At 38.0% G+C, this 72,089-nt stretch overlaps 2 protein-coding genes and 1 non-coding gene across 3 annotated transcripts; 1 reads left to right on the top strand and 2 right to left on the bottom strand.

Moving 5' to 3' along the window:
* Positions 1-9,010: 9,010 nt before the first annotated feature.
* On the bottom strand, positions 9,011-42,851 carry LOC134755932 (integrator complex subunit 6). Its single transcript, XM_063692631.1, has 16 exons — positions 42,560-42,851; positions 42,388-42,465; positions 41,559-41,798; positions 31,402-31,582; positions 25,590-25,810; positions 23,791-23,973; positions 23,134-23,286; positions 22,092-22,322; positions 21,519-21,713; positions 19,991-20,200; positions 18,736-18,936; positions 17,306-17,638; positions 16,494-16,722; positions 15,927-16,156; positions 14,959-15,085; positions 9,011-10,395 (listed from the first exon to the last, which is right to left on the bottom strand). The coding sequence occupies exons 1-16, from the start codon at positions 42,674-42,676 to the stop codon at positions 10,166-10,168; spliced, it is 3,159 nt and encodes a 1,052-aa protein (XP_063548701.1). The 5' UTR covers positions 42,677-42,851; the 3' UTR covers positions 9,011-10,165.
* Positions 42,852-45,386: 2,535 nt separating this feature from the next.
* LOC134755931 (snurportin-1) lies at positions 45,387-52,298 on the top strand. Its single transcript, XM_063692630.1, has 8 exons — positions 45,387-45,701; positions 45,944-46,034; positions 46,619-46,789; positions 47,827-48,018; positions 48,475-48,605; positions 48,895-49,043; positions 51,091-51,242; positions 51,519-52,298. Exons 1-8 carry the CDS (start codon positions 45,550-45,552, stop codon positions 51,726-51,728), a joined length of 1,248 nt encoding a protein of 415 aa, XP_063548700.1. The 5' UTR covers positions 45,387-45,549; the 3' UTR covers positions 51,729-52,298.
* Trnas-gga (transfer RNA serine (anticodon GGA)) lies at positions 46,346-46,418 on the bottom strand. Its single transcript has one exon. It is a non-coding gene; the product is annotated as a tRNA-Ser (tRNA).
* Positions 52,299-72,089: the final 19,791 nt, after the last annotated feature.

Consider the following 72,089-nt stretch of genomic DNA (forward strand, 5'->3'; position numbering starts at 1 on the left):
ATACTCTCCACTTGCGACTTCGTCCCAGTAGGAGTGGTTATTAATAACTTTCAATCCCATTTTACCCCTGAGGGGTATTTAAGCAATATTAAAAAAATCCATTTGTGTATATATATTTGTATAATTTCAAACTCATACGATCAATACTTTAATTAGACTGTGTTTTCTGACAGTGTCTAAGTAACGGAATTGTTTTATAACTCATTTAGATTCTCTATGCCGACGATATACAGCATGCGGCGCGGCGAGCTCACAGTACTGAGTACTCTATTTAATTGTCTAAAGTAAAACAAAAGCACGACCAGATTCACGCATGGGGTAATCGGGCCCTAACGACCCCCTCCCCTCCCCCTATCTGGCACGACGTTATCGGGTTCCCCTCACCTGGCAGAATATTATTTGTCAGAAATACACTTCGCATAACACGTATCGCAGAAAACTTTTAGTCGAATGATAAATATATACTTGCCATAATAGTAATTTCGCATAATATTCATTTGGCAGAATTTTCTAAGTGGGTTAGGTTAGGGTTTTCTGCCAAATAATATTATGCAAAAAGAAATTCTGCAAAGTAATATTATGCGAAAAGCGCAGTATGCAAAAGGTAATTCTGCCAAACGACATTTCTGCCAAGTAACATTATGCAATACAATAATATTTTAAAAAACTTTCTGCGACACAATAGGGACCAACGACCAATGATTACCTACTCTGCCCTCCTAAGCTAAAGGCGGTAGTTATCTCAAAAACAAGTGAACTTGTGAAATAATATAACTTTCATATTAAGATTTTAAAGCACATTCTTCCACTCAAATTTAATTAAAAATACTGCTTTACAGTACATATGGTGCTACTTTCTCGCACTAGTGCGTAAAAGAGCACTTTTCGTGCATATGTCGAAAGTTTAAATAGCCACATGTACTGTAAAACGCTGTACGATACACGTGCGAATAGGTAATTCGCAACTCGTGTCGATTTAAAACACTCCCTGCGGTCGTGTTTTAATTTATCGCCACTCGTTTCAAATTTCCTCTTTTCCGCACTTGTATCGTAATAGTACATTATGATACAAGTGTGCTAATTTGGTCATTACACACGAGGCGATATTGTGCGCGCGAGCTGTAAGCGAGCGCGCAATAAGAAAGCCGATTTGTGTAATGACCAACTCACGCGTTTCATACGACGTTTTTCAACACACTTGCGAGAAAAAAAAAGAAACTCATATTAATCAAATTTTAATAGTTGAAACAGTTAGTATTGTGTGTTGCATCTGTCATACTGCCGGTCGCCTCTCGCCCCGGCCGCGGCCGCGGACGGCGAGCGGGCCGGCCGGGCCGCGCACCGCGCAGGCGTTCGGGCGCGCCGGTGCCCGCCAGTCCGACCAATTAAAGAAGGCTCCCTTTCCATGCATATTATTAGCAATCAGTTACCTTCTTAACTCAGTCGAATAATATAATGAAAAAGCACGAGTGGAATAATACACTGAAAGAGCACGCGTGTTTAATATCTAGGATTATGAGCCAAAAATCGGTGGAATAAACGTCGTTTTGAGCAAGTGTGTTGAAAATAACTATTTTAGCTTTGCAGGGCAATACTTAGGTTAGTTGGAATAGGTAACTAATAGGTATGTTTTGAAAACCACACTCATCTTGAATTAGGCATTTATTCAACACATTTTTTCGAGGAATGAGGATCCCAGAAAAAAATATGGTCCATTGTCCAATAATGAGAATGCATAATAATGTTTGGGCGGTGCTTACAGCCTCATTCTGTTCTCCACACCGCCATATAAGTACCTAGATTCTCAATATAGAGCAAATATGCACATGCGTAAATCACTCGTAAGTAAATATTTTACGACACTTTAAAAATACTCGTGCAAACGTTACATTTTAAGAAAAATGAGAATATGTGACGGCAAGAACTTTAGACATGGCTTAGTTGAGCTTTTTGAATAAAATAGACTGAATAAAAGTCATATCATATGCCATGGTAATTAGATTAGCAATATCCAATAGTAGTAGGGTAAGAAGGGCATAGTAAATGTATGGAGCAGTATGCACTTTTGGGGGGGGGGGGGGGGAGAAAAAAATAAATGTAAAAAATTGCGAATGGCAAAAATCGCGATCTGGAAATAGTAGATTGTGCCACAAGGGAGCAAAATGACATATTTACGGCGAATGCGTACATTGAATCCTGAAAGAAGCGAAGGATTCTAATAATGGAATCGTGAGCGTAGCGAGGGATTCTAAAATAGAATCCTGAGCGTAATGATGGATTCAAGTGTTAACGCTCAAGGTGGAAATAATTTTGCTACCATTTTGGCAATTGCTACGTTCCAAAATATTATTTAACCTAAAAAAAATTGAATGCAAAAAAGAAAAAAATCATGTCCTAGAACAGAACAGTGCCACTTTGATCCCTCCTAGCAGGGAAGAAAAGTGCCAATTTGATCCCTCCTAGCGGGGAAGAAAAAGCCCTTTTTCGAATAGGTGATGTGAAAAAACGATTTCCGGAAGAGAGAGTACACAGCGCTCATAAACACGGAGCAATCGGTCGTTACGATCGATGCGCGATCAAGGAATGCAATGCGTGCGGCGCCTGCGCAAGAATGAGACAAAAATGACATCGTTGATCGCAAAGCCATACAATGTCGATTCATCGTCACCATATTTATGATTGCACGGGTTTTTGTTGCGATTTCTGATATTGTCTTTGATTAAGTAAATCGTTAATGATATTAACATACACTATCAATCCGTCGTTTTCATCGGTCTGCAGCGACGGACTGTAAAGATGAATCTTAACGTGAGTCATTCCCGGTTTTTATCTCTGTTTACCCCGGTTGAGGGTACCTATTTAGTAGTTAGTACAATTGTTATACTCGTAAAATCAATACATTATCTTCGTCAAGGGGTTATTAGTTTTTGTTCCGTAATTTTCTTATGTTTCACTTTTAAAACCCCTAGCAGCAACATGGGCAGTAAAAATCGCATTAACCGGACAAGCGCGATAAAGCACGTCATTTAGATACTGGAATGGATACGAAACGTAAATAAATCTCTCGCCGCAGTAAATAACAGACGCCATAGAACGCGCCTAGAAGTAGCCATATTCAGTACCTATTCATTTATTTCTCGCTTCCATGGCACATTTTTGGGTAGTAAGTATTTACATATTTCTTATGGTATCATATCATAGACATAGTATATACAAGTTTATATACGCGCCACCGAGCGACCGGGGGTAAGAGAAAGAATACCTATTCATATAAAATTTGGGCAGCATAGGATTTTTTCTCTTTCACTTATAAATGTCGGTATTTCGCCATCGCCTCCTACCTATAGTATGATGCCACCCGGTCGGTGATAAGGACAAAGCATGGCACTATTTCCTCTCTCCTCTTATAGGAATCGCAATAAGACTATCTTTCTCTATCAAAGAGTGTCAGGCCCTTGTATCATATGAGGCATTTTCTATGAAAAGGGACCTTACTGTCGATGGCGCTTACGTCGCACAGCGTCGCGTGGCATTGTATTTATATCGGAGCATCGTTTATAATGGCGTAAGCGCCATCGACAATAAGGTCCCTTTTTATAGAAAATGCCCCATATGGACCCTGAATAGGGTGTCGCAAATATGCCTGTGTTTATGGTTTTTGACCACTCAAGTATAAGTATTTAACTTGTGTAATATTCAGTAAAGTTAATACCTACTAATTTGATAACGGCCTCATTTGGTGTAACTGTAACCTGTAAGAAAATGTCAGTGGTCTACCCACACATCGTAAAATGGTAAATACTTAGTTACTTACCCCGTTTTTCATGCTTGAAATCTAATACTTACAATAGTACATTGTGCAACATGGGGCGTAAGTTCAATATTGCTCACGAGAATTTAGTTAAATCGCGACGGCTTGCCGGAATAAGGAATATTATTACGGCCCGAGTTACACACAATGTTTTTCATCACACTTGCGATACAAAAATGAAGTATAAAGACAAAAAACTGTTAATTATAATACTAGAAACATAAGTCCCTAGGGAAAACGCTTTTCTATAGTTCCAGCTAAGCCTGCGTGCAATTCCACATTTACTGAGCGAGTGTGATGAAATAGTTATTTGTTATACAAGGGTGCAAAGTTGTATTTTACCCGCGAGTGTGGAATTGAATCCTGAGCGTAGCGAGTGTTTCAGCACACGAGAAGTAAAATACATTTGCACCCGTGTGTAACACAAAACTTTTCCCCTCACTATAGCGAGGAAAGTGCAACATCCACAACAGGCGTTAGATCATCTTCATCACTGGAATCACTAATTTTTTTACGATATTATAACAGAAAACACTAGAAATTCTGATTTTTACGTGAGTCGGTGAGAAGAACAGTAAAAAATTTGTTGACAATGTTGACATTTCTGTTCTGACGTATGAAATGTCAACGATGCGTTTTGAAATTGCATCGACTCAACTTGTGCGTTCAGAATTATATTTAACATCATTACAAAAAATCTAACGTTTCTTATGGAATTTGAAGGTTTATGACTTAAAATTATTAAATAAAGCTAAATTTGGTATTTTTTATTAGATTCTCAAACCATTTATTTAATGATAATTAATATCGAACGAACCATTATCATGAGCGTTTTACGTTTTGTTATCTGTCAAGCTACTTAAACACGCTCCATCCAAGGTCAAATTACTTTCCCCACTAGTGGATAAAATGCGTTTTTCCCCGCTTGTTTTAAAGGATAATAGACGGCTTTCCGAGCTAGTGAGGGGAAAAAACATTTTCTCCACGGCATTACAATTTTCTAACGTCTTGAATCAAGAACACTCAATGTAGGCATAGCTTAAATTGATATTTAACTCTTTGACTCTAGCCTATAATTATCAACACCCCGTATGTGTACGCCGAGCGCCCACTAGACGGGCGCCAGGGATGTGCCAAGTTCTATTTATATACCTAAGTCATAATCAAACATCCTGTTACTTTTATTTTGTTAGTTCTTAGTCACTACATGACGTAAGAATAAATAACGTAAAAACCGGCCAAGTGCGAGTCGGACTGGCGCACCGAGGGTTCCGTACTTTTTTAGTATTTGTTGTTATAGCGGCAACAGAAATACATCATCTGTGAAAATTTCAACTGCCTAGCTATCACGTTTCATGAGATACCGCCTGTAGTACTCGCGGTTACGGCGATATTTGCATCGAAAGCTGCACTTGATGCAGAAAGCAAGTCGCTTTGCCCAGTGATACTAGGGACCAGTCTGAATGATTTCATCCGAGGAAACACAAAAGATGGCGGACCTTTTCCAAAATGGCGGCTGCAAAATTTAAAAAATTTGTAGACACAAAACGGGTGCACCGATTTTAGTGATTGATATATCAATCAATTCGTATTGGCACCTGTAATCGGAAAAAAATATACCATTTAAAAAATTAAAGATGGCGGCCGAATATTAAGAAAATTATGTTTTTATTTCTTTATTTTTTTCCTTCTACTGAAAATAACAACTAAATGTTCTATACTTTAGTCACATATTCTTTCATTTAAATGAAACCTGATAATATTAGCTACAAAATAAAATAAAAAACTTGACAATCCGTTGAGTAGTTTTTTAACTATACGGATTACAAAAAGCGCGTAACACCCGTCCGAAACGGCCCCCTCGCATCAAAACTGACAACTGATGATATTTCTTTATATTTAAAGGTAAAAAATGCCCTTATTCTTGATGATGCCTCTGTGCCATTGCCATCTTCTTGGGGTTGGAAGTCATCTAATGACAGTTGGGAACCGCAATGGTCTGAAGCCAGGGAGATATGGCGTGAATTATCATACCTGGACCATTGCGACTGTAAAAAAGGTTGCGAAACAATGTGCTGCACGTGTCGGAGGGTGGGTCTACCCTGCACAGTGCAATGCAGAATGCAGCATATGCAAAGGCAACTGCAAAAACGAAAGGTACTTATAGATAAACTACGATAAACTGTCCCGCCCCTCCATTACTATTTCAATACTACACACATTCCTCTTCTTCTATCTAAGCCTTTTCCCATTATCTGAGGTCGGCTCTCCTTGTCCTCTTTCTCCACACAGGACAATTTTGTGCTGGAACGGCGTCAATATTTGTGTTTTTCAGGTCATTTTGGACCGTTGTCAGCCAAGTAGCAGGGCGTCTTCCACGGCCCCGTTTCGTCGTTGGTAGATCCAATGCCACTCGTACCATCTGATCTGAAGACCGCCTGAGTACGTGACCGTACCAGCGTAGTCGCTTTTCCTTCAGCTTTTCTTCAATAGGATCGATTTTAAAACTGCCTCTCACGTATTCGTTACGGATCCTATCCCTCCGGGTGACTCCAGTTGACCAGCGAAGTATGCGCATCTCTGTTATATGCAGTTTTTGAACGTGTTGTTTTGTTGATGCCCAGCATTCAGTTCCATAAAGTATGGCCGGTCGCACTGCGGTTTTATATAATTTACCCTTTATTTTTAAAGGCATTCTGTTATCACACAACACCGGTCAACTGCCTCCACTTCATCCAGCCTACTGTGGTTCTATGAGTTACGTCTCTATCAATTTTACCATCGTTGCTGATAATTGACCCTAAGTATTTAAGTTCTCTTACTGTAGGCAGTGGGACATCATTTATGTAGAGCTTGATTGAGTTGGGATCTGTTGTACCGTCAAACAAACATGACATGTGTTCTGTTTTCTTACGGCTTAGTCTCAAACCATTTTCTTCTAATGATTTAGTCCAAATGTTTAGTTGATTTTGGAGGTCTTCGACATTATCTGATATTAGGGCATCGGCATATAATATGTTCCATGGCACTGGTTTTTGGTGAGCCCTTGGTAGGTAATCTATGGTGACGTTAAATAAAAACGGGCTTAATATTGACCCTTGATGCACTCCGTTGCTTATTTCAAACTTTTCACAGGTTCCAGCTGGACAAACTATCTGGGTGGTGACATTGGTATATATATCCTGAATTAATGCTATATACTGTTCAGGTACTTCATGAAACCTCAATACTACACACATTGAAATAGTACTGGAGGGGCGGGACAGTTTGGCGTAGTTCATTTCTATATATTCAATTTAATTATATTAGGTAGGTATATTTTGTTCTGATTTCATATGAATTTTCTTTTTTTTACAGTTCAACCACATCGGACGAAGATGATAAAGAGGAGTAAATGTGACGTCCCACAGGTAAAGGTACCTTATGGCGGTTGGCGCTTAAGCTATTATTAACGCCGCTCCAATACTATCGCGGTGCTATGCGACGTAAGCGCCAGCCTCCATAAGGTTCCTTTTTCCGTGGAACGTCACAAATAATAAGCGGCAATACATTTATTTATAGCTCAATCAATAAAGTAAATATGTATTCCGTTCTTTCTTTACCTTTAAATATAAAGAAATATCATCAAAGTTGTCAGTTTTGACGCGAGGGGGCCGTTTCGGACGGGAGTTACGCACTTTTTGTAATGCGTATAGTTAAAAAACTACTCAACGGATTGTCAAGTTTTTTATTTTATTTTGTAGCTAATGTTATCAGGTTTCATTTAAATGAAAGAATATGTGACCATACTATAGAACATTTAGTTGTTATTTTCAGTAGAAGGAAAAAAATAAAAAAATTAAAACATAATTTTCTTAATATTTGGCCGCCATCTTTAACTTCTTAAATGGTATATTTTTTTCCGATTACAGGTGTCAATACGAATTGATTGATATATTAATCACTAAAATCGGTGCACCCGTTTTGTGTCTACAATTTTTTTAAATTGTGCAGCCGCCATTTTGGAAAAGTTCCGCCATCTCGAATTCTAGTGGATGAAATTTGTGTTTCCTCGGTTGAAATCATTCAGATTGGTCCGTAGTATCACTGGGCAAAGCGGCTTGCTTTCTGCATAAAGTGCAGTTTCATTTTGCTAACCGCTATAGTTACTGGTGACAGACAGACGGCCAGACGGACAGCGGAGTCTTAGTAATAGGGTCCCGTTTTTACCCTTTGGGTACGGAACCCTAAAAAAATAAGATCATTTTTGAAATATACCTATTGGAAGCGCTTCCAAATGGTTTTCGAAATAGGTGGACGGATCCGATATTGCAATTTATAAAGATTTTGATGCATGTCTACATCATGTAATAATTAAAACTTCTTTGCTGGTGTCAAGTCAACCCTGCCCACAGCCTAAGCATTTTTGCCCAAGCTGACACGGGGACACTTCGCGCTCGTTCGGTCAATAAGTTTCGAATTATCTAAACTAAATTGTCTGCGGATATGTTTTTGGCTCAGAAATCTCAGAATCCAGTATTATTTTACGCTTCATTTAGTACGCACACATGAAATAATTAACTTGAACTCAATGACTAGGAGGCGTGTTCCGATTGTAATAACAGGTTATGAATTTGATTTGGATTTGTTATGGACATGATCTGTCAGTAGCAAACGTGACGTTTGTGGTTGAAAAACATATACCGCTTTTAACACTGACAGATTATATTCAGATCAAATTTATAACCTGTTATCACAATCAGAATACGCCATCAGCCGGGCTAGCACATGATTGGCGCGAGAGTATCTCGCCGCGACATAAGACTACCCGTCCCCCTTTAATTCATACAGTTAGTAAAAGACGGGTAGTCTATCTCGCGGCGAGATACTGTCGCGCCAATCATGTGCTCGGCCTACAGGACTATAATTAGTTCACCAACATATAAAACGCGCAACTTCATTATCCTGTACATTGTCTAAATAACGCAATTTGCAGAATGTCATTCAAATTATCACTATCGCTAACTGATGGTTCCAAAATATGCCAATCACCGATTTATGGATTACCAGTATAATATATTTATCTAGGCTTATGGAGTCCATTGTATTTGATATTGGAAAACAAACGGCTTACCGGCCTAGCCTTGTTCGTGCCGAACAGATGGAATATACATTGCGTCTCGTACGACAAATATGGTGTACAAATAAAAACTCTTAATGTAAAAATCCAATAAGGATTATAATTTATTTAGAAAAGATATATACACTTTACAATTGACCAATGCATTGAAGCATCCTACACAGATATTATCATTGGTATAATACATTATATTTATTATATACAATATTTTTACAAATCTCTGAACACTATTTTAGTGTCATTTTGTGCTTTAAAATTCACAATAAAAGAGGATCTCATTAAATGTACTTAGAAGTTAAGTTCGAGTTGGAAATTCATGAAACGAATTAAGTACTCATTGCAAGGTATTTATTTTAAATGATTCTACAAATGAATCACGCTTTAAACTTACATATTGCTTCTTTTCAATACAACTAGTATTGTGAACACAAAATGACAATAAAATTCGTCCAATTTGATCAAAACTCATACAGACACAAGTCTTAAATGAAGTTCAATGCAATTAATTAAAATAAATGCTTTGGACATCATCCTTAAGTAATAATTCAATTACTGATCAGATTAGGAAGACAAGTCTTCCAATGTACTGAGAGTTACTTAGTGTATATTAGTGATATTAAATGTAAAAGGCGGAAACGTCGTCGTAGGGACCCAACTATACATAGTCGTTAACACTGATACCTTTTATAAAATAAATAGGTAAATGAAAAGGAGGACTAGAGGTCTTTAGATCGGAGGATATTTTAATCCAGAGCCTGTATTCTAAGACCTATAATATCATTATTTTCGTGAGACACGATTTCACTTATGCGTCAGATTGCGTCATAGCAAGATTCACGTATTTATAAATATCAAATAGATTGAATAAGTAGGTCACAGAATACGGCCCTGCAGAACATTCAGAATGATACATTTTGACGACCACAGAACGCTTAAAGTATTAAGTTTGGTATAAACATTAGGATTTTAAACAAGAACACATTTTAAGTAAATATTATTGCTTGTATCACATTATATTACTTCTCACTGTGTAAGCGTTTTGTTCTGTTGCTTATATCACTATAAAGTGTTAAGGCTAAACATTTATGGTATACGACGACATTGTCCGATAACCAGGTATCCGGTGTCGATAGATATCTTGTCAGCGATAACCGGGTTTAAAGTACCCACGTTATAGCTCCAGTTTTATTACGGCGTGTTCCCAAGTCCCGAACGTCCGTCAATTTCACGTAACACTAGCTGTAGTTGTTAGTGGAGTTACTATAAACGGAATTTGATAATCTCTTCATGTTAACCGAAGCACTGTTACCGTTTTTCTCTAGGCCGGCTAAAAAGTCTTCCAATAGTTTTGCTAAAGCCTTTCTTTTAAACCTTAACGATTCTTTTATCACTTCACGTATTAGTTCTTTTTTAACATCAACACTGCCTTTTAATTGTTTTAAATGTTCAAACAATTTCGCGAAATCTGAAACAAAGCAGTATGTATTAGAATAAAAAAATGATTTTTAATAACTTACTATATAATAATGTTACTTTCAGAAAAATGTGCCTTTCCATGAGAGAAGGGTCCTTATGCTCATTTCTAGTTACGGAGATATGAACGTTTTTGTAAAATACTTCAGAATTATTATATATTTTTTTCTGTTCTGCGTAATAATAATAGGAATAAGACAGGGCAGCTTGTGGCGAGCTGTTGGGGAGTAACGACCCCACGGACCCGAGTGCTCCCGAGAGTCGGTCAGGGTCTCCGTCTCCGGCGTGTCTTCATCGGTCGGAGTGGACCCCAAGGGGACCCGCAGGACTCTCAGCTCTGCCTTCCTTCATTGGGCGTCCAGTGAGGAGTCGCTATGCTCTAGGGGTGGAAGTGAAAGATGCATAAGACGCGAGTTGGCACAGTGGCTGGTAACAGCCACTGGGTAGAAAGCGGCGCACACCTCTCGACACCCCTGAGCCGCTCACACCGGTGTTGCTCCTGGTCGTCTTCACGACGGCAGTTTCAGGGGCCCATCTAGTCGGCGGCGAGTCACCACCTGCCTCGATAACGTGTACAGACATTGTTATGGCAGGTGTCCGGACCTCTCAGCAATAGCCCAATCTTTTGACTAGCCAAACTTCAATACCATAACCGGCACTCTTTTCCACTGTGTTTATAATAGCCCCTACGCCTGTTGGGACCGATTTACGGGTATCTATTTGTACCCATGAATGGGTTCTAGCAGGTGTATTACATAACAGCAAACTTCTCCAAAGGGCCTCTACGTGTTGGATCTGTATCCCCACGCACGCCTATCAAATGACCGGGATGTACATACCCGTGAGTTTATAAGAGATACAAATAATAGGAATAAAGGAAATAAAGCAATAGACGTGTCTTTCTAGCTTAGTTTTATTCGTATACGTTAAGTATTTTCTATGTTAAAATTGGTTTCAAAGTTTAGTTAAAAAGGGTCCTAAGGTAAAGTGCGCACAAAAATCATAAATTTAATGATTAACATGTATTATTCAGGGATGTTTTTCTATGTAAAGTATTTTGGGACAAGTGCGGACTATTTTTCGCCAAGTTGGTGAGCTCTCACGGTTTATTTTATTTATCAATGAGTCCGTTAACTCTGAAAACGACCTTCGGATTTTAGAAAGATACATCGGGTAACGGCGGTAACACGCGAAGGTGATACTGCTATTCTGCTTTCTTATTAACTCACAAAAAGTTTTAAACTTACCGCAAAAAGTTAAGGATACATTGTCTCAATGTAAAATAAGCCCTAATTTAATGACATTTATGCTTAATATTCGGTTGATGACTATATTGCGATTTGATTTTTTGTCATAATCTAAATATAAAATAGAATCAGAATTTGAAATTCGAAAACCAAATTTGAAAACAGAACGTCACACCGTCATTTACTACTTCTGGCGGAAATTATATAAAGTTGATAATACCAGTCACATATTTTAGTTCATATTTTATTGGTAAAATTATACAATTGGAAAATTGTGATATTATTGTAATTTTTAAAACTACCTATTCAACATCAGAGTCATTTGTATTAATTATAAATCGGTCACTATAATCGTCTATTTTATTTTCATATATACGGAAGTCTTCTTCACATTTACTTGCGTGTTGACAAACTTTTTTCCAATCTTCTGGACCAATCATATTGACCTTCTCTTGCAGTAGATTCTTTACGCTTATCAAAGTCATGTCAACATTACGTTGAGCTACGTATTGTTTTAATTGGGCCCATATATTCTCAATAGGATTAAAGTAGTACGGCGGTAAACGCAGAACAGAATGACCATGTTCAGCCAGTATTTTATCTATGGAATATTGTATAGGTATATGTTCGTGTTTGTGTTGCAAGATAATATCGTAAATTCGTGGTTTTGTTAAGCTGGGGTCTACTGGAATATCATGTGTTGTCAACCAATCTATCATGTCTTGTTTCCGGGTATTAGAATTGGGCAGTTTTTTGGTGTATTTGTTGTGATATGGGGCATTATCAACAACTAACACTGAATTCGTCGGCAAATTTGGAATAAGCTGATTTTTAAGCCATTTTTTATAGTTCTCGCTATTCATCTCTTTGTGATAATCGCCTGTTGTGTCTGTAGATTTATACATTAGCAACGCACCAGGTGTAAAACCATTTTCACTGCCGGCGTGAGCTATTATGAGACGTTGTCCTTTGGAAATTGTTTTTTTAATTCCTGCGTTGCTAGAGTCTGACCAACCTTTGCTACCAACGTGCGACGTGTGTATATACGACTCGTCCATATACACTATATCGCCTCCTTCATTCCTGCTTATTTTAAATATTTTATCTAAATATTTGGTCCTTTTCAGTCGCACATCATGCTTTCCCATCAAAGTTTTTCGATTATCAATTGTTATACAGTACCAAAATCCCATTTTTCGTAGAATTTTTCGTAGCGTGACTGTAGAACCCTTGAAATTAATAGCTTCTATTAGCTTCAACCGCAAATTTTTCAAATTTTTGGTTGAATTTTTGAATCTATTATGGAAATCATATACAGATATTAAAGATGCATGATTTATATATAGATTTAACACAAAGTCCTTTCTCGGTCTCTTTTTCTTTGGCGTTTCAAAGGGCGTGGATGGAGGTTTTTAGTCGGCTTCGCTTAATATTTTTCTTAATGTATGTTTTAAATTCCTGTTGCTTCTATCACCCGGTCTTGAATTTTATTAAAATATTTACAAGTATCACAAATTCTTAAAAGTTTTCGCTTCTTTTGAAAAATATTTGTATACATTATATATGATTTCCCGTGATTGACCATTTACAGAAATACCCTTGTTGAGACGAGTCCCCATTTAGTTGCCAAAAAATATGAAATTAAATATATTGTTTACCTACTAGTTATGGTGGTATTAACTACTCTATATATTTTAAGGCTGAAAAGACGACTGCACTCTTTGAGTGTTGGATTGCAACTAAATCAGTAAAAAACTGTCACTTTCTATTGCGCGATTACGTCCAATTTTACCCGAAAAACGAATGTCGTTCTAAGAGTTAACGGACTGTTCATAACTTTTTGATTGCGTCACTTTTACGTGAACACAAATTTTGGCATTCGTAACCTTAAGCGAAAATGTAAATTTTGCTACTTATATAAAATAAAAATGTTGATTTCTTAAATTCTTGAGTTTTTAATTTTATCCTAACTTGTTAATTAAAATATATTTAACCACATAATATGTTAAAGACAGCTAAATATCGAAGAATAATCAACACAAATCAATGGTTTTTTTTTTTAACTTTATGGTGCACAATAAAGAATATTTACTTACTGACTTACAAAGATTTTTTTCCTAATTTCATAGTCTCGCCGACTTGCCTAATTCAAAGCCAAATTTTTTACAATCTGTAAATGACATTGAAATAAATATTGGTGAATTTCAAAGAAAAACACCTTAAGATACATAATCAATCTCGCATCCAGGCCATAAATGATTAAAAAAAAAAAAACAATCAATCAATCATCGTTTATGTAACATCCAACGGGAACGTAGTTAAAATCAGTTTCAAACTTATCAAAAACGCGGTTTTAGCATGTGCAAGTTTGATGAATTAAAAAAGTATGGTACTTAGGGTCACGATTTTTTATTTTATTAGGTAGCTTATGTAGGGTGGAAATAGATTTTGGGTCAGTGAGGGCAGCTACCAGATCCCGTGTTGCTAGGCGAAAATGGTCTTAGGAGACCTTCCTTCGATTTCAAATTAATGAAGATTGGCGCTTACAGATTTTGGAAAAAACATACAGGGTGCGAGAAAACGGTCATTTTTGACCAACTTTTTTTTGATGCCAATCGATCCCATTCCTGTCAAGGATCAAAAGCTTGTATGGGACCAAAAAGAAATTTCCGGCTAGAAAAGCCATAAATCGAGAAAAACTTTCCCCATACAATTTGTATGAAAATGAAAAAAGTTTTTTTTACGTGTATTTTTTTATGTCAATCGATTTCATTTTTAAGACCATTTTCGCCTAGCAACACGGGATCTGGTAGCTGCCCTCACTGACCCAAAATCTATTTCCATCCTGTATAACGTAGATTTAGGATCCATGCTTACCTCTATATCGAGCATAAGGACCCTTTAGCCATGGAACGTCACAAATAATTCAGTAAGCCGTCTTATTAATTCATATTAAATATGACGCTTACGATATGATAAAAATATACAGAACAATAAAGAAAAAATATACATGAACATATTATTAGAATATAATGTAACTGTTCCAGGCGCAACCTATAAGTTTCTTGACATTGACATCTCTATCACTAATTGTGAGACATCCTGAGACGATATGTTAGTCTTCGAGTGGTGGCTTTCTAGTAGAAGGCAGTTTGTTTGGTCACATATTTGTTAATCAAATTAAACCTGAATCTGAATACAAAACAGTCGGACGCAGCAAAACCTTCAACCACATCGTACTAAAGTATATAATTTTCACTAAGCGTCTGAGTAACTCACTAAAATTATGGCAATGCTGATATACTAACCTCTACCCGGCCGACGTACGGCTCGATACACTTCTGATCTCACGGTGAGGTTGTGTTTCCTGATGTCAGCAAGCTCTTTCCGAGTCGGTTGAGTAGGCGCAGGTGGTGGTGGGGATGGTTTCTCTACCTAAAAACGAATAAAACAAATGCAATCATTTTAGAACGCATCTACGATATTGGAATAAGTGAATATTGTATGTATAAATGAAAGAAAATATGAAGAAAACCGTGCTTGCTACATGCTTACTTGATGTCAGAGCTAATGGTTCTTTAGTTAGGTATTCTTGAATTCCCTTTTTTTCGATGTGGTCTTGAATTATTTGGGTTTCTTAAGAATTTCTTTTCTTTTCATTAAAAATTCAAAAAACATGCTTCGGCCATCAATGAGATTATTCGTCACTGGACTTTCAGTTGAACAAGTTTTATTTAATCATATAATGCGAAATTACCTTGGCAGCCAGGTTAAATTACGCGCACCAAGTAAATATTTTTTGCGGAACTGCTTATATAATTTTATGATTACCATGAATCAACAGAAAGTATATAATCCAACAAATAAAACATTTTTATTGTAAAATTGCAAGGTTCCGCAGAAAGAAATAAAAAAATATATGTTAGAATTTCGTTATTATGGCTGCGGTGGACGCTGGTTCGTTCTAACTATTAGACACCGTCATGGTTAGAACATAGATTTAATATATTTTCTATAGATATGCTATAAGCGTGGGCCTGTGAGGGACAGAACATACACAATGCGACGAAATTAAAAACACATTGTTACCCACCATAAAACCATACTATATTCATGGTGGGGAATAAAAAAAAGTGAGACTGACAACAGCAATAACGCTTTCTATGCTACTACTCCTACTGAAAGATACATAAGACTATCCCGTTCGGTCATTTCCCCCCACCGCTCATGTCTGATCCAGAGTTATAGTATATTCATGGTTGAGAATGGCGCTTACCTTCTTCCGGGGCCGCTTCCTGGGGCGGGTCAGTGTGTTGGTGCCGGCGGCGATGCCCTGGATGATGGCGTTGATCTGCAGCTCCTGCGAGTCATGCGCGGGCGCGGGCGCCGCCGCCGCCGCCGACACCGACACCGACACCGACACCGACGCCGACGCCGACACCGAGACCGGCGCCGCCTCGGGCGACGGCGAGCGCGGCAGCTTGCCGCCCATCGTCGTGTACGCGTCTGCAGATACATTAATGGTCAATGTTTTACTTACAAAAATGTATACGTTAATCCAGCTCCAAAACATTATAAGTAAACAATATGAAGTCAAGAGCGTTAACTAAAAAAATCTACATCTATCTGCAGCCGTGAGTAGATTTTATTCAAAGATTCACTGCGTTTAAGCTTCAAATCCTTCGATATGTATAAAAAGACAGACAGTATCATTTGGCTCGACTTATGTGAATTTATTTCTCTGTTCGTGTATCGTGTTCGTGACGGCGGCTCGGTACACCAATTTATATGCTCGCGGAGTTCAAGGCTGTACACAATGAATGTCGCATAACAAAGTACTGACCTCCGTTGAGGAAGGGTTTCACGACGGGCGGCAGGTTGGGCGGCGCGAGGGGCGCGGCAGGGGCGGCGGGGGTGGCGGGGGTGGCAGGGGCGCCGGGGGCGCTGTGGGCGCCGGGGCCGCTGGGGGCGGCGGGGGCGCCGGGCGCGGCGGGGGCGGCGGGCAGCACCGGCGGCGGCGCGCACGGCGCCGGCAGCGCGCCCGGCCCGCCCGGCTCCAGGTGAGGAGGCTCCTGCGATACCACAACAGGAAACTTTATTGGGTATGCTTTATAACAGGGTCACAGTCCTTGAGAGGTCATAGGTGATATGAGTAGCGATTGCCGTTAACAGTGATTTTTCTGGACCAAAAAAGCGAGAGATCCTAACTGTAATAGTTTTAGAACAAGAAATTTAGGTTCGAATCATAATTTGGTCCCCGGCTCCGATATCGGTGGTAATTACCTGAAAATAATAGAGAAACAAAAACTATACTTAGCCTACAGGCTGAATCGACGTGTTTCTAAAATGCGTCAGAGGTTGGATTTTCTTATTCCAAGAATTTGAAAACGCCATTGTCGGTTAGGTATCGTGTTTGAAATTATAAAATATTAACTTTTGCCCGCGACTTCGTTTGCGTGGAATGACATGTGGATGATAATTGATAAAATGAAATGTGTGATGTGGATGAAAATTACCCTATATCTTTACCCCGGTTTCAAACTACCTTTATGCTAAATTTCACCTAAATCGGTTCAGTAGTTTAAGCATTAAGAAGTAACAGAGCTACTTTCGCAATTATAATGCTAGTAGGGACGTATGTATGTATGTACGTACCTCAGGCGGGCGACCGGAGGGTAGGTCGGCGGGCACGGGCGCGAGCGGCGAGGCGGGGCGGCGCACCGGCTCCGGCGCGGGGGATGGCGAGGGGGAGTGGGAGGGGGAGGGCGTGAGGGAGGCGGGCGAGGGCGAGGGCAAGGGCGAGGGGCACGGCAGCGCGGGGGAGGAGGGGCGGCGCGCGGTAAAGTCGTGGGGCAGCGGGCCGGCCTTGCGCTTGGGCGGCGCGGCGCGCGGGGACTCGGCGCCGCGCTTGCCGCCCGAGCCGCCGCCGCCGCCCGCGCCGCGCACGCCGCCCAGACCGTCGATGTCCGCCTCGTCCACCATCATGCGCTGCAATATATGTACATACGTGTTAGTACATACGTGTTAGATGGCTCGTAAGGTGCGAAAGGTCACGAGCATAATATTTAAGAAATATAATGTAACAATATAAATAATCCCAGCCACATAAACTCTGCAATCTATGATCTGAAAATTATGGCAGTTCCGTCAGTGTAAAGATGACCTTCAACAACCATTTGAACCTAAATCGATTATTTTTTTCAGGGTCACCGATTCAACATCAGTTCAGTTTAACCAGTTGGTGAAGTTCCATTACACTTAAGGATGGTTGTACCAAATCGTCGGTTATCGTTAAAGTATGTGCAATTTTTTTTACGTATGGAAAATTTCATAGTTTAGTCGTGTAGTAGTGTCACAAATGTCACTTCAAAAGAAAAAGTGCGCACAGACAGTTCCTTCAATTTCTCCATCCTTATCCTATTAAGGCTGGCGTCCACTAAGGTCTGTTTTTTTATTCCGCAGACTAAAATGACGTTTCATGTGTATGAGATGACATTTCTTAGTACCACATGAAATGTCATTTTAGTCTACGGAATAAAAAAACAGAATATAGACTCGCCGAGGCGAATTGAATCGAATCGCAATAATTCGCCTCCTATATTTTCTATGCAACTGCGTCCATTGACGAAGAGCCGCGGCGCGCCGATTTGAATCTACCGCGTGCATTGCTCGTCAGGCGAATTTCTGCGGCTACGCGTTTCGACTCGACTTGGCGCGCCTCAGTAGACGCGGGGTAGCGGTTGTTTATATCGTTTACCCTAGTGTTTGTGCACTCGTCGCTTTCTTGTTCTCTCGCACTTTTCTTCTTCAAAAAGACTTTGAAACAATATAGCATTTCTTCGTCCGAACTATCCATCATCGACAAACTGTACAAGCACGACCTCGGCACAGGCGCCCGTGATTTCGACTCGCTTCGATTCGTCTGTGATGAACGTACACGGAAAAAATGCGACTCATTCAACGTTAATGGACGCCAGCCTTTACAATGATACCAACCGTCCCTAAGAAATCGAATTAAGTACATAATTTTAAAATATAACTCTTCCCCTCATTAGAAATCTGGAAGTATATTAAAGATTCCATACCTTATCTATCTTGAACGGATTCCCGAACATGTGTTGTCGCACAGGCTGCGTCTCGATCTCCCGCAGCTGCGGCGTCATGCGCTTGAGGTACTCCTGGTAGTTGCCCATCTGCGCCACCGGCATCGAGTGCAGGCTGTCCTCGTCCACCAGCCGCGTGTGCGCCAGCGCCGGCTGCAGAAAGTTGGCGCGCATTCGAACCACCTGCAAATCAATATCACAGTGTAAGGGAATGGAGGAGTAGCTTCACATATAATAAGCACCAGGGGAGCTTTGAGAAACTAGAATTTATTTACTCATATTGAAATTGCAGCGTGGGCTGGAGACCGAAACCTCGAGGGCAGCTGATACATGAAAGTATGTCATATAGAGTAATGCACAAGATTGTTCTACTTGCATTAGTAGAAGTTGGATATAATGCTCAAAAAGGTCGGTAGATCAGCTGGATGACCTTGGCAGCGTGTTTACGAATAATGTGCATGATCGATAACGCACGCACTCAAATGTCACTTGCGCAATTGCTTATCTACCGAGGAGGTAGTGTAATATTTCAACCCACATATTATGCACAATAGTTTTTATGACAATCTTACAATAAAGTTAACATAATTTGCAAATCGATTAATAACAAGACAAACAAACTACGAAATCAAACAAATGAATCCCGAAAGGGTTCCTTTTATTATAAGCGTCTAATTATTTCTGTTGATATCTATCCCGTCTATCCCGTAACCATATCGTATATTAAAAGGGGTTCCTATACGTGACGCCATCTTTATTTCGTCCGCACGTAGGCCTACTACGAAGCCGCCAATTCCGCCAAACGCATTTAGCAAGTCGCAGAGCACCAAGAAATTGTCTGCCTCATCAGATGCTTCGTGAAAGTGCATACCTGATCCAACAGATCCCTCCGCTGCATATTAAAAGGATTTCTATAGGTATGCGCCTGATTCTTGTACCGTCCACGTGATAGGCCGACTACGAAGCTACCGAGTTTGTTAACCGGATCTTAGGCAGGTTTTAGTATCACGCGGACCGTCCATGCGGATCGCTCCGCACCGCCTAATTGTATGAGAAAGCTATCCGCGCGGACGGTTGTCCGCGCAAATCACTCTGAAACGCCCCCTGCACTTAATACATATTGGTTCAGTGCGGAGCAATCCACACGGACGGTCCTCGTAACACTAAAACCCGCCTTAGTGTGCGAAAACTTATCCCGGGGACATATACCTCATAAGACCCTTGTTAATGAGCATACCTGATCCAACAGATCCCTCCGCTGTATATCAAAAGGGTTTCTATAGGTGTGCGCCTGATTCTTGTTCCGTCCACGTGATAGGCCGACTACGAAGCCGCCGAATTCGTTGAGCTGATCGCGGAGTGCCGAGAACTTGTCCTGGAGGCACGGATGCGTCGTCAGGTCCTTCTTGAGCGGGGAGCGCGGCATCACGCGGACGCTTTCAGCTACCTGCAAGTTTCAAACAATATTGTTTTTCTACTCGTCGACTGTAATGGTTGAATTGATTTCGTATACCAAACTGTAATTTGGTACTTTTCATGCAACTAAACTATAATATTCATTTCGAAACGGTTTAGTCGACTATAATGAAATTGACCAATCACAGCTCGCCGCAGTCAAGAGGACGAAACAAAACGATAGCTCAAATCAATTATTTATTTTAGGTGGTATAGTAGAAATATGACGCCCTTAATATAGCCACATCCATAGACTACGAAAACCACTTAGCGTTGCTTGTTAGTCTCCATAGGCTACGACGACCAAAAAAAAATTGACAAAAAATTGAATTTAGCAAGGAGCAAGTACCAGGGCCTCATGAAGTCATGAGTTACGAGAAGGTGTCGTTGACCAACCCACCGAGCCCCGGCGGCCGGGGTGCGTACGAGTATGAAGAAATCGCGGCTGCTCGCGAATTTTTGGTTTGTTTACCTATTTCTACTAGTTTAGTGTTTTATTTTTGTTGACTCGTAGAAAAACATTGTATACAATAGTGATATAATCAATCTTTTCAATCTCGTACCCCGGTAACACGGTACTCTACTGTAAGCTCTCCATTATATCACGATTGTATAAATAGTAGATTGTACAACAAGAGCATATAGCGACCCAGCTCCATCTGAGGCAATTTATTGGTCCAAGCACAGCGAGGACCAATATAGTAGAGGATAAAAATGGACATTTATGCCTGAATTATACACTACTTTTCACTTCGATTGTGAGTAAAATATACAAAAATATCCAATATTGTAGGATATTTTACCGTACTTATTCAAGACTAAAGAAAATTGTACTCGGGCCGGTCGGGGGCGCGGGGCACGCCGGTCGGGAGCGAGTCGGGAGGAAGTGTATAAACTCAGGCATAAATATCCATTTGTATCCTCGACTATAAATTGCCTCGGATAAAAATGGATCGCTTTATGCCCTTGTTGTACAATCTACTATATTTTCAAACACTGAAAAAACAAAATTGTAGAAGATATATCCTCCAACTTTTATCAACAATCACGAACCGAATCCAAAAGCAAAAGGGTTCTTTTATTTGCCGGATAAGGACAAATCAGGCGGCGACTACCGACCAATCTGCTGCTGCAGCACACGATCGACAACAGTACCAACCAATAACTAAATTACATATTTAGTTGAAAGTTAAATATCGGTCGATCAAAAGATTGTTTCACAGATCCAAAAGTAGTTATTAGGTCACTATCTTTCCTGCTAATATATTATTATAATATTTGTAAAAATGTCTAAATGACACAATTCTTACCTTTTGACTATTATTCGAAGAAGCCTTATTAATGACATCCGCACACAGCTTCTCAAATTCTATTTTAGCTTGGTTTTTCAGTCTTTTGAGGTAATTCAGTACGGAGAAGCTAAGTGAGTTGTCCTGCGTGTCAGGGATGAGACTTTGGACCAACGGCGCCGATGCACCCATCTTCGCCAATGCTCTTCGTAATGGCTGAAACGTAAAATGTAATTACATGTTACAATGGAATTACATGTTATTTTTGAATGGTTAGAAGCCATGTTTTAGGAAACAACAACGTTTAAGTCAATTTAATAATTAAAATAAAAACGTTAATTAATTTGGCACCAAACAAGAGAAACAAAAAGTAACTAAGATAACGATATTATAGCTGTAAAATGTTGAAGTTATGCGAAGTCTAAAAGTCAAGTTATTAAACATTATCAGAAGGTAAGAAAGCCTTTACTTATTAGTAGCCAGTCAGTCAGTACTATGAAGAGTTATTTGATTGTTTAAAAGCAAAAAATCGCATGACTGCATTTAAGACGCATGATGACCACCTTGCATAACAAAACAGCAGAAGCAGCTTACCGTGACATAATATGAAGGCATCCTATCTGTATACTGCTGGAAAGCCAACTTCCACTCCGGAGTGGGCTTACACCGATGAACTTTAAAGAGATCATCGAGAAGCGGCAGCAGCACCGGATAGTTATATGGTAGCACAAACAAATTCACACACGTGAGATTCGTTGACGCCTTCAGGTAGCCAAACGGGTGGGTCACTTCGGAGTTCTTGCAACTACTGTTTGCTACGAATACCTGGAATTGGTAAGATAATAATGAATACAAATGCAAATTATATAATTGGATTTATTAAGTAAACCGAAAAACTAAAGCGTATATATATCTGCTCTTACTTTGAACGGCACGATATTACAATATAGAAACTTGCCTGTCAATACAACTCTTTCAAAGAGCGCAATTAATAATCATTCATTTATTTATTCCTATAACAATAATAAATTATGTTAAAAAACTTGCGAACTAATATACTCTGACACAGCGCGACCTTGTCAGTAGAAAAAGCCGACAAATTAAAAAGAATGTAGGCCTAAATGGAGGTGTAGGCTGAAGTGGCAGTGGGCCGGTCATATTAGCCGTAGAACCGATAACCGTTGGGGTAGACGAGTTCTCGAGTGGAGACCGCGTATCGGCAAACGTAGCGTAGGACGCCATCAAACCAGATGGAGCGATGACCTTCGCAAGGCGGGTGACAAGAGCTGGATCAGAGTTGCCGCAAATCGTGCTCAATGGCGTGCAATAGGAGAGGCCTATGTCCAGCAGTGGACGAGAGTAGGCTGATGATGATGATGAGGAGAGTAATAGTTGACTACAGTACAGTAATATCACAAGATAACTTTTCGTTAAAGCGTATGGGAATGAAATAGAGATGTCGGTTTTATAACTGTATGTTTAGTATGTAAGTACCTATAAATGAAGCAATGCACGCTCTATATAAGACATGTCTCGAGTATTAAACGCAGTTCGTAACGTATGTCAATATGTGAACTCCCGTCCTTTTATGGCAACGTCAACAAAAAGGAAAATAATTGCAAAGGTTTGCACTGACCTGCCAGCAAATGGTAGGTTGTTTCCTGGCGAGAATGAACTGCGTGAGCGGGCTTGGCTCGAGTTCGTATTTATCGAACGGCAGGTTATCGATCACCATCGGCTCCTGGCTCGAGCACGTGAACTTCACCGCGGGGTGCGCTGACCGCGGCGGCTGAAAACGTACAATACACATCAGTATGTGCCGTCGGGAAGTTTTCAACACTAAGAAATTTCCACGTGAAATAATTTCGGAAACTCCCATATTTTATAAGGACGATATTTTCCATTTCCGAAATGGAAGCATTCTTAATTTTTCGTAAACTGTTTTTTGAAATTTCCGAGAACTTTTTCAATTTTCTGCAAACATTCCGCAAGATACACATCTGGAAATACACATATGACACGTATTTCCCATAGATATCATATCAATAACGCTACACACGATTTGTTATTAAATTAATCAAACAATTGTTGAAAACATTGATAAGTAAGGCTTTATTTATATGTAAAAAATTGCGTATTGAGGTAAGGTCTTAGTTGAAATAAATAAATCCTAATTCTAAAGGTATCTGGAATGGGCCAGAATTCGATAGTAAATCATTTTGCTTTGGTATGTGGCACATTTCCAACCCTAGTTGTTCACGTTGCTTGACTGCTTTAATAATAGTATGCTTACCAAAGTTGGAGCGTTAGGGTCGGGCCGGAAAGACTCTGGGATCGGCCAGAAGCCGACAGCGAAGCCCTTCTGCGAAACGGTCCGTGGCACGTATATGAGCCGGCGGCAGGAGTGCCACGCCTGCGGTGCGCTCGGACCTTGGTTGGTGGTCATGCTGCTTTGGTACGGCCCGCCGTTCCATCGCTAAAACATTGTGATTTATAAATATTGCGATCTTCATGTATTGCAAGTCGACGATATATGATCATAAGCTAATAATATGTACAGATGATTTCATCATCACCTATTAGTGTCCAGGTGACAAAGCGGACTGTGACTTCAGAGGGATTTATATCAAGTTAAATTAAGATCCTGCAGTCAGCGGAAGAAGCACCTAAATATAAAATACCAGTTTCTCAATCATGAAGTTCTCGGACTTTAAACTATCGCCCATTATAGCGCCCAGCTTCGTAAAATAAGACATCTAAAGAGAACAAGGCGCGTTTAAATAATCAAGTGTTATTTTCGAAATAGGTTTACAACAGTATTAATCATATATCCGCGTATAATCATATTGCCTGAATTTAAATACAAATAACATATATTTTGCTAGTGCGAATAGGTAATCCACAACTCGTGTCGATTTAAAACACTCCTTCGGTCGTGTTTTAATTTATCGCCACTCGTTTCGAATTACCAATTTTTCGCACTTGTATCGTAATGTACTATTGCACTTAATACGATACCTATCCAACTGTATTCATCACTTTATTTTGGCAAAAAAATACCTATTCTTATTCTTAAGAGGAAATGTGTGACTTCGAGTTAGAGTTCAATTTATAACATTCATTAAGTAGTAATAAAACCACCGAACTATTTTCAAATACTAAAAAATTAGTCCACAAGTTACTATGTTATTTTTTTGTATTTTCTAAGTTTTTTCTTCCATGTATGAATATACAGGGTTGGGCAGAATAACTGTCCTAGTTTAAAATAGCCATAAAATTAAAACAAAACTTCAAATTTCAATATTAAACTTGTTTTTATTTTAAGCATACTCTATATTTACAAAATAATTAATTAACTCAAATCACTCTCCTTTAACCTGCATAACTTTACGCGTTCTACCATAGAACAAGTTGCACGCGGCACGCACTACCTCATCTGGTATATCGTCCCATATCTTGACCAACCGATACGATTTTTCTGGGCATCTGTTAATCCATGTTTTTTTGTTTTTTTTTTGTAATCCAAGATCATGTCGTAATATACGACTTATTGATCGTCGGGTTTTTTACATATCTTTAGCAAGTTTACTTGCACTTTTGCTGGATTTCGTCAAATACGCTCACGAACGCTTTTAATTTTTTTTAGACCAGGTTTGGGCCTGATTCTTGAAGATCCTGTTATTTTTAATCTCTTAATAATCCGAAATATGAACCTTACATTAATATCTAAATGTTTTAGCTACTTAAATATCTCGCACGGTCGGAATTCTTGCTTGTATAAATTTACAACGAGCTGGCGTTTCGCGTCCATGTTTTAAACAGTATAAAAAAACAGTAGATATCAAGCTGACATCTTGAAATAAAATTCGATAAATACAAAGTACAAAGTTCCGTTGTATTTAAGTTAAATGGCAGTACAAAACTAGGACACTTAATCTGCCCAACCCAGTAATTTGTTTCAGAAGTAAATCATTTAAATAATAGTACCATCTAAACCAAGATACTTAACTTAGTTTTGGACCATTGTTGAGAGATTTTAGATACATATAGTTGGGTGATTTTACGGTAATATTAATATTAATTACAACTTACCCCATTCCTTTCATTGTCCCCTTCAATTTCCTTCTCCTGTTCCCCATGAGGAACCTCAGGTTCTGCTGGTTCAGTCCCATCTTTCACGGTCCCCCCGTCGATAGTCGGGGGATCCGGCCCGATCTTCTCAAAATTGATCACCACGCCGCTTTGGACCTTTTGGACTAAGCTGTCGATGCATTGCATCAACATTCGGTGTGACGTGATGCAGTAGGACCGACCTGTAACAATCAATTTAGTTAATAAACGTTATTTACTAAACTGGGAGGCGTGACGGCGCTTCAAGTACTAAAGGGAAACGACTTCCCTCTTCCCGATAGAAAACATACTTATTACGATTGTAAGAAGTATTTTAAGCTGACAAATCATGAAATCAGCAAGTTCTCATAATCCTTTAAACTCCGGCAACGCGCATGTGACCCCTGGAATAAGGGTTTAAAAAAAAGCCAAACGCGACGGCACGCACGCTTGTTTATCAGTACAATTGCAAAAAAGATGACTACGTATTATAAAACCGTGAGGTAGAGCTCGGGTCAATTGTTGACACAATTTATAACCCATTAGTAACAATAAGCATAATTGAATTCCACACCGACTCCACTCCTGATTCCTAAGGGGGTTTCTTGTTTAACGTCGCTTTATTACGTATAGGTCAGAAACGTAATTATTTATTCAGACATGACCATTTAATGGAGCTGCGGTATAAGTGATGACATACTTCCATCGTAATTGTTTTTTATAGACATATGACGTTATCGTGCTCGCAAAATAATAAATATTTTATTTATGTTCTCATCAGATTATAGCCAACAAAAAAATACTAACCTGAACTTCTGACCACGTGTCGCAACTGTTTTAATATGTATTTACAAAAGTTTACTTCAAAACCGGACATGTGTAAGTCGGAATCTCCCACCGAGGGCTCCGTACTTTAAAGTATGTGTACGGCAACAGAAATACATCATCTGGGAAAATTTTAACTGTCTAGCTATCACGATTCATGAGATACCTACAGCCTGGTGACAGACAGCCAGACGGACAGTGGAGTTTTAGTAATGGGGTCCCGTTTTTTCCTTTGGGTACGGAACCCTAAAAACGAAGCAACTAACACATTCACTGCCAAGAACCCGGTGCGTGGGTTCATTTTGCATTAGAAATGGGGCGCCTGAAAGTGTTAAACATTTGCAATTGTGCAGTCTTAAAAGCAGAGAAAAGCAAGGCATTCATGAAGTCGGAAGCGAATGCAGCCAACCATTTCACCCAACCATAAATAGCTTTTACTTTTATGTGGTGAAACTCTCACAAGTTAACAACCCATATACAGCTCTGTGGTTAAAATAAAGTGTTCATGATCAATCAGCTGTAGACAATTTTCTCGAATAAAAATATGGATGAATAAAAATATAGACAAATAAATTACAAACATACGAGCGACGTAACTTTTAACACAGGAATATAATAAGAATACCATAGAATTCTCTAAAATGGGTAAATGAGTGGTGTTGCTCTTTTTAATCTTGTTCAAAATTTTGAAACGTGAGTTACATCGGTATGAAAAAAAAAATAGGAAAATATTAAACAAAGTTTTAAACGGCCTGAAGTGAAACAACATGCAAAAATTGCACATATACGGCATTCTATTTTTCTACAATGCGCATTAACATTATAGTCTACAATGCAAGTAATATAATGGATGCATCATAATAAAAGGCATAAAAAAATTGTGACAGAGATCACCTTGACACCAAGTGAACCGTATACACATGCGACCACAAAAACTAGTCGGACAGGTTTAGCGTAGGGCTCTCACTATCCCCTTTTTCGCAAAGAGCGCATTTGTTTTAAATAATTGACGTGTGAATCATGCTCAAAGGCCCTTCTTTTAGGGTTCAGTTCGAAAGGATCTCTATGAATATTGAATAAACAGTCTGTCCGCCTGTCCGTATTAGACTGTAACTAATAAATAAGTATCATCTCTAAACCGTTGTAGTATTTAGTTTTGACCGTTCTAGAAGACTTAATTAAAAAAATACAATATTGGTTCATATGCACTGAAACTACATATGAAAAATAGAATGCCGTATATGTGCAATTTTTGCATGTTGTTTCACTTCAGGCCGTTTAAAACTTTGTTTAATATTTGCCTATATTTTTTTTTATAACGATGTAACACATATACATGTACATATGTCTGATTCAAATGTATCATTTCAAGGCGATGCCAGGATAAGCTAAAGTGAATTTGCCTCCAGGGAGTTTTGGTTCGTATTTTTTTTTATGATGTGGCTTTCTATTTGTAACAAGTGTGCAAACTTTATAGTTTTTTGTAAAAAAAAAACGAAATATGATCTTTCTTCAAAAAAAAATCTAGGCAGCCGATTTTGACATGCGTCACGTATATTGTGGATATAGTAAAGATAATTATATGACATCATAGGATATATTGCCGTACAAATTAAAAAAATATATAATAAAAAAAATTTTAAGTACTTTCACGTCAGCGACACCAAGTTTTTCACCGAAGCTAACCTCTTTAATAAGCTACAAAATGAATGTATTTACTTAATTTTATCTGTGGTAGAACAAGGTGCTTTATTATTTGAGTATATCACTATACATTTACTCATAGAAAGCCACACCATCATTCAAAAAAATTACAAGCCAAAACTCGCTAGGGGCAGATTCACTTAGCTTATCCTGACATGGCCTTTAGTGTTTTATTTATGTATACACGTCAGACATGTTTTATGTTTTTTCTTTATATACAATACATCAGCACGGTAAGAGCGTGCGACTTTAAATCCGAAGGTCGCGGGTTCAAACCCGAGCTCGTACCAATGAGTTTTTCGGAACTTATGTACGATGTTTTCCTTTTCGGTGAAGAAAAACGTCGAGAGGAAACCGGACTAATCCACATAACGCCTAGTTTCTCCTCTGGGTTGAAAAGTCAGATAGCAGTCGCTTTCGTAAAAACTAGAGCCTACGCCAATTCTCGGGATTAGTTCGCAAGCGGACCCCAGGCTCCCATGAGCCGTGGCAATAAGCCGGGACAAAGGCTAGGAAGAATACATCAGCAAAATATGTAATAGAACCGAGTCTAGTATACAAAATAATCAACTTGATTAAACAAAAACAGAACGCTTTAGGAGCATGGTAAGGATCTTAGAGCAAAAATGTAAAATTGATAGATTTAGTCGTTGAAATTGTGCACCTATTGTTACGTAATATCTAAATAACAAGTATTGGTTTCTATTAGAATGTCTTCTCATCTTGCCTTTTAATAATGAGGTCGCGAGCGTGCGTCACCGGTAATATATGACGAGAAGGGACAGTTATTAAAAATTCATCAAAAAATGATGGTGGTAAATTATACAAGATAAGAACAGTTTCAGCAAATGTTGTAGATTGTTTATGTATCAAAATTACGTTGAAATAAAGTCGATTTTCAGAGAAATTGTCACTTGTTTTGAAGTAATTTCTAGAGAAAATTGTTTTCGTCTAACTTTCATTTACACTACTTCAAAGTCATAATAACAAAAAATATGTAATCTATTAAAGGTGGAGTATAGGATATATGTAATACAAAATTACCATTTTTAGCAGTCCAAACTTTACGAAATTTACAAATAAGACCGACAAAATCAGTGACTTACGCGCGTTTACCTAAACGTCCATCAGAAAAAAAAAACATTATTAATTTAGTGTTTTCAAAAAAAATATTATTAAACGGCAAGAAGACGTGCTAATAGAAACCAGCAGTACTTGTTATTTCTATTGCGTAACAAAAGGTGTACTATTTCACCGATTAAATCTATGAATTTTACATTTTTGCGACTAAAATCGATACCGGGCTCTCAAACCATACTTGCAGTGCGGAAGCCCTCGGGCCTCAGGGCGTAAATACGATCCGCAGCCAATGTTATGTAATCAGTAATCACTTTTAACAGTTTTAACCCTTTACCAGGCAAAGGGTGATATGACAACCACATATCGTTTACCATAGTCTGGTTTTAGCTCCAAATCTCCTACAGTGGCATCTGTATCATCATCAATCTCCTCCCTTTGCCTGGTAAAGAATACAATAACACTAAATTGAATATGGCAGTTCATTACTCAAACGGGCAATGGGATTACCGTATCGTACTTATTTTTTCTGGTATAAAGGAACATATCCGACCTACCTTTACCTTTATTTAAATTTTTCATTTTTTGTTTCACTGGTCGTGGTCGCGGCTAAGTCGGCTAACTGACGCACAGAATAACTAATAGTACTACCGTACAGAAAATTCACTCCTTCACAAAAGTCAGATTTAAGTATAAAATTATACCTATTCTCGCCGCCTGCAAGCAAAATTGAAACTTATAACCGCGCACGAACCGTGAATCTTCTTTGCGCGCCGCAGTTTTATGACCGAGCTGCGAGTGTCGGCATGGGGATGTCACTATTTTCAATTTTGCGCGAGTCGAGCGGCAGCCCATTGGCATACGCCTGCCCGGGAGGCGCGCCGGCCAAATGTACCTAAACTGCGAAGTGACACCCCCCTGACTGACGTCCTAGTAAAATGTCAAAACAGAGATTTGTGCGACTACCTGACGAAAAGTGTATGAAAAAGTTTGGGGTAGACAATACATTTTCAAACCACCCACTACACATAAATATTAATTGTCGTCAATAGTTCGACACGCAACACTCACAACATGTGGACTCACATGCGAAGATAGATCCCTTGGCTTTAACTTCGCGATAGACCCGATTGTAAATGTGAATTAAAATTAAATTAAATCATTTGTTATGAATGTTACGATTACAATCGGAGGCTATTATAAATATATGAATCTCCACTTACCACAGGTAATTTCAAATCAATAGGCGACGTGTCTGCTGAGGGCACGAGGTCCGAGTCCCTCTCGACTGCAGGAGTACCAATGAGAACAATCTCTGGTAATAAAACGATCGGTGGTCCCAATCAGAAACAGAATGGCTCCCGTGTTAGCTCTGAGCCGTAGCAGATCGTTTGTAGGTTAAAAATGATCACTTACCACCAGTAACTTCACACATGGCATCAATCGGCGACGTGTCCGATGGCACGAGGCCCGAGTCCCTCTCGACTGCAGGAGTACCAATGAGAACAATCTCTGGTCCCAATAAAACGATCGCTGGTCCCAACAGAATGGCTCCCGTGTTAGCTCTGAGCCGTAGCAGATCGTTTGTAGGTTAAAAATGATCACTTACCACAAGTAACTTCACACATGGCATCAATAGGCGACGTGTCTGATGGCAAGAGGTCCGAGTCCCTCTCGGCTGCAGGAGTACCAATGAGAACAATCTCTGGTCCCAATAAAACGATCGCTGGTCCCAACAGAATGGCACCCGTGTTAGCTCTGAGCCATAGCAGATCGTTTGCAGGTTAAAGATGAACACTTACCACCAGTAACTTCACACATGGCATCAATAGGCGACGTGTCCGATGGCACGAGGTCCGAGTCCCTCTCGACTGCAGGAGTACTAATGAGAACAATCTCTGGTCCCAATAAAACGATCGCTGGTCCCAACAGAATGGCTCCCGTGTTAGCTCTGAGCCGTAGCAGATCGTTTGCAGGTTAAAGATGATCACTTACCACCAGTAACTTCACACATGGCATCAATAGGCGACGTGTCCGATGGCACGAGGTCCGAGTCCCTCTCGACTGCAGGAGTACTAATGAGAGCAATCTCTAGTCCAAATAAAACGATCGCTGGTCCCATCAGATTGGCTCCCGTGTTAGCTCTGAGCCGTAGCAGATCGTTTGTAGGTTAAAGATGATCACTTACCACCAGTAACTTCACACATGGCATCAATAGGCGACGTGTCCGATGGCACGAGACCCGAGTCCCTCTCGACTGCTGGGGTACCGGCCAATCTAAGTACCAATGAAAACAATCGCTGATCCCAACGGAATGGCTCCCTAGTCAGCTCCGAGCCAGGTATGGGGCAGTTCATCGGTAAGTTGAACTGTAAAGAAAGATAATTTGCCGTTATTCATAAACGCTCGTCGACACTAATTAAGCTAAAAATTTGTTCGTCCCACTTTGACAATTGTTTGTTACAGTGACAAAACATATTTTAACTATCTGAGACATTTTAAGTTTTATGAATAAAGGGGAAAGAATATTAATTTAAATTCTCAATTGGTAGGTACATTTATTTATTTATTTATTTTTATTTTTTTAGGGTTCCGTACCCAAAGGGTAAAAACGGGACCCTATTACTAAGACTCCGCTGTCCGTCTGTCCGTCCGTCTGTCTGCCTGTCACCAGGCTGTATCTCATGAACCGTGATAGCTAGACAGTTGAAATTTTCACAGATAATGTATTTCTGTTGCCGCTATAACAACAAATACTAAAAACAGAATAATATAAATATTTAAATGGGGCTCCCATACAACAAACGTGATTTTTTGCTGTTTTTTTCCGTAATGGTACGGAACCCTTCGTGCGCGAGTCCGACTCGCACTTGGCCGGTTTTTTTTATTATTAGCGCATGAAGTGTACTCTGATTTTGAGATAGGTAATGATTTAATGATAGTTCCTTTATCAGTTCCATTTATAGTTTTTATTATGAGTAGTTCTTTGAAATTCTACAATCGTAAGTAGCTAAAAAAATGTATATGATTACGGTTTATAAGTATAAGTACCTACATACGTGTTCCTGTACTATAACGTTGTATCGTGTCAAGTGGTGCATACGTACAAATGGGTGTAAAATACCTATATAATATACCTAATTTAAACGTTGTGTACATTAGAATATTTTTTAGGGTTCCGTACCTCAAAAGGAAAAAACGGAACCCTTATAGGATCACTCGTGCGTCTGTCTGTCTGTCTGTCTCTCTGTTCGTCTGTCGCAGCCTATTTTCTCCGAAACTACTGGACCAATTGAGTTAAAATTTGGTACTCATATATTATGTAAGTTTGTGACCCAAAGATGGACATGTAACGTAAACAAATTAATTTTACCCACGGGGGCCACTTTTGGGGGGTAAATAAGAAAATTAAAAAATAAAGTTTGTCAAACTATATCGTGTTACATATCAAATGAAAGAGCTCATTGTTAGAATCTCAAATATATTTCTTTTATAATTTTAAAATAAATAGTTTAGAAGTAAGTCAAGAAAATAGGCAAAAAATTACCATTCTCCCCCCCCCCCCCCCCCCTTAATCTCCGAAACTACATCCATATAAAAAATATCATTCATGGCAAATAATATAAATAAAACTGTTAAAATTATGGAATAAATAAAGCTTTAATAATAATAATAATAAGCCCCCAGGGCAGCTTGTGGCGAGCTGAATGGGAAGTGACGTCCCTTGGGTCCCATATCCCCGAGAGTCGGTCAGACCCCTCCCTCCGGCTTGCCTTCATTGGCCGGCTGGAGTGAACACTGAGCAGGGGCCGCAGGACTCTCACCTCTGGCTTGCCTTTAACGGCCGTCCAGAGTGGGGTGTCAGAGCTATATGCTCGCAGGGTGGAAGTGAAATATGCATAAGACGCGAGTTGGCACAGTGGCTGTGAGTGTTTACAGCCACTGGGTAGAAAGCGGTGCACACCTCTCCACACCCTGAGCCACTCACGCGATGTTGTGCCCTTGTCGCTCCGTGCGAGTAGCCGTTTTCGGGGACCCATATTGTGAGTTGGCGAGTCACCACCTGTCCATTTTTTTCGTGTTTTTAAACATAGATTGGGGCAGGTGCCATAGTATTTCCATAGACCCGGTAACCAGTACACTAACATCTCAACACAATAGCCTAGTTTATTTTGTTTCTTATCATTACAATAGTCCTGCACTAACCGGGGCTTGTCCTTGGGTGCACTACTATAACAGGCATAATCGCATACAGGGATAATCGTCGGTTGGTGTCACATCACCTTTTAGAGTAAATTGTCTCTCTGTAAATTGTCGAGTAACGCACGCCTTCCAAATGTCCGGAACCCCATGGTCCCGAGATTATGTAAAAGAACGAACATAATAATAATAACTGACGAAGAGAATCCTTTCTTCTATCCTATTTGAATTTTTGAGTTACATTATCCTCCGGAAAAAGACCTAATACAAACAATAGGAAAAGACTGGAAAGAAATAGCCACAGACAGACAAGAATGGAAGAAAATGTTGGACAAATACTTAAATATAATAGAATAAGGCGATTCGGAAGAGGCTTAGGTCAAAAAGACCTTACGATCATGCATATGGAAATATACATACAATAAATTTTAATAATTGTATGTATATTACCATATGCATGTTCGTATAATAAAGGCTTTAATAATAATTTATAGCAAAAATAAGCAATTATAGCATTCATCTATATATATATATAAATGCACGTGTCCTGACTGACTGACTCATCAACGCAGAGGCGAAACTACAAAAGCTAGAAAGTTGAAATTTGCACACCAGGTTACATTTGTAATGTGTACAAGAGATAAGAAGCGATTTTGAGAAATTTAACCCCTAAGGGGGTTAAAAAGGGGATGAAAGTTTGTATGGGGTTCAAGTTTTATTTTAAGCTATGAATTCGAACCTTGGGTAAAAGATATATTATTAAAAAATAAGAAAACTAATTTCAGCGTTTTTGAAAATTCATCCCCTAACTGAAATTTGTTTTAAGTTTCAGTTTTTATTCTATGCTAGGAACTTGCAATGAAACTTTACATAAAGGTATTATATTAAAAAACAAAAAAAAAAAAAAACAATTACAGCGTTTTATAAAATTCGTCCCCCAGGGTGGTGAAAAAGGGGTTGAAAGTTTGTAAGGAGATCAAAAATTTTATCAAGTGCGAGACTTGAAACTTTGTACGTGGGCATATTATTAGAATACAAGAAAAGTAATTTCAGCGTTTTTTTCAAAATTCATCCCCTAAAAGGGTTAAAAAGGGGTTGAAAGTTTGAATCCATTACAAATGGTTTGAAACTTCTTAGAAAGGCATAATAGCCGCTGATAAAAAAAATTTTTCGACGTTTTTGGAAATTCAACCCCTAAGTAGGTTAAAAAGGGGATGAAAGTTTGTCTTGGGGTTAAAATTTTATTATAAGCTAGGAACTTAAAACTTTGCAAAAAGGTATTATATTAAAAAACAAGAAAACTAATTTCAGCGTTCAGACCGCCTGTTGTTACCTGGTTCTATTTTTTCTTTAAATATTTCTTTGTAGTTTTACATGTATGTAAAATGTATAATTTTGGTGCAATAAAGAATATTTACTTACTTACTTACTTCAGCGTTTTTAAAAATGTATCCCCCAAGGTGGTGAAAAAGGGTTGAAAGTTTGTATGGAGATCAAACCTTTTTTTGAGTACAGGACTTCAGTCTTTGTATAAAGGCATACTATTAGAATACAAGAAGTAATTTAAGCGTTTTTAAATATTCATCCCCTAAAGGGGTTAAAAAGGGGTTGAAAGTTTGAATCCATTACAAATGCTTTGAAACTTCTTAGAAAGGCATTGTATAATATTACAAAAAGAGTTATTTCAACGTTATTACTAATTCAACCCAAATTCAAAGAGGTTTAAGAAGGGGATGTAAGTTTATATGTGATTCAAGTTTTCGTTTAAGCTAGGAACATAAAACTTGGTAAAAGGGCATTATATTAAAATAGACGAAAATTGATTGATAAAGTTTGCATCGGGAGCGAACGTTTTTTTTAAATAGTGGACTTGAAAATCTAAGTGTTGAGAGGGATTATATCGAGAACAATTATTTTCAGTTAGGGGCTTGAAACTTCGTAGTTTGTGAAAGACAAATTTCATGCGTTGTATAATTATTAACAAATGATTAACCGTCATTACTGATATCTTTTGCTGCCTAATGTTCTATGCTCATGTAAAATATATAAACACCAACATACAAATCCACGCGTACGAAGTCACGGGCAACAGCTAGTTATTCATATTTGTTTAAAAAAAAATGCATGCAAAAATACAAAATACAAAAAAAATACAAAAATCTTTATTTGTTTTAAACACAAATTGCCATGATTTAGGTGATGGAGCCGCCTGGTAAGCAAAAAATTGCCTGTGTAGGGAGGCACCGCTCTTCCCTAGGTTAAAGCAAACTATTTGTACAAATAAAAATTTAAAATGCGGAATTGTTATTTCTCTAAAGTTACGAACACCGACAATGTGTTACCCTTAATCACTTTTCATACAAAAATAATGTCCAAAGTACTGAACTTCGAAGCCACTCTTTTAATACAAAACTACATTATTTTGTATTGTTTTTACACTTTTTGGTTAATTTTACGCATAAACTAACGTGTACGATGCTTGTTGACGCATAATTACGTTGATTTTATGTAAGATTTATAAGAATGATGTAGGTTTGTGTTTTATTAAAAAAAAAGTTTATTTCACATTAGGTATAGCTGTTTCATGATTTTTCTTATTATCCCTTCATTAAAGACGTGCAAGGGCAATATAAGATAGCCGAGAACTTGTCCATTTCAAGCCATATTTTTTTTTCACGTCCTGATATCCTACGAGCTTTATTTTATACTAGCTGTGCACGCGGCTTCGCCTGCGTGGAATTCGGCCTGTGTCAGTAAGCGGCTAATTCACCCCTAATTTATCTCCCTCTCCCCTGGAGGCGGAACTTGAAGTAAAGTTGACAGATGGATACGCTAGAGGACTGTAGTCCAGATAAAATATTTTACAATTAGGTACCACTAAATAAAACTACACTCCAAAATTAATATTTTTTTGCCCTTATTCAAATTTTTGACGTGATTTAAACGACATAGAGTAGTAGGTGTATATCGAACGATACAGTACCATTTTTGTAGTTTTACGTCCTTGACTGTACCTATCCAAATCATGTCCATGGCAAATATCATCCAAATCGGTCCTCCAGTCAAATCAGTCTAAGCATGACGCCGGCGGCGCGCAGCGTCTGCCCCTACGACTTGTTGATGGTCATAGCGAAGCAGACGCTCACGGGAACCTGCAGGCGCTTGAAGCGGAACGAGAAGTTGCTCGGGATGAGGGGGATGCGCGGGATTAACACGGCTTCTCCGGCGCCACACTCCGTCAGAATCTGCGCCTACATATGTATTGCGTACGATGTCTTTGGGATCACAATAGAGACTCGCGCTGGCTTGCCGTTTCCGCCGAAAGTGAAGCGACCTGCGTGGCTAGAGCGCCACTGAGTCTCTCACCGTGGTCTTTTTTCAGACTCCTGAGACCGTGCCCCTTGTAGCCTCAATGCGTTGCGAGACTTTCTCGAAAGATTCGATTTTTTTCAGAAAGGCATGGTAACGCGTATAAGTCCCAAATCGTTTGACAATTACTCCGCAAACGACATAGAAAAATGTTTTTTTTTTTTTAAGTAAGTACCCACCTTCGTGTCCATTATTAAGAGGAAAGGGCACGGCCGCTTCTCCATACAAACGCAGTCTCCATTTTCCTCTATCATTATGAAAATATTTTTAGGTAGATAATTTGAAGTATATTTACCATAGCTAAATGCTACGTTTTCTACGTTTGACTTTTCTAGATTTTTTGATTATTGTAAAAATTAGGAGCGAAAAACTGATTTCAGGCAAATTTTTTAATGCTTCTAACTTTTATAATAAGTAATTAAAAATTCCAAAAACACAAACGTACACGGGACATAGCTGTGGTTGATACACAACTAATTGTGTCAAAATATTTTGAATAATGTTAATATCAAGAGAGGAAAATGAGGACTAACAGTTGTACGAAAAGGTGATTTCGCGCGGATCCTCCACTTTCGTCTTAGTGCTTAAAGGATGCGATACGTATGAATATGGATGCGATATACGATTAGGTATTTGACAGAATTAATCTTGGTTTTCCTAAGATGTATTTAAGAAGTGGAGCTACCCAGATTTTTGTGTAGGGGGGTGGGGATGTTTAAGATTAGGTTCTAAGTCGTTAAGTATCATTTTCAACTAAATCAAAAAACGTATACGTAGATTTCATGTAAATCAGTTCAGGCGGTTATTGATTCCCCCTACAATATTACACCTTCCATTTCAGTTTTAAGGTATTTTTTTTTTTTGTATTTTCACTCTGGAATGGTGTCATTTTGATATCATAAATGAATTCGGCATACCCGATTTATACAAAAACGATACCTAACTTGGCCTAGTAGCTTAAATGATATAGTTATCAAGATAAAGTTTTTAACCCCTTTTTCACCACCTTGAGGGATGAATTTTTAAAAACGTTGAGCGTAATTTTCTTGCTTCCTCTTTGCAGTTTCAAGTTCCAAGCTTAAAATGAAATGTGCTCCCCAAGACAAACTTTCATCCCCTTTTCAACCCCCTGAGGCGTTAAATTTCCAAAAACGTCGAAATTACTTTTTTTGTAATCGTCTATTATACCTTTCTAAGAAGTTTCAAAGCATTTGTAATGGATTCAAACTTTCAACCCCCTTTTAACCCCGTTAGGGGACGAATTCTTGATAACGCTGAAATCACTTTTCCCGTATTATAATAATATGCCCATATACAAAGTTTCAAGTAACACACTCGAAACAAAATTTGATCTCCATACAAACTTTCAACTTCTTTTTCACCTCCTTAGGGGATGAATTTTCAAAAACGCTGAAATTAGTTTTCTTGTATTTCAATAATATATCTTTTTACGAAGTTTCAAATTGCTAGCTTAAAATAAATCTTAAACCCCATACAAACTTTCATCCCTTTTTTAACCCCCTTGGGGGGTAAAATTTCTCAAATTTTTATAGCCTATAACCTGGCCGTGGTTTTTTGACAGATTAATAAAGTTTGCATTGAAATCCGTTCAGCCGTTTTCATTTGATGCGCGGTCAAATAAACAGACAAACAGATAAACAGACAAACAGACAAAAATTCTAAAAACTGTTGGAACGTGTTCTGTTATCGATTCTAAGTATCCCTAGCCAATTTTTTTTAGAATATCTTCCATGTACAGACTTTCGACCCTCTTCCGCTTTATTATATGTATAGATTATCTCAATTATATGTATAATAGTAGAGATTCAATGTCATTTGTTTAGGAGTATAATGATTAAGGAACATTTTAAAACCACTATCTCCATAACTTCGCAATAGAACTTGGTCTTTCAAACTTTAACATCGAATTAAAATACATGATGAATTTTCAAAAAATCATAGAAAAATAAGTACGAAACTGAGTTCTGATTCCTTTTGCATATAAAACAGCATGTTTTGAAATATATGCTGGTAGCAATAACTCAATACCGACAATAAGTTATCATTTGATTGAGGATGACACATATGATATGCTGCTTACTGAACAAAAGTGGTTTCTGCATATTGCATCACATGTACTACGAAATTTTATAAGTAGATATTATGCCGTGGTTGAACCTTCGTAAAACAAACTTCTGATAAGAGAGCTATTACTATTGCCACTGTGTATACTGTATAGGTATTAAAATTACAAGTTTTTTTATACCACGTCGGTGGCAATCAAGCATACGGCCCGCCTGGTGTTAAGCAGTCACCGTAGCCTATGGTCGAAGTTAGTAAATTTCTTTTTTGATAAAGATAAAGAGATAGTTTATAATTCAAGTAGGCATATTACAATGAGCTTGTGAACGTGAAATAAAGCTACACCGGCTCTAACCCTACACCTCTGCCTCCAGGAGATTTAAATCCCCTCTCAATTGGAGGAGGGTATCCCAATATGGGACCGGCAAGAAACTCGGCCGGACACATCTTTGCAAAACATCTTATAATTAACATGCATTACGAGTGAATAAGAAAAAATACAATTTAAATTAATATAGAATTCATGCAATTACATACAATAGGTGTTCTTCTTTATAGAAATTTGATTTAAAAATATAGATGTACATCAAATCATACAAATACTCTTTCAGAAAACATAATATATAATTCTTACAAAAGAAAAATAAAATGAAATAAATTAAAGAAATGAGAATATATATTATATAAATCTGACTGATTGTTATGAAATACCGACATAAAATATGAAAGGAGTAGGACACCTGATTGTTCAGAAGAGATCTGGGTCAAATTAATTAAGGCAATGTTGGATTAAATTAATATTCATCTGTCTGTGAATAACTGACTCACCTACACAAATTATTTGTTATTTTTATATTAATTCAAAAACTAACTGGTTGTATATAACCTACATATGTCTACATAATGGTGAGCCTATTTTGAATTTATGTTGTATTATATTCCTGATTGTAAGTAAAAAACATGGGCTATTTTATTGGTAAAGGACCTGCAGTTATTATATGTATACTAACTATAAGTATCTATAAAACATTGTCAGCTATTTAGGTATAGAAATGCCAATAATTGGCCACTTAAAAAATGACAGATTCAGGTCACTAATTTCCATTACGGAAACCATTACGTACTAAGTTTATTTTAAACATGGTACAGTTATTTTTTTAAATGTTGGAAGTTCATGTGTTCTAGCGGAAGCTGCTCGCCCCCAATTACAAAGAAATACCGCAAATCGATGTACAGGTTAGCCGTTTGGCACCCGCATACTAGAGGTCAAAACAAATTTTTTGACCCGCAGTTCCTAAAAAAATTTTTTGTGTATCATGATATTTTCTTGTCTCTCTTTTCTTTATCAATCTTGATATTTTGAGTCAAAAACAAAACAAAATATACCAACCGAAGGCTGAAATGAAACCGAACAAAATATACCAACCGAAGAATGAAAAGGCACAGTTAAAGGGTTAAAGAGGTATTTCCCGTTCGATATATGGATATTACGTATCATTTTATGATTAAAATGTACCGTATCTGCAGTACAGTTCCATGAGTCTCGTAAAATAGGTATTGAAGTAGAACTGTCAGTTTGTAAAATAAAAATAAAAAAAAATGTTAATGATATTATTTTCAAAATTGCTTTATTGGGGTTGGATATGAGGATATCACGTATCATTTGTGGTATATTGTACAAAAAAAATCAGCCATATTGTATCTGGAGGAGCCCAAACTTGGTATGTTTCGAAAATTCTTTTTATGTGATATATTTTTAGAATCGCCTTAAAAAGCCCTTTCGTATGATACCACACACAATAGGTTTTGGAAAATCACATGCGTGTGCCAAACGGCTAACCTGGACATCGATTTGCGGTTTTTTAATTCGAACGGGTTACACTATTCTCGGGACTCCCAGAAATTTTAGGTCATTTCTACTATTTCATTTTACCAGGCGTAGAGAAACTTTTGAAGAGAAGAGCCAACCACAGGAGAAATCTGTTTTAGGAATTTTAAAGAGCCACAAAAGTTGTTTTGATTGGTGTAAGTCCTTTAAGCATTTATTGTTGACAACCGACAGCCTAGTGGGTAGTGACCCTGCTTATGAGGACGGTCCTGGGTTCGAATCCCGGCAAGGGCATTTATTTACGTAATGAGCACAGATATTTGTTCCTAAGTCATGGATGTTTTCTATGTATTTAAGTAAGTATTTATAAATATATTATGTATATTATTGTCTGAGTACCCACAACACAAGCCTTTTTGAGCTTACTGTGGGGCTTAGTCAATTATTATCATTAGTGTAAGAATGTCCAATATTTATTTATTTAAAGGGCCACAATTGCGATTGCAATTTTAACTTACAAAAGCCGCATGTGACTTGCGGCCCGCAGTTTGCTAAACCCTATCTATATTAGGAAAAAAGAAATGTCTCAATTTATTCATACTATTTCCGATTTCACATACAACTGCCCATAGAAACATTGCCAAGATTGAGAGCTCTTTCCATGCCTAATCTTTTTATTGAACCCTTAAACCACATCCAGGGGTACTTCTCTGTTAACCTGTGTGATAATATCATACTTATGCACACAAGCTGTTGTTTTTGTAGGCAATTTACCCTGTGACACCTCTGGACAACTCCTAAGACATTATTGTATTATTTGGCAGTTAGTATTGTATAAACAAAAACAAAAAAATAAGAATACTAACTTCTTCTTGAATGCCGGCATTGCTTGATAGTTTCCCTCCATCAGTTATAACAACAATGACTGAAGGCTCCAAGTAGAAGGGGCACCTGCCCTGGCCATATGTGTCTATGCCCGTCTGCATGCGGTTTATGTTCAACACATCAAATGCATGTTTTAATGCAGCACCCATTGTTGTCAGTCCTAGGCATTGCAAGTTTTTCAGCTCATTAATAAATGTTGCTAAATTTTCCTTCCATCCAGCCTGGAAAAGCAAAAAATAACAGTTAAACATCATTTCACTTCTAGGATCTAGAAGAAAATAAACATGGTATGGTCCCACAAAGCAATTCCTGATACAATATGATATAATACTCATAGGACCCAATATTTTGACCATAAAAGATGATCATTTGAGCAAGCACTATTGAAATCCAATATGATTTTATGACATGTATAAGAAATACTGCTCAGGATTACTCTATTCCACGAGTAATGAATAATTCAATTCACTGCTAAGTGCGTGAAGTACACTGTGGTAGTACCAGAGTAGTACAAATTCATATTTCCCTCTCTTATCGCCATTTTCGTCGAGTACCGGATTGGCCAATAGGATTGTGCGACGAGAGCGCAGTCGCGAACGCTATCGCGGAGGCAGCAACGGTGGCGGCAGCGGCTTGTCCTGTTTACGTCGTTCTGTCTATTTCAGTAAAATTCGCACCTTCAAAGTATGGACATGGACTGGACTGCAGATCAGTGGTTCTACTAAGGATGCTACAAAACCGGCGACACTATGCACATGATAAAGAAAATAATTTGAATTTTGAAAACGTGTTTACTTCGATATTACTAACCTTGATGTTCGCGGGTGGCTCTTCGAAAGTTAGAAGCATATACCTGTCACCTCTGCTTTCAGGGGAACGTTGACGTACCTATGAAGTAAAATTATGCAGTTTTAGCAATCACGCGATAAACAAATAAATCACTAAAACGAGGCGGTTGACGAGTCGATGACACTGCACGTACCTTTACGAACGTTTCCACAGCGCCCTTGGCTACATCGAGCAATGTTGGGCGTCCGCCCAAATAAGCTCTTTGGTTCATAGAGGCTGATGTATCTATTAGAAAAACTATTATAGTCATCGTGAAAATTGCCTAAATATTGGTCTAAATACATTAAATAATGCGCACTGTAATGAACTAAGAACAAAAATGGCCGCTACATCGTACGCAGACTCGTTGAGAGGCGACCGTCCGACAGCCGCTTCGACGAGCAGCTGAACAAGCTACGCCACGAAGACTCCAAAAGTACCACGTGACCTAATCATACGTTCGGTTATTTTCGGAATCCAATAGAAAAACATTCGGGTTTGCTCGGAAACCGGCAGCTTAGCTTTTATGTTGCCATAATATGTAACACATTTTCCTTTTTAATTATTATATATAATTTATCCCCACAACTCGCTTATTTTAGCTGCTGTGCGTAAAATATACATTACTTTCGAGTTTGTGATAATCATAGAAAATTTTAGAAAACGATGAGGACTATATTCGTATGAGGACTATATATTATACCTATATATATAGGATGAAATACAACACGAATATGTAGGCAAATAGGTACTAGGGGCTAGGGGTAAGGCCCACTAAGTTTATATACTCTGGCACACCCAGCTTGTCAGTATAAAAAGACGGCAAATATAAAAAAATGTAGGTACGCGAAGAGTTGACTTCCCATAGAAAATTTGAATTTTGCGTCTTTTTCTACTGACAAGGTCGGTGTGGTTGAGTATAGTTAATATTGTTCAATAATCAATGGGTAATTGTAGATGGCCTTTTTTCAGTTTCTTAAGAAAAAGCTGACTTTTCATGGTTTCTTTACATAGGGACCATTCTTCTGCTGTCAGTTTTTCTCATCTTGTCAATGTCACTATGGTTAAGTTTTATGAGGAGATTTTTTCGGCTTAGGCTTAAACCTTAATCTGGTAAACAAAGGGCATTGTTTCTTTTATGCACCGCGGATAGCTGCCAAATCATCCACGAGTGAAAAGAGTGAGCCCGTTTAAAAAGCAATTTTACCATCCCATTTCAACAGTTCAAATTCATGTAACAACTCTTTCGGAGATAAACGTTTTGTTATGAAGAAAATGCCCGGAGCTATTGGTCGTAAACTATATAATAAATTACCTGAACATCTCAAAAAGGAATCAGACAGTGTTTCGTGCTCAAGTGAAAGACCTATTATTAAAAAAGACTTTGTATAAGATAAATGAATTTAATGAAATGTAAATGTTACAAATTATGTCATGCATGCACCTTAGTTCAATAATTTCCTGACTAGTCGCACTTAGTAGTAGTGCAGATATTGTGTACATGATGTATATTTTAAATGTATCTATTACCATGTGTTGATGAATAAACTATTATCTATCTATATATGTCAGAATTTTTAGGGTTCCGTACCTCAAAAGGAAAAAACGGAACCCTTATAGGATCACTCGTGCGTCTGTCTGTCTGTCTGACTGTCTGTCTGTCTGTCCGTCTGTCACAGCCCATTTTCTTCAAAACTACTGGACCAATTAAGTTGAAATTTGGTACACATATATAAGTTTGTAACGCAAAGACGGGCATGTAACGTAAACAAATGATAATTCAACATGGGGGCCAGTTTTGGGGGTAAATGGGAAAATTAAAAAATAAAGTTTTTCAAACTATATCGTGTTACATATCAAATAATCTCAAATATATTTTTCTTGTAATTTTAAAATTAATAGTTTAGAAGTTATTTAAGAAAATAGCCAAAAAATGACCATTCCCCTCCATTTATCTTCGAAACTACTGGGTCAAACATTTTGAAAAATATACACAAAATAGTTCTTTACCTATAGATGACAGGAAAACATATTAGAAATGTGCAGTCGAGCTTGAGTCAGATTTAATTACTTAGTTTTTAATCCGTCCCTACGGGTTTTTTAAACTCACGTTTCACATAAAAAAATACATTGTTAAAAATTGTGTAATGTACGGAACCCTTGAAACGCGAGTCCGACTCGCACTTGGCCGGTTTTTATCTGAATGTGGGTGGTCGATCGTCTTACATTACGTAAACGTGTTATCTCAGAATGAGATTTTATATGAATTTGACCCATTCAAGTGGAGCTGTAAAATTGCGGTTTAAACGGACGTTTTATTTCTTTATGATTTAAGACGAAAAGCACACCTCAAACAATTTCGACTACACCACTGACATATATGTAATATGTATAGACAAGCTGTCGAGAACAAAGTGTGTCCGCAAGGTGTCGGACATTTTTTGCGTTTGGCGTCTGTCACTGAGCAAAAGAATAAGCGCAGCTAGCCAGTAGCAATGACCTTGATGCTGGCAAAATTGTCCCAATGGTGAATGGACAGATGCCATAAGAACCAAGAACTGAACTGAACTGAAGTGCATGCACTTCATTGAGCCGCGTAGTCTGGAGCGAGCTTGAAATATAGTAATTATAATAACTATATTTTTACACTTACTATTTTGATAAATTATCACTCCACCTTACCCTTAATTTTCCCTATTTTAGGGGTAATCATTAATAATTAGACAACATTATCAAGTGATGGCCGATAAGTTTAAGTACACTTTTAAAGTTAAATCATATTAAGACAATTTTAATAATCCAATATTATATTAAATTAAAGGATTAGTATAGGTATATCAAACATAAACTATTGATTTTTTGAAGAATCCTATCGAAAACAAAGAAAATGTGTTACGCCTTTTTTAACTCCTGCAACATAAATTAAAGTACTGTCACTGTCAATGTCAATGTCATGCTTTCGTTTCGTTTTTATACACTACCGCGAATATCAATAGGCTTAGGTATTAGAGAAAAAAGTGAAATAAAAAAAAATATCATCTCTAAAATTACTGGTCCATTACCATTACTCAATCCTTTCCATTTTATAATTTATCAAGTTTGAACGTCCAATCTCATACATTTCATTCCTTCACCAAACACAACATGGAAGAAGTTTTAGAAAAATTGGAATCGACAATTATAACTCCGGAAAGTACACAACAAGAAAAGAACGATTACCAGGCTCTATATAAAAACTGGGGCAGATTGGGAAATCAAGAAGAGAGGCGTAAAGAATTACTAGAACAACAAAAATCGTAAATAACTTTGACTGTTAAATTATTATTATTTTTTGGTTTTGCCATTTTCAATGACCTAATTTCTTATAAGTAATAAATTATGAACTTAATGAATGTATTATTGAAAAGTATCTTCAAAAGTTACTTTACTTAATAGACCTATGAATAAAATAAAAATTCATAAAATAATATGTAAGTGTATGATTAATACATGAAATATTTTAGTACTGTGTATCTATTAAACTTATTATTTATTTCAGTAATCGCAATGACAAGATTGATGCATTTCGAGGTATACTGGAACTTGTTAAAGTGGTAGAAGAGAGAAATATTTTCAAGCCTTATAATCGGGTAATAAATTTTAACTCCCTTATTCAAAAAACTACAAGCCTCCATTAGTTAATTTATGTTTTATCCCTTTCTTACTAACGTATAAGTCATAATAACAGATTATGACAAACAATTTTAATAGCTAATTGAGGCTTGAAGCGCGTTTATGAATAAAGAAAAGAAGCTTTCCAAAAGTATTTTGGTACATTGACCCGCCTGGTGCTATCTCTGTTGCACACGCATAATAACATTGCTATCCCGCTTATGATGCTGGCTGTCAATGTCGTATATATGAAATAGATGTCGATAGAAAAAGTGACGCAGCCCTCCAGTGGTGAAGGCCGGATTCGAACCGGCGTCTTTAGCAGTCCAGGCTAATGCCTTGAACCCCTAGGCCACCATGCCAAGCCGCCCACCATTTGATTTGTTCTGTATATATTGTTTAAATTGTTTTGTTAAAACTATTACGATCTATGCATACCAAATGTATTTATGTATGTTTGACATCTATGTTACTTTATTGCATATAAATGAGTTTACGCGAAACAGACAAACAAAAGTAAAAAATATGTGCAAAATCAAACTTATCCAAAATGATTTCAAAGGTACATTACCGGCCTAGCATATATGTAGCGGGCTTCAACAAGACCTCCGCCACCTATAGCAATGTTCTCATGTTGTCGGAGTGGATGATAGAGAAACCGGCGGACTTCAGTGAGAACTGGATGGTGGTGCCGTGCCCTAAAGGTGTTCGGATGCTTATTGTGGCCAATCAGGTAAGAGCCCAATACCAATTTACTTATTGCAGCAATATATTGGTAGTTTTTTATAGTTGCTTACCCAAAGGTTAAAAACGGGTTAAAAATAAAATAAATATTTGAGTGGGTCTCCCATACAACAAACGTGATTTTTTTGCCGTTTTTTGCGTAATGCTGCCCTTCGTGCGCGTGTCCGACTCGCACTTGGCCGGTTTTTTCTGTTTTCAATGCTGGTACAGTCAGCATCAAATAGATATCGGCAGACATCCTCACTTCTAAGGTAACAATATGTTTGGCCACTTTGGTCACTATCTGTTTGGTGCTGCCTGAGGTTAATTTAAAAAGAAAATTCCTAACTGTTTGACAGAACTATATTTTTGTAAAGTACACTTACAAAAACAAAGAACGTACGTCCTAAACTGCATTAACAAAATAGATGAAGTAATATGAAACGGCCAGGTTTTGAACTACTTTCATGCATTTAAAACCTGAGCAGGTAATGGGTCAATTTGGGAAACACATCAGATTATAATGTAGAAATGAGAAATTGGTTTATGACAACGGGCTTTCATGAATAAAAGTGCCGTGGCGGTCCGAGTCCGGCAGGTGCACAGGCAAATTTAAAATATTTCATCATTAGAAAAAATCTAGTTTCTATACAAAAAACACGCGCTTTTAGATAAATTGCCAGTTTTGGTAATGTTACCGTAACATTACCGAGAATATTCTCTCAATCGGAAATATTCTCGACAATTTCCCATCACTAGTGGAAAGCCTAGAAACACATAACTTAGCCAAGTGAAAAAGAATGCATCGTACAAGCCATACAAAAGACTGGCGCAGGAAAGAAAGGATTGGCAATTACTCCACCGACAAGAGCAAAGCTCTTAAGTTATGATGATGATGATCTGATTATTTGTTTGAAGTTATTGAAGTTAAACAGACCGATGTACATATTATGATCTAAAATGTCGATGTAAATTTAAAGTTTAATCCTTAGAAAATGTTGATAATACTGAAATCATCATTACATGAACCTTACATATATTTTACAGGGAAAAACTAGAGCCTACACTAAATACGGGCATTTCAAGATGGAGTTCCGATCTGCTCTTCCCGGTGGCAACGGCAGTGAATACTCGAAAAGTCCGCGCTGCGTGTTGGACTGCTTCTATGCTGAAAAAAAAAAGATGATGTACATACTAGATATCTTGGCCTGGAACAATCAGCCCATGACAGATGGAGAGGTATACATGAATTGCTTTATGTAAATTAAATACTATATTAAATTACAGTAAATTATTAAATACCTTCAAAAAATTTACGCAGTTTACACACTTGAGTCAAAATAATGAATGAGGCAGTAATAAAAAAAAATTGATCAGGACAGAGTTGCACAAGTGCGAGCGAAAACTCCGATGTATACACAATGGTTTCATAGGTTTCAATTAACAGATGATATGACACAGTTCTAGACACAGAATTATCAGTTAAATTTGGTGCACGGTGATCTCACGTTTTACTTAATCTCTGAAGGTTGGTGCTGCCAGCAATACCGCCAAATGACTTACTCATTCTAAGAAATATATATATATATATTTAAAACTGTCTTACTGTGGTGTGGTATGGTGGTGTGGTGTGGTCGTGTCGGTAATTTTTTTGTTTAAAGTAACATACCTCAAACACATTTTATAAACTTTCAGTTGGAGTTCAGACAGTACTGGATCAAATCACAGCTAATGGAACTGCCCCAGCTGACCACTGTAAACAAGAAGAACCAAATAATCTTCCAACTACTTCCAATGGTGCCATGTACTCCAGAATCATTTAATAAGTATGTTAAATTGCTTATTATAAACATTCAAAAGCCCACGTCTCAATTTTTTAGTGTTTTGTGAAACTTATTTCAGGACTCATTCTTGTTTGTTTTTCATGATGTTTGTCCTATACATGAAACGAAATGTAAATTCGTATGTTCTAGAATTTCACATATCAGTATAAATTTTAAACTTTGAATGTTTCATATATTAAAGGTACCAAAAAAAACAAAAGAAAATTACGGAGGTAGACATACTCTCAAAATGTTTTAAGTAAATCTTTTTACATATAACTCGTTTTTCCAGTTTCATGATGACGTATCCTCCATTCGAAGACAACAACCCCGCACTGGACGGCTTGCTGTTCTACCACAAGAAGGCGCATTACGTCTCGGGCGAGACGCCTCTAGTGGGGTGGCTGTTCCCTTACATGGTGCCAGAGGTACTGGGATCTGGTGGGTATAAAATAAATTATGTATTAGCTATTTGTTGGTAACTCGAAATACTAGTGGTAGAGCTATCTGTGATCCACAGACCACGTACATCTTTTTTAGCAGAGTATCTTTTACTATTGTCATAGTAAATTTACTGCCATCTATCGACACAGGATTAAAACTAAAAATGAAAATATATAAAAATATCAAAAAAAAATGTATATATGGGTTTTTTTTTAGATCGCCATATGACTGACCCACGTTCTTTCACTTATATACTGTGTTAAAATTGTTAAATGGTGTCGCCAACGCCATCTACATGAGTATAGGCCAAAGGTGTGGCGCCATCTATTCGAGTATAATATTTTATTGATATCCCGAGGCACCTTTTTTCCTTAGACTTCACTTATCTTATCGGAAGTTACATATATCTTTGGAGCGAGTAATAGTAGAAGAGGTGCAAAGTCTGAGAAATATTCGTGCCTTGAATTTGTCAGCTGATGTAAATGTCGCTATATGGCCCCACTGTTATGCGGTATAACTCTAATTGTCAAATGTTGATGTTTGACAATTTAGTGGCCACAAAATATGGCGCCGTATCTAGTTTGGCTGTCAAACTCTATGGCACCGTTTTTTCATACACTTTACACATCCTTGAAAATCAGTCACTCATTGGTATAAGTGGTAGAGCTATCCGTGAGCCGGAGACTACACAGACACCGTTTTAGGCTGCCTTTCTACTAGGATCCCAACCTTACAAAGTATTTAGGAGGAGTGAGGTCACACTCATAGGTGCAATTTAACATACCAAATATTACGACGCGAGCAATAAAATAAAATAAAATAAATAAAGTTTTATTTTCAGGCAACACGTACAGTAAATAGTACACCCATATCAGACTAATTATAAATACTTAAAACTAAAATAAAAGTAAAACAAATAAAATAGTTAATTGTTACTATTTTTTGTTTTCGTTTCGATGCACTGAAAGCCAGTGCCTAAACATGTTACAAGCATAGAGTAACTTATACTAGAGCGGTACTGTCATAGTAAATTTTGTAACCCCAGTAAATTCACTGCCATCTGTCGACACACTTTAAAACTAAAAATTAAGATTTATAAAAATACGATAAAATGTATTTAAATATGGATAAATGTTTTTTTTAATTTGCATTAATTATTTTTATGATTTTGACCCATGTTCTGTCACTGATATGCGTTAACGAAACGAATAGTAAATCGAAATAGTAAAACGAAACCGTCAACGCCATCTATACGACAGTAGGCCAAAGCTAGTAGCGCCCTCTGAACGAGAATCAAATTTTCTTGATTTTCGAGGCACGTTTTTTCCTTAGACTGTATCCATCTATTACGGAGTTATATCTATGTTTGTTACAAGTATTGTTGCGGTACACCGACATGAGGATGGTGTTATGCGAGCGGCGCATACCCTCCCAGAAGGAAGCAATGCGCGCGCGTACCACTGCAAAGAAGTCAGGGATTCTGGCTTCCGCGAACATGGTGGAGGCACTGCAGGAAAGCGGCAGCCCCATCAGTGTCCGGAATATATTATTATACTGCACACGGATGGCGCTGTACGATTTCCTGCTGTACCTGACCCACAGTTGACAGGTGTAGAAGGAGAGACAGGGGAGTCAAATGTACATTATTTAATGCATATTTTAAATAATGTACATTTGACTCCCCTGCTACACCCGGCAAATCTGCGAGCTATCATGTTGCCACGGACAGCCAGAGCTCTTCTTTCTGTTCTATATCAATGTCGTGTTATAAGTGTATAGCAATACTACTGAGTTGCTTCCTATATCATTATATACTGCACCTATTCAACATGTGTTTACTTCTAACTAATTTAATAGATATTAAATATTAATTTGCATCAGTAGAGTCCGTAAACATGGAAGCAACTGAAATAAGCGATCGCGCTCCCAAACTAAAAAATTTGGTCCAACCACAGATTTAATATTATTTCTGTAGGTCCAACCAATATTTAAATGAAATACATATTATGTGAAAACTATATTCAAAACATATTTTTTCTTTTAGAAACAACTGTACATCCACAATTTCTGAGCGCAAAACCGTCGGGTTACGTAGACCAAGCTCAGTTTATACAAGCATTTGAGGCCAAAATGGACAAGAGGAAGAACCGAGGCAGGAGGTCTAGCTGCTCGATGGATACCAGTGGCAGCACAGAGGTATGAAAACGTATTTTTGATTTGCAGCCTTTAGGTATTACAAAAAAATCTGCGTTAGTTCCTATGGTAGCATAGACAGCACTGCTACAGTTACTCGTACATACTAACTTAACATTTTTATTTTAACTGAAAAACCGTGATTTTTATGTAAGAAAGCGAGACCCATCGATCACCCATAAGTATTGTATACCGCTATAACGCTTTAACATTATTCCAAATGGTCTTCCTTGTGTGACAGTTTTTTTTTATTGTTTTGCTTACTTATCACCTTTTCAGACTGATCCCAAAGAAAATCCACTACATAGTCCTAAAACTGAGAATGAAGCCAAAGATACTGAAGAAATGGAAGCTGAAGTAAAACCAGATGCGATCATAGACAATAATCCAGAAGTTATGGACGCGGAAGAAAAAACAACTTTAGGCAAAGATAATATAGACCCAGAATCGAATCTTATAACAGACGAAAAAGAAAAAATAGACGTATAAGCTATTTGCATTTACTAAAAATACAATTTACTACAATACATGTCTATATTTGCCAGAGATACGGCATGATGTGTAAGTATTTGTGTGCTTTATTCTAAAACTAAATATACCTAGTATATTTTGTGCGGAAAGAGAAGAGTCGTGGAATGTAAGGGAACCCATATATTCTACGACTTTCCGCACAGGCTATAAACAAATTTCAGACTGAAAAACCGACGGTTGAAAGGATTGTTTAAGTTGGCGAATTTGGGTGATAACTTTTCCTGTCAGTAATTTAAATGTATGTATATCTGAAAACAACAACAACAAAATGAAATGTACTTACGAAATACTTGTCTGAAATAAAGGCTCTTTCAATTCAATTCAAAATATCTGAAAAAATTATACAGAATTTGTAATATGAAAGTAACACGTAGTTTTTCTTGAGTTCGAAAGTTTTTGTTTTGTAATTTTTATATAATAAAAACCTTAACAAATTATATTAATGGAGTTAACCATTTTTCTTGTTAAACTTTATTAAATATGGCTGCATGTGATCATTATTAAAAAGTAAATTCCTTAAATTGAAGTTTGTATTATTAGGTAACCTTTGACTACAGTCTACACGGTGTAAGTAAGTAAGTAAATATTCTTTATTGTGCACCATAAAGTTAAAAAAATACACAGAAAGCGAAAAACAACAGGCGTACGGTATATGAGGTAAGTCAACACCGTTTATATCCTTGTTTTTTGGAAAAAAATCCATGTCAAATTCTCGGAGGATATCTTTTTAACTCTGCAAAATGCGTCAATAATGTTGAGGTAATTGCGTCTATGTAACGTATTTTTGTCTCAATGTCAGTGGTCAACAACCTTTTTACTAGATACGTAGTTTTAGCAGCTATTCAATAAATTTTCACCAGTAGAAAACCTCGCAAATTTAAAATTTCCGCCCTTCGACCATACAAAATTTTCTAATAAGCTATTATAGTTTTCTACGGAACGGAACTTGCTTCTTGCTTGCCAAGCTTTGCAATATACGTAATGCATTTTCCATTTTTTTTTACCAGAAACAGTTTCGCCCCACACTTAAATAAAACCTCTTAAATTTTTAAAACTTTGACCTAGTTCCAATGAGGCCTTAGGGTTAGGTACAATTTTGCTGAGTGTTTAACTTACAGAATTTGCTGGTTAATAAAATGTATATTGTTTATATACATATATCTCGCATGGAATCAATAGATATATTAACCACAACAAGAATGTGCAAGATACATTACCGTTTTTTCCTTAATTTTTGTTCAAATAAAAATCATAAACCAGCCATACAAGTTTATTGATGCACTTACCACTTTTCATTGAAAAATCCGCTAATGTCCGAAAGTCAGCCGCAGAAAGCAAAAAAAAAAAAAAACACCGCAGGTAATTAAAACCTATTTAAATTAAATTTTACTTCCAAACTAACCTACCATCTACTAGACCCACCCCGTAATTTTACCTACCAACCTTGTGAGAAAATCAAAATTTATTTAAAGCCTGTCAAGATTCTATTTGGTCCTGAGGTAGTGTTGCTACAAACGGTTTCTATCAAATCAAACATAATGGCAATAATGTGCGTACGTCATGTATACTCGGTACGTTGTGTATTGGCGTTGTGTTAATATTTGTAGAATGTCAAAACATTTGGGTTATCTCTATGATAAGATATAAGCAGATATAAGATCGATTGTCTTTGATAAGTAGGCATGCATCCTTTATACATATATTAGCATGGAAGTGGTACTTAATGTATGAAATTTTTTAAACAATTTTTTGCAGCTTTCAAAATACCAACTGTACCTAAGTAGGTAAATCTTTTTTGTATTTTGAAAATTCGGCTTACGTCTACAGAGTTCCTACATAATAGGTACTAAACCATATACCTATATTACAGAATTCACGTGTCCCTAATACGAAAGTAACTCTGTCTCTGGATATAGTTTGAGTCCCGGGAAAGGACATAAAGACGACAATGTCGCGGACAGAAGCCATTTCTTTATAAAGGTAAAGGGAATGATTGTGTAGGTAATTTCACATAGTCCCAGACTAAATTATATCAAAAACCGCCATTATATATAACCTGGATTTTATATGCTACCTATCGGAACTACTTTTATGTTATGAATTAGGGATGTAACGATACCGATATATTGGCCGATACAATCGGCAGGCCGATATATCGGCATCGCCGATTTAAATTCAGCCGATATCACAGTTTGAAAAGCGCGCGAAACGAACGACGCTGCTAATAACTTTGTTTCCTTAACAAACATCTACCTAAATGGAACTATAATTACTGATTTGGAATTTTGCATTTACTTTTACTTTGATTGCTTGATGGTTACCTAAATAAATGTTTTCTTAGATTTTTTTTAATGTGGTTTTTATTGATAATTTTGATAATTTATTTGTCAATATGGGTTACAGAGGTCTTAAAACTATTTACAATATGTAAGTACATAGGATCTCCACATTGTGCCTACAAACTGGCATTTATTGAGGCTTTGGACACTCTAGGTGAACATGTCAGCCTCATTTCTTTGATTTTGATTTGGCATTTTTCTTTATATTTTTTTACAGTTTTTCACACTTCACATAATCGAGTATCTACATAACATAAGTATATAATTCCTTATTTATTTGTTTTCTTTTACTAACTACAATGCCATTGATACCGGTATCTGTATCGGTATCGCCGATTATTTACTTCAAAAATCGGTATCGGTATCGTATCGGCAAAATCATGTATCCGTTTATATGAATTTATGATGTTTGCGAAGTGAGATTTTCATGGCTACTCGTTAAGTATATCAATAGTAATAAAACCTCCAAAGATTATTTGCTGCCCGTAAGGCCTTCTCGTAAAATTATTAATGGCACAAACATATTGACTGATTTTATGTCACAAAAAATAGGTATTAACTGAATTGATCAGTCATCATCATCATCATCATCATGTCAGCCGATAGACGTCCACTGCTGGACATAGGCCTCCCCCAAGGCTCGCCACTCCGACCGATCCTGTGCCGCTCGCTTGAATTGATCAGTACGTCGGATCAAATCTTCAGCGTATCGGTTTAACAAGGTCGATTGAATACATAATTATATAGCTACTTTTACCTGGGCCAGCGTCAAAATTTACAAGGCCTTGTAGGGGCACAACTCTATAGAATAGTTTATCACAGGTGTAAATATTTTGCATTCATAATCGGCGCGCCAATGACTTGCATGGAAAAATTATTAAAATGTTTTTGAATTGGACTGAATGAAAGGGTTTTTGGGCGCTGTGTTTGAAGCGAAAGCGTTCCTGGTAAAGTAAAAAAAAAACAATACCTAATTAAAATAAAAACTAACAACTGTAGGTCCGTCATTGATTTAGGTAAGCTACCCAAGTAGCTTCTCCTTGTCTAACCCGATACTTTATATAAGTAGGTTCCAAAATGTATTTCAAAAATTCGTATTCTCAACATATTCGAAAACCAACTGGCAACATCTGCCCCGATGTTATTCCGAGCACTTGCGTTTTTCGCATTGCACTAGACAACAGGAATTTGAAATTTTTTAGCCGGCTTCCTTGGTAAGCGTTCGACGACAGGTTTCGTTCCCATCGCTGGCCTAGCGCAGGCGAGTTGTGGCAAACCCCTACTCCATTATTACCTACTGAACTATAGGTACTATCCGCAGATCAAGCTGTTAATTGATTGATTGCTGCATGACAACTGATAAATTTTACGACAACGTCACCAGTTTGATCCGGTGCACGCGACACTAAACTCAAAATACACCAATTGTCAATTACTACCAATGGTGGAAAAAACTAATGTCATAACGAATGAAACCCAAATTAACCAGTATGAACCGTTCTTCATTTGCACTTTTCTCAATATGGGCTAATCCCAAATGGACTGAAGCTCATAAAGGCCGATACACAAAAGGCTCTTTTCCCAAAATACCCTAAATTTGAAATGCGGAAAAGTATCAAAACACTCGATTCCCATAATGACTGATTCACAAAACGGCTTCTTCTCAAAATACCCCAAAATCTCGATTGTCATACGCTGTACATTCCGGGAGTGGGCAGTCAACGTGAAAAAACGTTCAATGGCTTGTAATGGCTTAGTGTCAAAATGTACACATCATCGTGGTCACAATGGTTTAGTGACAAATGGTACACATCTCAAAATGCAAGTACAACAAAAAGGGGGATGGACAAAACGCTTGATTGATATAACGTGCTTAAGTTTAAATGAATAATTGTCAAAAAAAAACTAGCACGTGAAAAAAAATTGGTGCTTTTGTAATTCAAAAAACATTTCCTTCTCAACTTAACTAGACGGAGCCCCGCTTCGCATGGGATCAAACTTCAAATGTCAGCATGGGATCAAACAGAAAAAATTGTTCTCGAAAAAAAATGCAAAAAAAAACTAAACAAGAACGAAGGCGTTCCCCACGTTCCCTCGTTAATTACATTACCTATCCGTAGTACTTACATAATTGTGTTGACTACGCTACGCGGCAGCTGACAAAATTTCTAACTAAATGTATGCCCCTCCCCTTGGCCATCGGCCATATGAACCGGCCCCCCGCCCTCCTAGTCAAGATATAAAAGTTGTGTTGGGATGACAAATCTAATTGGTGAGATTAATTTGAAGAAATTTTATGGAATTGCGAGGCGCGCACGCCAAGAGGTGAAACGCTGATGCGAAATCAATAAAATAGGGAATCCCTTAGAAACGGGACATTTGAACATACGCTCCGATTGGCAATGTTACGAAGATTTACGATGGAGATTTTATCAGTCGAGAGTGTCGAGACTAATTTAGTTTTTAAATCGGGGACCCCAAAGTAAAGTAAATAATATAATATATAAAGACCGATCCCGATTTAGACTTAACAATTTGTTATGGTGTTCAACTGGGTTTGACACGTTGAAGATTGCTCACGCCGATTGATGCATAGGAAATCATATGGCTCCTCTACACGATGGGCCATCATTCTGGCCCACTAAGATATGCCTTGCCATGCCATGCCATGGGCCAGCGTGTAGAGAGCTGGTGGTATCGGATGGCTTATGGCTCCTCTACACGATGGACCATCATAGTGGCCCACTAAGATGGGCCAGCGTGTAAAGAGGGTAGTGGTGTCGGAAGGCTTATGGCGCGGCGGGATGGACCATAAGCCATGGGCTGGGCATGTGGGCCACTATGATGGTCCATCGTGTAAACGAGCCATTATGGTGCGGCGCGATGGCGATGGGATGGCCGCGGTGTCGGTTTTTCGTCCGGACTTCAACGGGCCAGCGATGGCAGTACGCATCTACACGTGCGTGCGTTCCACAGTGCGTGCTCGAAAGCGATCGAGTGTGGACGTTCGTGCTCTGTATCAATTTACGATTTTTTTTTATTAAAAATGATGAGTATGTGGCCTCATCATGAAGGAATAGGAAAATTACACATACATTACGCAGACAGTACATTTACAATTTAAATAAATAAATATAACAATACATACCAATAGTAAATTAGTGAATATTCGATACGTATCTATATATACACAATATATAGGTACACAACAGCACATTAAGGAAGAGACAAGTAATGATTTTTCAGTAGGGTTTTAAAGCTTCGAAGTTTTTGCACAAATTTAAATTTACACAGTAGTTACCAGTGGTAAAATGTGGGAAAAAAATTCCCAGTAGTTACCACTGGTAACAAATTAGTGACAACTAGTGGGAATAACCCTCAAGGTCGTATCAAAATCCGTTCAAACCCATAACAAATTATTAAATCTGAAGCGGGCTCCTACTTAGTTAACAGTGATAAAACTTTAATAGTAGTGCAGTGTTATAAAAATAAAGACTTGGCTTTAAGGTCTCGTAACCAGGCCATAAAATAAAATAAAAAAATCCTCTTCGTTTTATTGCGCTGACCGCTATTGGCTCATTACACCGACGTTTTAGTCTCGTGCATTCAGCTCGATACTCTTTGAAAGAATTTTAGGTAAGGAGTTGTTAATAATGGAAGAGTCATAATGTATCAAGAAAAAAATGTGCCTCGAATTTGAGAGCAGAAGTAGATGGCTGTTTACGGCCTCGTACACACACATGCATTAACTCTGATGGTGAAAGGAAGGGTAGGAAAATGAATTGTCTACGTTTGAGAATCCTGTTAGGTACCTACCACAAAATCTATGGTATAGCGGCATTTAGTTCGGTTGTAAAAGGTTTAGGTACCTATGCCTCTTCTACGATCAACCACTCTTTAGATCAGAGCATAACATATAGCGATCTCCAAAACATACGAGTTAGCAATGTTGCATCGGAAAGTGGAGTTTCACTAGTTTAGTTGTGTATTAAGCAAGTTGCTTTGGCGATTGGCCAGGCCGAGGTACTTTTGATCCCTCTGGGCTGAAAGTTCAACGGAAATGACAAATGATTGCGGGGGAAAAAGCTATGAAGTTGAATGAAGAGAAATTATTAGAATGGGATTTATGGTTTAGACGAGTTATTATTGTTAGTGCAAACTGTGATTTCTGTGGCTCGGCTTATAAACAGCGATGGGATATATTCTATAAATCTAAATGAAGAAGCTCTTAGTACATTTTTGGCTTTAAAAACGGTCCACATGACTGATACGTATCACTGACAGTTTACCAGATCCATACTCAGCCCGCAGCTTTGAATATTACCCAATACACAATTTTACGCTATTAAAAAAAGTTTTGATTCAAAAAGTCAAACATTTTGCGCAGCAGTTAAGTACAATATTTCGATAATGATCGCTCGCGACACAGTACTCGTGGGGGTAATGTTTGAGCTCTAGTCAGACTTCTGTATTCTAGTTCGTTTTAGTAAATTTGACAATTTCAGTCCTTTAGTATTAGTTTGTTAACGCAGCGTACTACGTAGGCGAATAACACGCGAACGCGAAGCGAAGCGATGCGCTGCAGGGTGAATCAATCCTTTGATGTCTATAGAAGTGTCCTACTTGGGCGATCTCGTTGCGAACGCGAATGCCTTGGGCCCGCCGCGCCGCTTCGCTTCGCGTTCGCTAGTTGTTCGCTAACGTAAGACGCTGCGTAAGACTCTCAAGCCCGAACAATATCGTAACAAATATGAGTAACATTTTACCTAAATATCCTACCTATGACCTAGTTTATCTATAGGCAATGCCTGTCCCGTTAACCGTAACCTATAGTTAATGTCATTGCCGGGTCTAACGCGATTAAATTTCATTATTTTACCTTTTTTCCGACGTTAATAAAATCTAATGTCATTTATAAGGGTTCCGTACCCAAAGGGTAAAACGGGACCCTATTACTAAGACTCCGGTGTCCGTCTGTCTGTCTGTCACCAGGCTGTATCTCATGAACCGTGATAGCTAGATAGTTGAAATTTTCACAGATGATGTATTTCTATTGCCGCTATAACAACAATTACTAAAAAGTACGGAACCCTCGGTGCGCGAGTCCGACTCGCACTTGGCCGGTTTTTATAAACTAGTGTCGGGTAGTTTAGTGTTGTTTACCAATATCTCAATTGACATTTGCTGGGAGGTCAGTCTTCCGTGACCACAGCTAGTGCAACCTAGTTGAAACGTCGGAAAAAAGGTAAAATAATGAAATTTAATCGCGTTAGACCCGAATTATGTTTACAAAACGCGAGAATTTAAAATGTTAGAAATTAACTTACTAGATATTTAAGATTATCAATATCTCCTTCACGGGACAGGCATTGCCTAGGAGGTCAGTAATAACTGTATTAAAGTGAATATTTTTCGGAAATAAACTATTTATTTTAGGGTTCCGTACCCAAAGGGTAAAATTAACGGGACCCTATTACTAAGACTCCGCTGTCCGTCTGTCTGTCTATCTGTCTGTCAGCTGGCTGTATCTCATGAACCGTGATAGCTAGTTGAAATTTTCACAGATGATGTATTTCTGTTGCCGCTATAACAACCAATACTAAAAAGTACGGAAAACTCGGTGGGCGAGTCCGACTCGCACTTGGCCGGTTTTTTGTCTTCATTAGGTACCTACTCCTGAACTAAAGCGTCAAACGATATATCCTGCCACTGCACACTGCCGATGCATTTTGTCTGAGAACATATCCTATTTAATTTAAAGATAAGAAGAAACAATTTTAGAAAAAGGATTTGACGATATTTATTTCGTTCTCTCCTTGTTGGCTTTTGGATAATCCTATTCTACCAAAGCAAAACAACGATACCCACTCTGGAATGTAGGTATAGTGTCTGGGAACTCAAAAGAAAGCTGTTATTACTATCGCGCATTGACCGCTAACGAGCGCTCGACTCATTTTCCGGTATACAGGTTGTCCCAGAAGTACCACGTCACAGTGACACCGGAGGTAGGTCAACTCTAGAGGAACCTAACCAGCCTAACATGACCCCAGTAAAAGTTGCACGGTTTTCGAGTTATTACCAAAATAAAAAATAAAATTGAGAATTTGTTTTAACATTTTTAGTAAATACCACCATCGATAACTCAAAAACCATGCAACTTTTACTGGGGTCATGTTCCGCTGGGCGGAATGCCTAACTGCTTTACTCCACGGAAAAAAAACGCTGCTTAGGTTCAGCTGACCTTCCTCCGGTGTCACTGTGACGTGGTTGTTCTGGGACAGCCTGTAGGTGCCTACATTAGAGGAAGTTATGCATATTTGTTACGGATCTCGAAATCAGTCACCGTCGATAGCTTAACGGTGTCCAGCACGCTGTAAGCGAAAGGAATCCGATCTCGTTTCAATTTGGTCTGGGTACTACTTTAGTATTGAGCTTAGATTTAACATTTTACGTATGTGAACAATCCACCAATCAAGTGATGCAGTAGAAAACTATAAAAATAGGCAAGCCGACTTAATCATAACATAAGAATTTAGGCTTATAAAATAAATAAGATAAAAAAAAAACTATAAAAATAGGTAACATCTAAAATCATATAATTGTTTAGGCTTGCAATTTTAATCGAGTGCTTATTATGAGTGAAAATAAAAATGGAAATAAAAAGTAGATATCCAATAGGTACCTACATTTGCTGTTTCAGTACTTTCAGTTGCTCAAGTACCTAACATATTTATAAGTCAGGCCACATCACTGTTACTAACTTTTTTCATATCTCATGCTCTGAAAGTGGGTCGTTGTTGTCTCCACCACTCGTAGTCTCTCTGTATTCTTGAAAATCTGATGAAAAAGTTGCAATATATCCAATGGCAAAATGTATTTATTTATTTAATACAATTAATCATAAAATCATAAATCATTTATTTTCGTGATAAACTTACATACTAGCATTATAAGGAAAAAAAAAACAAATTAAAATTATGGTTAAACGGCATTACAGCAAATGCCAATGCGCCGAGAGACTGGTGGAATCCGGCCTTCAAGCTAACAAAATATTTCATTTCAAGAAAAATATTATACAAAAGATACAAAATACACAGGAAAAACAGAAATAACACATCACATAACATAGTATTATACACCGACTGTGGAAGGCCTATCATCCATCGTCTCACTATCTCCATGCTAACGAATCACAATCAGGTGCCGACGTCAGGAGCGCATTGAGTAATGTCAATGCTCAAGGGAGCGGCGAATTTTAATTAAAAAAATGTATAGCTACTACACTAGCTCGGAAAGTTGTCTTTTATCCTTTAAAACAAGCGGGGAAAAACGCATTTTATCCACTAGTGGGGAAAGTAATTTGACCTTGGATGGAGCATGTTTAAGTAGCTTGACAGATAACAAAATGTAAAATGCTCATAATAATGATTCGTTTGATATTAATTATCATTAAACAAATGGTTTGAGAATCTAATAAAAAATACCAAATTTAGCTTTATTTAATGATTTTGTCATAAACCTTAAAGTTCCATAAGAAACGTTTGTTTTTTAATAATGATGTTAAATATAATTCTGAACGCACAAGTTGAGTCGATGCAATTTCAAAACGCATGATTGACATTTCATACGTCAGAAATGTCAACATTGTCAACAAAATTTTTACTTAAAAACTTCTCACGTAAAAATACAGAATTTCAACAGTTTTTTGTTATAATATCGTAAAAAAATGAGTGATTTCAGTGATGAAGATGATCTAACGCCTGTGGATGTTGCACTTTCCTCGCTATAGTGAGGTGAAAAGTTTTGTGTTACACACGGGTGCAAATGTATTTTACTTCTCGTGTGTTGAAACACTTGCTACGCTCAGGATTCTATAGTTGAATCACGGGCGAAGCGAGTTTCGCTAGCTCGTGTTTCAATTCCACACTCCCGGGTAAAATACAACTTTGCACCCTTGTATAACAAATAACTATTACGAGCATAGAAAATATGCAGGTATACTCATTACCTTGTGTTCGTTCTATATTTCCTGTTTCCCCATCGACGGAACTTGATTATTTCCTCGCCACCGCTTGTCGTTTTTCTCCGCATCTTGCCTCAGGTGTTCGTTTTAACCTAATTTCATTTTATGTGCACAATATAACCCATTGATATTGCGCATGGAAATGGAATTCTGCCTAACAAATTCGGCACCTCCACAAAACGTAAAGGTCGCGAGTGTCACCTATAGGTATACTTAAACACTTTAGATACCTTTTTTCGCTTTAAGACAATTTCTGTTGTTAAAAAATTACATTAAACTTACGGAAACATATTTGTACAGTGAAACAACATCTACTGAAAACTTGAAAACTATTTTTTTAAATCGAGGGTAGAACGTCAAAGTGGAATTATTTATCTCAAAATGCACATCTCGACGAGATAGAAATTGATGGTAACAAAACCGACGAATTCAAACAAAGAATTTCTCATAATTAATCTGTCAAACGTCAAACCGGTCGGCATCAGTAGAAGAACATTGTGCAACGGGGAAACGGGCGGGTGGGCATTGTCCAAATCGACCGAGCGACCAGTGACCACTACTACAGCTTCGGAAGAGAATTGCATCAAATTTGTAAGTACCTACATATTTATTTACAAATTGTCTATTTGTTACTAAGGATTCTAAATGTTTCAAAATAATTTATGTAGATTAAGCATTACCTACCCAATTTTAGTTGAATGGTGCAAATTGATCCATCCCTAATCCCAACATAAAAGGGCAGGACGCGTACCCTACGTATAGCGAAGCGAAAGAGCATTATTCATAGCCCTTCTCACGTTACTACGAGGGGCGTTCAATAAATTCTCGGTATGTGAATGAAAACAAACAAATACGATAAGTTTAATATTTTTATTTTTCAATATACTCCCCCCCTATGTTGATACACTTAAAAGATCGATCTATTATTTTTTTTAATCCCTCATAAAAATAATTTTTATCTTTGGTGTCAAAATGCTCCTCCACTGCCGCCTTCAACGCTTCATCGTCAGAAATTCGATTTCCACGCAGATCCTTTTTAAGATTGGGGAACAAAAAGAAGTCACTGGGGGCTAAGTCCGGACTATACGGTGGGTGAGTAATAGTTTCAAACCCAGATTCAAGAATAGCCGCCTTGGCAATATGAGCAGTATGCACAGGGGCGTTGTCATGCAGAAGCAGAACACCTTTGGTTAATTTTCCTCGCCTCTTGTCTTTGATTGCACCCCTTAATTGACGTAGAATATTAGCGTAGTACTGTCCTGTGATATTTACACTCTTTTGTTTGTAATCGATCAGTAATATTCCTTCACAATCCCAAAATATTGTGGCCATGACCTTGCCAGCTGAAGGGATGACCTTGAACTACTTGGGATGAGCTGTACCCTTAACGTGCTACTGCATGGACTCCTGTTTACTTTCTGGGTCATAATAATGAACCCAGGTTTCATCTCCAGTAACTATCTTTTGCAGCACCTCATCAGGATTTTCACTGCACAGGTCAATAAAATCGGAACAACAAGCTACTCGCATATCTTTTTGAACCGGTGTCAGCATTCGCGGAACCCATCTCGCACTTACTTTTGACATATTAAGATGGTAATGGATAATATCATGTATGGTACCAACAGAAAGACCGGTTATTTGAGCTATTGATTTTACCTTCACTCGGCCGTCTTCCAATATAAGTTTTTCCACTTTGATAATATTTTCTTGTGAAGTAGCTACTACAGGCCGGCCTGGTCTAGGATCATCTTCAATACTCTCTCTCCCACGTTTAAATTCACTTGACCACTTTTGAATGGTAGATAAAGAAGGAGCAGACTCACGGTAAACACAATCCATTTCTTCTTTTATAGTTTTTTGATTTTTACCCTGATTGGTCAAGAATTTTATTACGGCTCGATGCTCTAATTTAATTAACATTGTTAAATCGCTCATGGTGCTCACGTTTGTTCGGCAATTGCAGAAAAACAAGAACATATCGGTTTGAATTTTACTTTTTTTTTTAAAGTCTATGAATGACTCTTAGTGGCTAGTAACAAAAGAAATACTCAAAAAGGTTGTAAGATATCAATATCGAGAATTTATTGAACGCCCCTCGTACCATAATAAAATCTGCGGAAATAAAAAACGTAATGTGACACAAGCGTCTTGCGGCGTATCCAACAGTTAGCGACGCTATATGGTAGCGATAAAAACGTACTTGTTTTATTATTTAAGCGAAACCATGATGTTTTTATGACAACTCGGTAAAAGAGTTTATTGGCATTGGATTTGAGTTATGGTGTATAGTTAGGTATACTCATACATATTAGTTTTGCTTACATTTAATTTTCTTATATAATAAAGTTCTAGTTGAATAACCAAACAAATAATTAGGTTTAAAAAAAACAACGTGTAATTAATTGGTTCTGAAAAACAAATGTAATGATTAAGTACCAGCTTGTCCCACAATCTAAACTTAATATACCTTAGGGGAAAATATCTGTAGGTACATTTACAGGAAACCTGACACCCACCTATCCAAAGTGGCCCTGACCTGGAAGATGCCCGGCAAGCGGAAACATGGTCGCCCTAAATCTACTTGGCGTCGTTCTGTGCAGCAAGAGCTGGGTGTATTGGGGATGGGGTGGGAGGAGGTTACCCAAAAGCTGCCCAAGACCGTAGTCAATGGAAAAACAAGATTCGAGCCCTACACCCCAGCAGGGGGTAACAGGAAATGAAGAAGAAGAGAGGTACATTTATATCCCAAAAAGTAAAAAAATATATGTGTGTGCCACATTTCATATAAATCCGTTTAGCAGTTTGCACTGCACATACAATCTTCTAGAAATAAATATATATCTTAAACTAAAAGTAACCGTGGCTCAATAAAGCTGCCAGGGAAATTCTCCAAACCACGGGACAGGTACTAGTGCTACATCGTTGGGCACTTAAATCGACTTGAATTCGAAGCAGGTGCAATGTTGCAGTCTGTAAGATCGTCGAATTACTCATCGAGTTGAACTTAGTGCCTGAGAAATGTATCACTTTGTGAATACTAGTAGAAAACTAGGAAAGGTGCCTTACTTTTGACTTTTTATCCGACTTCAATTTCATAGAAGGAGGAGGTTCTGTATTCGATTGTGGCTATTTTTTTTTTTTTTTTATGTATGTTCACCGATTATTCCGAGACCCGTGGTCCGATTTGAGTAATTCTTTTTTTGTTCGAAAGGAGCTACTTCCAAGTTGGTCCCATATTAATCTGGTTCTGATCTAATGATGGGATCCCTGAGGAATTGAGGGAACTCCTCAATTTTTAAAGGCACATGTATGGTGATTTGGGTGTTTTCATAAGCAACTTGAGCATTTTCTCTCGAAAACGACCAATTTGATGAAGTGGACCTGATGATGATGATTGTTTTGAAGATAGTGATGATGATTTTTTTAATGTAGGATGTTCAGCGATTACTCCGAGACCCGTGGTCCGACTTGAACAATTCTTTTTTTGTTTGAAAGGAACTACCACCAAGGTTCCACGTTAATCTGGCGCTGTTCTGATGATGGGATCCATGAGGAATTGAGGGAACTCCTCAATTTTTAAAGGCACATGTATGGTGATTTGGTCGTTTTCTTAAGCAACTTGATCATTTTTTCTAGAAAACCACCAATTTGATGAAGTGGAGCTGATGATGATGATTGTTTTGATGATAATGATTTCAGCGATTACTCCGGCACCCATGATCCGATTTGAGTTATTCTTTTTCTGTTTGAAAGAAGTTACATCTCCAAGGTGTTTTCGTAATATTTTTGGTTTTGATCTGATGATGGAATCCGTGAGGAATTAAGGGAACTCCTCAATTTTTACAGGCACGTGTATGGTAATTTCGGTGTTTTCTAAAGTAACTCAAGCATTTCCTCACCAAAACCACCAATTTGATGTAGTGCAACTGTAGCCTAAGCACGAGTTTGGCACTAAATATTCTTCGTAACTTACTTTGTACACTAATACGCCAGTACGAGCGAGATGCATAAACAGTAAGTTACTCACACGATAGCGAATATATCAATGTCAAAGTCGTGGTAAGGCTACTGATAACTTCCCTCGTATGTGTATTATGATTTTTGATGTAGGTAGTGTTGGAAACAACCAAAGAGACTGAGAGGTGAAGGTAGAGGGTATTAGTGTTTGTGGGGTTTGAGGTTGGGGGTTGAGGGGAGGTGAGTTGATGGGTCGGAGACTGAGGGGTTGGGAGTTAAGGGATTGGGGGTTAGGGTTAGGAGTTAAGGGGTCTGGGGTTAGGGGTCGGGGAATGGCGGTTGAAGGGTTGGTGGTTTAGGGTCGAGGGGTTCAGTGATCAGGGGTTGATGTGCTGTGAGGTTGAGTGATCGGGGGGTTTGAGGGATTGGGTCAGTGGCGGGGCGGAGAATGGATTTACTGACAGGAATGATTTCCCAGACGGACTCGAGGAAAATTCTGATTATTTAATAAAGTTTACGAATTTACAGATAAACATGATTATGTTTTTCATTCATGCGTCACGCTCTTAACAATGTCTTAAAACTAAAAATGGAAAAATAAAAACTTTTATAAAAAAAAGATAAACCGACTTCAAAAAGGATGAAATAAGATATTATCCTTTTTAGAGTTCCGTGTTTAAGTATATGCGTTACCAACTGATATGTTTGAAGTCGGTGCCAAGCCAAGTACTCCAAGTAGTAACAATACCAGTCAAAAATAATCAGCTTTATGTCTATAAATCCCATTACAACTGTACAAATGTTATAAACGTAAAAGCAATTATGTCTGCCTCTTTGCTACCTTTTCATGGCTAAACAACTGAACCGCTTTAGCTGAAATTTTGCATGAAGGTTCCTTGAATTGTTTTATATTTTGAAATGTAGTCCTCTGGATAAGCGACAGAAAATAACTCAGTCCCAATCCCACACTTGCGTGCTATGACTGTTTAGGAATTAGTAAGAAATGCTCTTTAAAAAAATACGACGACAAAACGTATTAGATTTACACTAACGTGCCGACAAGCATGGTACGAACTGCGCTAAGAAGGTTCAACCGTGTGTTCTGTTCTGAGGTGTACAGGAAGTTCGTTTATTGTCGTCGTGTAACGCTGCGTCTTACATAGGCGAACACTCGCGAACACGAAGCGAAGCGACGCGGCACGGCGCGGCCGGCCCAATTCGTTCGCGTTCGCAACGAGATCGCCCACGTAGGACACTTCTAGGTATCTAAGGATTAATTAAGGCGCCGTGCCGCGCCGCTTCGCATTCGCGTGTTGTTCGCCTACGTAGTACGCTGCATTAGGTAATCCAACGTACATACTTATATAGCCGCATCTTTATCGAATTGCACCAAAATCCCTATGAATATATGGTTTAAAATTTGGCTTGGCACCGACTTCAAACATATCAGTTGGTAACGCATATACTTAAACACGGAACCCTAAAAAGGATAATATTTTATTTCATCCTTTTTGAAGTCGGTTTATCTTTTTTTTATAAAAGTTTTTATATTCTATTATAACACACTGATTTTCAAATTTTAAGTAAAGACCCAGAGACTCAAAGCTCGTTATTTCCAAAGCCTGGGTGTCTTTATCGGCCATGATTAAGAGCCCATCAACGTGCTCACTAGGGCCACTGCTAAATAATTGTGATTATTTTTTAACCATAGATATTTAAAAAAGGGGGCCGCTATGGTACTGTCATGTACTGTATTTTGTATTTAGGTAAGTACCTTTTGAATACATTATAATAGTTTTTACGTTGCTGCATTCTTCAAAAATTCTTATGTTTACGTTAGAATTTACGTAAAGTGAAAAATAGTTAGCGATTTACTTTATTTTTCGTTAAATGTTAGTGTTAAAAGAACTGTAACTAACGAAGGTTTAATTTTAGTTACAGCCTAATATTTTCGAGTAAAGGATGACTCACGTTAGACCGGGCCATGTCCGGGTAGGAGCTTCCGGCGCTTCGTTTTCTATGGAAAGCATCACGTGGACCACCTGTCATGTCATAGAAAAGTAAGCGCCGGAAGCTCCGGCCCGGACACGGCCCGGTCTAACGTGAGTCATCCTTAAAATAGACGATTTATTTTATTCTACGTAAGGCCCAAAGTGAATTATTTCCACTAATTTAAAATATCTTCCTGTTGTGAAGATACCAAATAAAGTTAGGGTTCCGTACCAAAAAGGTACAAAAGTAACCCATGGTGCGACTGTCCGTACGTACGTCCGTCTGTCTGTCACATTGCTAAATATCTCGAGAAATACTTAAGCTATCGATTTGAAATTTGGAATAGTCATGAAGAACGCCAACCCAAACACATTGTAAGTATAATTTTTTAGTATTTTTTTATTAATTATGGAAAATGTCCAATATAAAGAGGGGGCAAAATTCCAAAGTCTAGTTGCTAGGTCGAGGGCCAGTTGCACCAACCACAATTAACAGACTGATTAACGTCAAGCAGCAGAGAACTATGAAACTTTCCATACAATAAAATTTAGCGAACGGTAAAACGGTGACAGACGGTTTGGTGCAACCGACCCCGAGTGGGATATCATTTGAAAGAGCTCAAACTGAATATTGCAAAACAATATTTTTTTTCATAGTGAAAAAAAAACGACTTATAAAAATACCCCTTATGTCTGAAGTTTACCAACCAAAAAATATGATTTTTTTACACAATAATAACATTATCATAAATATTATAGGAAAAATATAATCACACCTCTATCTTGATTTTTTTTTTATTATCAAAAAACATTTTGTAATTTAATTTGCAATTCAAGCCCCTTTGCGGTTTGTGTTTATTATACTTGAAATATTTATGAGATTACACTAAAACCACCTTCTTTCAAATAAAATAAAAATTGTTGAAATCGGTTATTGAATATCATGTATACACCCCACATTGGATCTTCTATTAATATACTTAATCTATGACAGCTAATTGAAGTTTGCTGCATCTATGTGCGTTACTCTATCTATGGCACTTCCTGTCAAACATCTACAACGCGAACATGGCTCCGTAATTATGATATTTACTTTAAATACTAATCTTAAGGAATCTTTTAAGTCTTTTATCAAACTTGGACTCACAATGTTGTAAGTTTATTATTTATTCAATAATAAAACAACATTGGCTGGATTTCGGCATTTTATTGAAGACACATGTAAGTAACCTTCCTTTCATATCCTCGGCGTACGCGAACCACAGCGCACTGATCTGCCAATAGGTTATTGCCCCAGATATAACGCCGTGAGATTGTATCTGCAAAAATATACACCAAGAAGGTGCAAGATACATACGTTTTGAGGTTACATGTGGATCAGACAGATTTGCACTTATCCCCTCGTGCAATCTGTTACATCTTCATCCGAATCCAGCCATAACTTAAAAGATGTCTTCAAAGCATACGGAAATCCCCATCGAGAAGTTGGATGGCATCAATACATACGTAAATTGGAAATTTGCCATGCAAATGGTACTGACCCTTGACGGATTGTGGACTTGTGTCGAAGGTACCAACACCGATGCAACCAATGAAGCCCGTGCCTTGGCCCGTATCTGTCTAGCGATTAAGCCTAATTTATACCAATATGTGCGTGAAGCGAAGACCGCAAAAGACGCTTGGAAGAAGCTAGCAGATACATTCGAGCCGAAGGGTCTTTACAGGAAAGTACTACTTCTCCGGCAATTACACAAGATTGAATACAAGCAATATAGTGGGATGTCGGATTATATCGAGGTGGTTATGCGGTTGGTGCAGCAACTGGCAGACATCGACAAAACTATCGAGGACGATGAAGTAGCTGAGATATTGCTTTCCGGCCTGCCCCAGGAATTTGACAATCTTGTTTCTGGTCTGGAGACTGCCTGCTTGACAAGCAAATTAAGTAGTGAAGTGGTCCGGACGCGCCTGCTTCAGGAGGAGCATAGGCGCAATGGAGAGGAGAACGCTACAGCTTTACATGTTAAGAAGAAGAGTCCCTTATACTGCAGCTTTTGTAAGAGGAATGGACATACAGTAAAACGGTGTTTCAAAAAGAAAAGGGAGGAGCAGAAGGATCCGCATACTCACTCCATGTATGCATCAGCGAATGCGGCCTGCAGTGAAGATGCTCAAGATTTTATAGTGGATTCAGGCTCGACATCCCATATGTGTTCTAATAAGGACCTTTTTAGTGAAACCCAAGGTAAAAATTCTGTTGTTTTTATTGCTAATGGTCATAAACTGTGTAGTAATGATACCGGTAGGGTTCCTATATGTTCTAACATAAGCCTAAATAATGTTCTCCATGTGCCAGACCTTACCAATAATTTATTGTCAGTGGGACGTATTGCCGATAGGGGATATACTGTCATTTTTACTAAGGATAACTGTCGAATATATAAAGATTGTAAAATCACAGGCAACCAAGTTTTGACTGCTAGGAAAGAGAAAGGGTTGTATAAAGTGAAGGTGCAAGGGCGGCCTGTCTTCGAGGAGGAGTCTCTCAAGCCCATGCACAGGCAAGGGACAGAGAAGGCTCATGCTGCGTCAGATGTGTCTATGGGCAGATGGCATTCCCGTTTTGGACATTTGTCGGAAGAAGGTATGCGTACGCTGGGTGATGGGAAACACTGCATGAATTTTCGTTTTCAGGAAAAAGACATGAGTGGTAGCTGCGTGTCGTGCTTGTCTGGAAAAATGCCTAAGGCACCTTTTCCAGTCAGCACTAGTCGTGCTACTGTCCCAAACCAGCTTATACACTCCGACGTCATTGGCCCGATGCAAGTACGCTCATGGGGCAACGCACGCTACTTGCTGACCTTCACTGACGACTATACCCGAAAGACATGGGGCTACCTGATGAAAAATAAATCTGAGGTGAGTTCCCATTTTATTAATTTCAAAAGCCTAGTTGAGAAACAGAAGGATTTGCCAATTAAAGTGCTTCGCACAGATAATGGTACAGAGTATGTTAATCATAGACTCAGTAGTTATCTTCAGCAGCACGGTATTATTCACCAGACCACTGTACCTTATTCGCCCCAACAGAATGGTGTTGCGGAACGTGCAGGTAAAACGATTTTTGACAAAGCAAGAGCAATGTTACATGAATCCGGCCTTTGTAATCGCTACTGGGGAGAGAGCGTAATGTGCGCGATTTATTTAAAAAATAGGTCTCCTACCAGAGCTTTGTCGGGTGACATTCCTGAACGCTTATGGTCTGAGTCTGATGTAGATGTTAGCCATTTACGCGTCTTTGGATGCCTTGCTTATTCTTTGATTCCTAGTCAAAAACGTCGTAAGCTTGATCCGAAAGCGAAAGCTTACATATTTGTGGGTTATGGTGAAAACTGCAAAGGTTATCGTTTGAGTGATCCTGCCAATCCTCGTAACGTAATTCTTGCAAGGACAGTAAACTTTTTAGAGGATAAATTTCCTGGAAAATATGACAGTTGCAAGCCAAGTTGTGGAGATGAATTTTATTTTTATAATGTTGACATGGATATTGGCAATTTTAATAATGTTAATAATTTAAATTCAAATGAATCTAGTCAATGTATTTTAAATGATGAATTAATTTTAAATAATGAATTGAATTTAAATAATGAAGCCAATTTTAATAATGAACGTGATAAATCTGACAAATCTTGCTCAATTAGCCCTCGTCACATTTCAGATGCGGAGTCACCGACGCCACCTGCGTGGTCGCCGCTGTCTGAAAGATATTGTACTGGCGATGAAGGTGATGATGACGCGCGTGATGAAGACTATGTGCCGGTGGGCTCTGAGTCTTCGCTTCCTGCGTCATCACTTGATAGTAATGACAAAGGTAATGGAGCTTGTGACCCGCTGGGCGCTGTGTCTTCTGTGCCGGAGTCTGCTTCACCTGGTAAGGAGTCGATGTCGTCGGCTGTTACCGACACATTTAGCTCACGCCCCGTACGTAGTACGAGAGGTACTGTTC

The sequence above is a fragment of the Cydia strobilella genome, chromosome 3 (genome assembly GCF_947568885.1).
Source record: "Cydia strobilella chromosome 3, ilCydStro3.1, whole genome shotgun sequence".
Classification (NCBI taxonomy): domain Eukaryota; kingdom Metazoa; phylum Arthropoda; class Insecta; order Lepidoptera; family Tortricidae; genus Cydia; species Cydia strobilella.

Bases quoted from the DNA above. Each gene is read 5' to 3' on its own strand.
- LOC134755932 (XM_063692631.1), bottom strand. From the start codon at position 42,676: ATGACTATAATAGTTTTTCTAATAGATACATCAGCCTCTATGAACCAA. The intron at 25,811-31,401 runs GTAAGTGATCAT...TGATTGTTACAG, and splicing joins CATGTGTGAAGTTACTGGTG to GTCGGTCCTACTGCATCACG. The intron at 22,323-23,133 runs GTCAGTGCAAAC...TACCAATTCCAG, and splicing joins AACCTACCATTTGCTGGCAG to GTATTCGTAGCAAACAGTAG.
- LOC134755931 (XM_063692630.1), top strand. From the start codon at position 45,550: ATGGAAGAAGTTTTAGAAAAATTGGAATCGACAATTATAACTCCGGAA. The intron at 46,035-46,618 runs GTAATAAATTTT...ATGATTTCAAAG, and splicing joins TTTTCAAGCCTTATAATCGG to GTACATTACCGGCCTAGCAT. The intron at 51,243-51,518 runs GTATGAAAACGT...TCACCTTTTCAG, and splicing joins ATACCAGTGGCAGCACAGAG to ACTGATCCCAAAGAAAATCC.